At 40.0% G+C, this 72,089-nt stretch overlaps 2 protein-coding genes and 1 pseudogene across 2 annotated transcripts; 2 read left to right on the top strand and 1 right to left on the bottom strand.

Annotated features, from left to right (window-relative positions):
* The first annotated feature begins 18,489 nt into the window (after positions 1-18,489).
* Positions 18,490-19,426, top strand: LOC142446293 (olfactory receptor 5AN6-like; annotated as a pseudogene).
* Positions 19,427-33,992: 14,566 nt separating this feature from the next.
* Positions 33,993-34,934, bottom strand: LOC142446294 (olfactory receptor 5AN6-like). Its single transcript, XM_075548060.1, has one exon. It carries the CDS (start codon positions 34,932-34,934, stop codon positions 33,993-33,995), a length of 942 nt encoding a protein of 313 aa, XP_075404175.1.
* A 14,273-nt stretch (positions 34,935-49,207) lies between these two features.
* Positions 49,208-50,149, top strand: LOC142445643 (olfactory receptor 5AN6-like). The gene has a single exon (XM_075547591.1). It carries the CDS (start codon positions 49,208-49,210, stop codon positions 50,147-50,149), a length of 942 nt encoding a protein of 313 aa, XP_075403706.1.
* The last annotated feature ends 21,940 nt before the right edge of the window (positions 50,150-72,089 follow it).

Raw genomic sequence — 72,089 nt, forward strand, 5'->3', positions numbered from 1 at the left:
GTGCAGTCAGTTCCACCTCGAGACTCTGTACAACAGAACTAAACACAGCCTGCTCCTTCGCCATCCCTACAGTTTTTGGTTGTGATGAAATTATGCATCACTAAAGGCTCCAAGGCCATTTCATATTTACTTTGCCTTCTTTTCATTTTTTAAGTCACTCAGACGACTAAAGAGATGTTAGGGTTAAGAAATCGGGAGTGATTTAAAAAAAAGAATTATACTATGCACACACCCCGAGCCCATCTAAAGAAATGAATTCAACAACCTAACAACACAATCCCTGTGGGGTAGTGATTATGGCTGGGCTTCTGTGCTAGTTAAGGTTTATTGTGTCAACCTGGCCGATACACACATGGGATTAATTGAAGGGCAATGCATTAAACAGCTCAGTGAGCCTCGCCTTTCTTGTTCGCTGTCTCTCTTGTTCTCTGATGGTTAGACGAGTGTGTGACTGCATCAGCTATTTCTTTGCCTCAGTTGGCAAGGCTCAGTTCCTGAGAAACATCCCTGAGCAGAAGCCACATGGACCTACCTTGATATGGCCCTGGGTGCTGGATCAGCCATGTGGAGACCCCTGCCAGTGCTGACATTCTTACAACACGCTCGTTGATTCAGCTTTCCTCCTATATTTGGCGTGATTGCGTGTGTTTTGTGAGTTTGGGGATGAATTTGTAGATCGGTGTTGGACATATAGGCTAATGTGGGCTTATGGGCTTGGACAGCACTGAGTTGGGATGCTCTCTTAATGTACACTCACCTTTTATATAAAACTCTCTCTTGTATGCATATGGATTTCTGTGGATTTGTTTCTCTAGTCTACCCACACTAACAGAACTGTAATTGTACTGTCAGCAGTTCAGATCTACCAGTCACCTCACAGAAGAAAGATGACTTTTTAAATTTCTATAAACAATTACAGTCTCGCAGACCCAGAAGAGCAGTTCTATCTCGTCCTATCAAGTCCCTATGAATTGGAATTGACTCAATGGCAGTGAGTTTTTTGTTTTTGTTTTTCTTCTGAGGGATGAGTGACAGTGTGAAAGAGGAAGCATTCTATTCCCATAAAGTGTCACAGTCTCAGAAACCCAGAAGAGCAGTTCTGTCCAATAGGATCACTATGAGTTCATTCAGTGGCAGTGAGTTCAGCTGTGGTTTGGCCAGCCCACCTCCCATATCTACTGCCATCTGGTGGATACATGTATGACATGTGAGTCTTAAGAAATGGGCCAACCCAGCAACCTCTGTACCTGAGACCCCTCAGGACACCTGTCCCTACTAATAGTATCAACATTCATATTGCTTCAGGATAAGTTCATTCAAAATGATTTTAATTACTGAAAGCATCAAGTTTAGCAACAAAAAAATCAAAGCATAAATATTTTGTCTGAAACAGAATTCAAATTAAGGGCCATAAATTTGATTCTGGCTCAGAGCCATCTGAATAGCAAGAAGAGTTGCCCTTTTGGCTTCCCAGAACTTTACAGGAGTAGAACGCTTCCTCATTCATGCAGGGAGCAGCTGGTGGTTTTGAATTGCTGACCTTGAGGTTAGCAGCCCAACATGGAACCCACTGCACCACCAGGGTTCCTGTGTAGAAAGAGTGAGATGTAGAATGTGTTTGAGTCACAAAGACCCCCACACACGAGGCCGTTTCACTGTTCGGAGAGTCGATGCTGCACTTTCTTCCGTGGGCTCTTTGGCATTGCCGCCAGAGCAGCAGCAACACAGGCAAAGATACAGGAAACGATCTGACCACCTGTGGAAGCCCCTGCAGGAGAACCTGCACACAAGCACTCGTATAGCTGCTTGCTCTGTGCTCCAAGAACTAAAACCACTTGATATTGTGAGGAAATTTTTCTTCCTTCCCTTATTTCATGAAAGTATTAGAATCCTCCATGACCACGGTTTTTATGTCTTTTTTCTTTTTTTGCTATATTTTCTTTAGTCCTGTTGAATCTATTTATGAATGAGACTAATTTTTGGATTTCCTTTTTGAGGGTTTTAATTTTAGGTTTAATACCATAATCATGCCCAAGCTTTAAGTTTTAAGTGCTCCTTCAGCTCTTGACTGTGACAAAGTTTGTAGATGATTGCAATTAGTTGTTCCTAGCAACCTCTGTAACTGAAGTGCTTTTGTGGTGTGAGTTTAGAATTATTTATAAGCTGTTTAAGTTTTCGCTAGAAAGATAGGGCTTTCTACTCCTATAAAGAGTCATAGTTTCAGAAACTCACAGGGTCGATTTTATCCTGTCCTAGAGTGTCACATGGACTCATTGGGAGTAAGTTTGTTCTTCAGGTTTAAATTTTCACTGTCCTAATAAATCATTTTTGCCAATGTATGGGTTCTCAGTGCTAAAAAAAATTCCTGACATTAAGTTTTCTTTCTTTTTAAAAATCATTTTATTGGGGGCTCTCACACCTCATAACATTCCATACATCAATTGCATCAAGCATATTTGTACATATGTTGCCATCATCATTTCCAAAACATTTTCTTCTTGAGCCCTTGGTATAAGCTTCTCTTTTTCCCCTTCATCCCCCGCTTTCCCATCTTCATGAATCCTGGATACATTATATGCTGTTATCATTATTTCATATCTTATACTGTTCATTGTCTCCTTTCTCCCACATTTGTATTATTCATCCCCTTGGGGGAGCAGGAGGTATATATCCAATCTTGTTATGAGTTCCCCATTTCTCACCTCTTCTCTCTCCCTGGTGATCCCCCTCCACTCTTGACTTCGCTATTCCCACTCCTGTTCCTGGGGGAATTATCTGTCCTGAATTCCATGTGTGGAGAGCTCTTATAGGTAACAGTGCATTTCTCCAGTTAGATTTGTAAGGTAGACTTGGGTCATGGTAGTGGGGGTGTGGGGAGGAGCATTTAGGAACTCTGGAATGATATGTGATTCATTGGTGCTATACTACACTTTAGTTGAATCATCCCTTCCTTATAACCCTTCCATGGGGTGGGTATCCAGTTGTCTACAGATGGACTTTCTGTCTCCACCCCAGCACCTCTGACTCAAATTCGGATCTTTTGATACCTGATCCTGTGGACCCCCTGATCACACAGGCTGGTGTGCTTCTTTCATGTGGGCTATTTACTTCCTGCTAGATGGCTGCTTGTTTAACCTCAAGCCTTTAAGATTCCAGATGCTATATGTTTTGATAGCTGGGCACCATCTGCTCTCATCACATTTGCTTAAGCACCTATTTTATTTTCAGTGATTGTGTTGAGAAGGTATGTATCAAAGAACACCAGGTTATCAGAACAAAGTGTTCTTGGGTTAAGGGAGGCCTGAGAAGAGGCCCAAAGTTCATCTGCTTTCTTAATACTTAACATAAATATATGTACATTGGCCTCTATGCCTTTCACTATAAATTAATCAATTGGATATATTCATAACTATATCTATAACTCTATAACAGTTTTGCCTCCCATTCTTTCCTCTACTTCCTTCTTTACCTTCTTTCTATCCCACTGTCCTGCTCACCCTCCCTTCAGCTTTCAGCACAGCATTTCCTCTCAGACACACTGCTCTTGATCAAACCTCACCAGGCAGTATATAGCTCTCAGTTGTTCCCTTATCTCTGAGTTTATTGATTCCCCACACCCTCTCCCCACGCCTCCACTCCCTTGTACCCCAAGAACCACAGGTCCCATTGCTTTCTCCTCAAGATTGTTCTCTCTGCCTTTCTTATATAAATGGACATAGGGTGGGAAAAAGAACTCCAAGCAAACAAAAACAAACAACATAACAAATGTGCTTACCCTTGTGTATGCTTTCTGATCAAGTCTGATTAGGCGCCAAGCTCTGTTCTCCAAGTCAGAAGTCTATTTTCAGGATTCCCAGGGGACTTGGTTACTTTACTCCCCTCGTTTCCCTGTTGCGCTCCCTTTGCATCTCACCCCACTCTGCATGGAGCAGACAGGGCACACTTTCCCCACAATGTCTACAGTGCTGTTTACTGTAGTGCTGTAGGTCAGTAAGGGAATGTTGTGTCTCAAGTGTGGCCGGTCCTAGAGTCCTCTCTGTACATTGGCTACTCTGAGCAGGGATGTTGTCCACAGGCCTTGGTGGGTCATGATGAGGTTCTCTCTCCCTCTTTGTGTGCTCCCATGTGGTCTGCACAAAGCTGCCTCTCTCCCTGGGCTCTCTGTTCAGTTCTGACCTCTGCATTGCTTTCTTCTAGGAGGGGAGTCAACAGAGCTCAGCGTTGGCCTGGCCCTCGTGTCCTCTCTGTCAGTTCACTGCTTCATGCCCATGTATTGCCTGCAAGGCTTGCTGCTATGGAATGGGGTCTGGTCCCTCTCTAACTTTCCTGTGGAGACATAAACAATACCCTCTCCTTGCGTGTATTAGCGCCCTGATCCCCTTCACTTTGGTTCCTCCTCCGCTTATATTCTATGGAATTCCCTCACCATTCACTTTTATGTTACTCATATAATCCAATATATTTCCATACACACAAACAGATATGTATGTGGGTCTTCATTTAGATTGTCCACCTACCTGGGACCCATATTATAGATCCCTGAGTTCTACCCCCTTGAATGTTTCATTAAATTTTACTGACTTTCTATTTAATAGACATGATGTATTGCTTGAACTTTCTTATAGAAATGGTAAAGGTAAGCAAGATATAATAAGGTAGAATTGACAAAGTTTCTGCGATCATAAAAATGTTGCAGGAATGAGCAATATTTTATTCTGTTATACATAGGCCTGAAGACAAAATTGGTACATAAGCAAATGTGGTGAAGAAAGCTTATGGTGTTTGGCTACTAAAATATATATTGTCTGTGATCTAAAGGTTTGAATTTAAACAAGCAGCCATGTAACTGGTAAAAAACAAAGCCCACATAGAATCACACCAACTGTGTGATCATGAGGTGTCATGGGATCAGGTGTCAGGCATCAGAAGACTCAAAACAAACAATCATATTGATGTGAATGAAGGCGCAGAATGGAGACCCAAAGCGCATCTGTAGACAATCGGTTTCTTTAATACAATACTCTTAACCCCATCACTATCACGATCCCAAGTCTACCTTACAGATCTGGCTATCTAGACCATGCACACTGGTACAGATAAGAGCTCTCAACACACGGAATCCAGGCCAGATAAACCCCTTGGCAAAAATAATAGTAGCAGTGACACCATGAGGGTACGGGGAAGGTGGAGGGAGAAAAAAAGGGAAGAATGGATCATAATGATCGATGTATCTACCCACTGCCTACGTTGACAAACAGCAGATACATGGCTGAAAAGAGACAGTCATTAGTGTAAGATATGAAAATAATATAAAAATTATCAAAGGTTCACTGGGGGTGGTAGGAAAGTGAGGTGATACCAAGTGCTAAAATAGAAAGAAAATGTTTTGAAAAGGATGATGGCAACACATGTACACATGTGGTTGACACAATGGATGTATGGATTGTTATACGAGCTGCAAGAGAAACCAATAAAGTGATTTTAAAAACCTAGGTAGTGGGTGTGAAAAAATTTGTTATTACAAAATGAATGATAGAAATTCAAATTTGGCGAAATAAAGCACTTGGAACAACTGTCCCAAATAGTATCTTGAAAAGGAAGTTTTCTAAGCAATGTTGTAAATTAAATTTTGTATTGACATTAAAAACAAAAAAATAGAGTTGAATGCTGTTGGATACATTTAACAAAGTTCTAGAGGGAAGGAGTCATGCACAAAGTAACTGGTAAGCTTGCAAGCAAAAATGGAGAATATAAAAAAATCAAGAAATTCTCAGAGTTAGAACATGAAAATTGATGTCACTTCTATGTTGCTAGAACTTCTAAATTTTCGAAAGACTCAGAGAAAAGAGGTCAATTAAACTTAGCATTGAAACAGGGATCAAACAGGGATGTGACCATTATACTTCATTGCTTAGATCTCTAGTGAATTGAAGGTGAAGTTAAATAAACTCATTGCCATTGAATCAGTGCCGACTCATCACATCCATAAAGCACGGAGAAAACAGTTCCTGTGGGTTTCTGAGACAGCAGTTCTTTACTAGAGCAGGAAGCCTCATCTTTCTACCTTGGAACAGTTAGGGGTTTCAAACTGCTGACCTGGCAGTTAGCAGCTCAACCCATAGCCACTGTGCTGCCAGGGCTCCTTGATGCTTAATAGCTATTTTAAATAGAACAAAGTAGTTGATGAAAAATAGTTAGTGTTGTGGGATATGATTCTCCAATAGGAATCTGATTGTGTCCACCATCATCCACTTGATGTTCATACTTGTTTCACATGGAAGGGTGAGGAAGTCCAATGTGGCACAGAGTTGACCAATGTGAAGCTGATCAAAGGCAGCTGAATTATAACACTTCTCCCTTTCCTTTTCCTGGGCATATTGTCATGAAATACGCCATGTAGTTTTTTGGAATACAGTGCTCTGGGATGGTTTTCTTCAGTTCTTGTTTCTCAATACTGAAAGAATTCCTGCTGCAGAAGCACTTTGTAATCCAACTACCTTTTATGAGGGAAAGGGGAGTTTCAGGTAGGAGGGTCTCACTCCATGCCATCTCTGGATACCTGCAAGGCCATGTGGCAGATCACACAAGAGATTACAACTGTAGATGGCCCCTTCAGGGGACCATGGAAAACCATGTGGAAGAAGTCCCTGAACAAGATGGCGACTGACCTTGGTCTCTACTTTTCGTCCCCTTACACCCCAACTTGAGGGGGTATGGGTGAGGGTTTTAGCTGTTTTTGGTGCCTGAGTTCAGGTGCACATATGATGTGGTGTCACTGGTATGTAGAATGCATGCCCAGGTTGACCTTCTTCTGTGTCTAGGTGACCTTGGTCTGAGCACGTCCAGCTTTGGATTGTCCCCATAGGTGTCTAATGAGTGCCTGATTTCATTCCAATTTCGTATTGTGGCATGCCCAGCTCATTTTCAGTGCTAAAACCAGCTTTATCTCTCATCTTCCTGCTGATCAGTCCAATGAGATCAACAATTAATTGTAAGTTGCAGTGAACAGTTTGATTATACTTTTAAAATTTGGTTTACCTTCCTTCCCTCACTTCTTTATTGTTTTATTCATTCTTACTAAGTAGAATAACACTCTTCATTTAAAAAATCTTCATTTTAGCTTCTGCTTAGGTTATTCCCCAGATGAAATCAGAATAAGACAGGTTGTCATAGGACTAAGCATTGTTTCTTTCTGCAGTACATAGGGTCACTATGAGACGGAACCTCCTAGACAGCACCTAACCAGAAGACATAGGGCACTAACACCCAGCACACAGATATATCAAATGACTCTAGTCAGTGTAAATGAGATTCAAGGGCACCATGAGACACTGCAGTTTGTGATGGTTATTTAATAGGGTTCTCTGGAGAGATAACACCAGATTGCTTATAATTATATATATATCACAAGAAATGAACTGTTAGATTTTATACAGACAGATATATAATACAAGAAATGAACAGTTAACTTATAAAGAGATAGATAGATATATAATGCAAGAAATGAACAATTAAATTATAAAGCAGTACAAGCTCAGTGCAACTCACTCCCCTGAGAGAGTTGTGAGACACTAACAGTCCTTCAAGTCTTGAGAGCTGCCAGGTAGTCCTCTATAGAGAGAGAGAGATGCAAGCCCAGGCAGAAAACTGCAAGGCAGGTCACCAACCATCATTCAGGTCCCCAGCTGTCAATCTGCAGCTCCAGAGATGTAAATTCCAACCGTGTGGTCTAAAAGGGACCTCAACTTATAGCGACACAGTCCACAAGCTAGGCATCATCCCACATGTAGTGTACCCTTTAAATTGAGGCACAGAACAACCAAGGCAGCTGCACACTGGTCCCATGATTAAAGAGCAAGAGACAAGAAAGGCGAGGCTCACCGAGCCATTTATCTCTCCACCCTTCAATTAACCCCACTTGTGTTTATCGGCCAGGGTGGCACAATAAACTATCTCAGTTATGGTCCCAACGATTGCATTGGCAAAGACAATAAAAAATGTTGAGTGAACTGACTTTTACTAATTACAATGGAAACATTGACAAAATCAAAATCTCAGGCTAGGGGTAGACAATGATCAATGTAAACTATCCTCTGAGAGCTAGATGAACTTCATAGCAGTTACTAAGCAACCTTTTTAAAATATTAATTTTATTTTTGCGGGGGCTCTTACAACTCTTACTACAATCCATACAAAATCCATTGTGTCAAACATATCTGTACATATGTTGTTCTTTTTCAAAACATTTTCTTTCTACTTGAGCCTTGGCATCAGCTCCTCATTTTAATTTTTTTCTCCCTCCCCCATGTCTGCTTGAAAACTAAAAATATTTCCCATGTCTTACAGTGACTGCTGTCTCTTTGCATCCACTTTTATCTCCTAAGGGAACTTTTGTCACCTGTGCTGATAGATCATCTAAAATTATATTTTAAAAGTAACAGAGTTTCAAAGAAGACTGTACAAATGTGATATGTCTCTTCAATCTCTATCTGGGATCCTTTAAGAAAAGAATGGGCTTCCAAACCCTAGTGTAGAGAAAATTGTTTATATGATCCTAAAGATCATAATCTCCCCAGTTTTCCCAAACTTTCCTACAAAAGGAAGCCCCTCTTATTAATAGGAATAAGTTCCCACAGGTTTCTGTTGTCCCTGCAATAACTTCACCTGACTTCATTGCCCTCCCGGATCACAAGATAAGCCCTGCGATTATTATTGTCTACAGGTTAATAAGCAAGATAAGGTCCAGAATGTCCCAAGGGAGGAAATACTATAAGGCTCTGGGAGAAAGCCATTTCCTTGTTAAATATGTTATTCCATGAGGAGAAAATATTGAATGTGCTGGAGCCAGACAAATCAGAAAACAAAATCCACTACGGTCAAATTTATATAGACCCATAGCAACCAGTGGATCTGGCCATGTTTGATTTCCAAAATGTCAATTTTTGCAGAAATACACCCAGATTGTTCTCCAAAAGAGGGTCTAGTGAGTTCCATATGCGATTTTTTTAACTGCCCAACTTTTACCCAGCGCACCTCTAGCCCTGACCTAGGGTGACTCTTGGTTGATAAGTGCCTTAGAGTCCATTCCGACATATGCAGACCCGCATGGAGGAAGCATGCAAACATGTGTGATCACGAAGTGTTGACAGGAGTCGGTATCAGAAGTTCAAAAAGAAACAACTTCACCAAGGTGAAGGAGGGGGTTCAAATTAGAGACCTAGATCCCCTCTGTGGATAATTTCACAATCCCACCCAGAGGGGACACAGAGAAGAGAAGATACATCCAGGGGGCTGCTTAGTATTGAGGAAACACACAACACTCCTCTAGTTCTTTAGTCTTTCATCCCACACTATTATCATAGCAATTCTACCTTGCAAATTCTGCTAGAGTGGTGCACCTACATTGGTACATAGGAGAGTTTTCAATAAACGGAATATAGGATAGAGAAACCCTCAGAAACAGTAATGGGAGTAACAATACCAGGATCATTGGGGAAAGAAAATGGTGGGCAAAGGGGGAACTGATAGCAATGATGGCAAAACAGCCCCCTTCAAGGTGGAAAGATCTGAGGAGTTGTAGGTAAAGGGATACAATGGACGGTGTGAAATATGTATAAATATTAATAAAAATACATAAATATATTAAGGGTTCATGAAGGTGGCAGGGTTAGGGAGGGAGAGAATACAGAGGAGTTGATATCAAAGGGCTCAAGAAGAAAGATAATGTTTTGAAATTGTTGATGGTACCATTTCATGTCCGCTTGATGTAATAGATGGTATATGTAAGAGCCCCCAATAAAATGATTTATTCATTAAAAAAAGAGAAAAAATTCTCACAATGGAACCAGTAGGCAATGTCATAAATAGTGGGGAAAAGATTGAGGCTTTCAAGGATTTCATTTTACCTGATTTACAATCTATGTCCATGGAAGCAGTGGACAAGGAATCTAGGGATGTATTCCTTTGATTAAGCATGCTACAGCAGTCCTCTTCAAATGGTCAAAAGCAAAGGGGTCCCTTTCAGGACTAAGGCACATTTGACTGTTACAGCCATCATATTTTCAATCACCTCATATGCATATAAAATTTGGAGGATAATGAATGAAAATAACAGTAACTTTGAATTAGGGTGTTGCCAAAGAATAGTGAATCTGTCATTGACTATCTGAATGAAGAAATCTCTCCTGAAAAGAACAACAAGAATGCTCCTAAGAAGAGAGAGTGGCAAAGCTTCAACTCATGCTTTGGACCAGTCTTCCAGAGAGATCACTCCACAGAGGAAAACGTCATGTTTGGAAAAGTAGATCGTTGGCTGAAGTAGAAATTGTTTTGGAAATGATGATGGAAACATATGTACAAATATGCTTGATAGAATTGATGTATGGAGTGTTGTAGGAGCAGTAAGAGCCACAATAAAATGATTTCTTAAAAAGGAAAAAAAAGAACCACCCCACTAAGCCCACCCAACTCTCAGAACTTGGGAACATCATCATAATCTGTTATTTTAAGCCCAAAAGAAAAGTAGAAGGTTATCAAAAATGTGAAGGCACTCAATCAATTTACACAAGGACTGCAACTATAGGCTCAAAGGTAGTAACCATTTAGAGGCTACAGGACTGGGCAGTGCTTCTGGTGGTACATTGGGTCACTCTGAGTCAGAATGGAGGGCACCTAACAAGAAGAACAACAAGGTGTCAGAATTACGTGGAAGAAAGACAAGCGGCCCACTCCTGTAAAGAACTACAGTCTCAGAAATCTGCAAGGACTCTTCTATTCAGTCCAGTAGTGTCACCATGAGTCAGAAGTGACTCAATGTCATGAGTTTATTTTTAATGAGTTCGTGCTTATGAACTCAACATTGACCGTGACAGTAAAATTAGAGACATTTTTCCCCTGAAGACCCCAAAAGTCCGTGTTGTTTTAAAGTCTGAAAAACTTCAGAGTAGATTTGTTCACATCTCAGAGGTAGAGGAGTACACCAGAGTCAGAGACCACAGCTAGACTTGACCGCAAGATGGTTGACTGACTACTGTTTAGTGTGGTGGCCTTGGAGATTTTAACTTCTATGTTTCTCAGCTTTTACATGTGTCAGATAGCAGAATAACAAGTCCGCACCCAGCCTGTGGAGAGCATAAAATTAATACATGTGGAGGATTTACAACAGTGTCTGATTAAAAATGATAACTATCAATTAAATCATGGGTGTCCAAATAGGACTGAGAAGTAGTAAGATGGTCTGAGCTGAGTATATGAGCACTAGTTTGTTCTATCCCAAACCCTAGAGAATAATTAATGGAAAACGTTTGACTTCTGATAATTGTCTCTGTTTCTCCACTGTAAACATTTAAATCCACTGGAAGCAGTTAAAAGGGCCTCTGCTATAAGGATGCTGTAGTCTCTCCAGGACCAAGGGTGAGGCTGTGAGACAAGACCAAATGAAGGCAATAGATTATAGTCCTTCCAGATTTACCCTGGCCAAAAAGTTCAGGAGAATCTCAGTATGTAATTTTGGCAGGAATACCCTGAACAGATTATGTCTGGTGACTCCAATCCACCATTAGCACCTTCCTGTTCCATTGGCTTGTGACTGATTACTAACCCAAAGGCTGATGGTTTGAATGCACCGGGCAGCACTGCAGAACAAAAGCTGATGGACTATTGTCTTCAATATTGCAGCTGAGAAAACACCATGGAGCAATTCTACTGTGTACCACACGGGGTTGCCATGAGTTGGAATCAAGTTGATGGCAACAGGTTTGTTTATTTGTATTTCCCCCCCCTCTCAGTGTTTACTTTCCTAACTCAGCCATGACCTTTAAGAAACAATATTTTGACCCTAGCCCTTTATTAACATCCTTCATTTTTCTGCAACATAGTCAGTCTTCTTCTTCTTTCTTTTTACACATTGCATTTCTCATGAAATTACTTGTTTATTAAGAGAAACCACAGTGGTTCAGCTAATCCTAAGTGCTCTTTCTTAGAACGGCAGCATTAGGCAGCTTGTGGAGCGGAGATGGAGGGTTGGAAATGTACTGAGGACATGCTACGTGGGACCATTTTGCTAAAGGTTTGTCTGTTTTCATTTTGGTAATTTTAACTTGCAGTGACCTACCCAATTGCCTTCAGCTAACAACAACCATATAGAATCATGGAATCTTTCTGCAATAACTGTTCAGCAGGAGCCTGATATGTGGTGGGGCTGCCCTAGATCATAACTGTGAGCTCACAGCTACCCTGCTGATAACTTGAACCTGATGAATCTTCTTCCAGGAGGTGGTGTCTCCACCATCACTCAGTCTTCATGTCTCTTTGGATGTCTTCCATAGGGTTTTAATGAAAAAAAAAAAGTGTCACATATTTTATTTCAAATATGTGATTTGTGTATATTTTCAGAAAAAAATATTTGATCATATTCATTCAAGTCTATTAAAAGTCATGAAGGTGAGAAAAATTATAAATGAAATTTTTATTTACTACCACCAATGTGTCATTGCTTCAAGCCATGTGAAAACCCACCAGTGCATTATTTACAGAGATTGGAATGGTTCGTCTTTTCCAGATATTAAAGAGCGATTGTTGCCTGCTTCCCCAAACTCACCCTTCGCCCCCAGATAATCAGGATAATTTGTAAACCTCTTCAGAAAATTGCAGGCGTGTATAGTGTTCCCTTGTGACGTGAATCGGTCTGTTTTGCTCCATTCTGTTGGGAGTTCCAATTTCAACACAGGGTTTCATGCAGTGGCGGTGGGAGTGGGCGGTTTCCTACTTAAATGGCTTCTTTTAACTGTTTAAATATCCTTGTTGTTTTGCTGATCTCCTGCCATGTGCTATAGTGAGAACACTTGGGTCACCACCACCACTGAGAGCAGGAAGTAGAACAGTGCCACGGTGCTAGCAACCTTCTGAGCTACATCAGCCTCTCTCCACACCATGTACAGGACACCTCTTTGCTTGCTTCTGTAATTTTATCATTTATGCACACATCACTGGATCATATAATTTTGTCTCCAGTTCATAAGATTTTGATTTGTGGAGTCTTATTGAAAATTCTGTTGTGTCTTATTTCATTTAAGTGTTATTGTATTTGTAAGCTTCTTTTGTGTAAATGTGCATTCCTAGCTTGTTCATTTTTATTTTCATATAGCAGTATTATCTTATAATATTAGACCACCATTTATATCTCCATTCCATATTGATAAGTATTTGGGTTGTTTATAGTTTGAGGCTAATAGAAACGACGTGCCTGTGAGCAAATTCACATATGTATCCAGTATATATTTATGTAACAACTTCTTCAGGATTTAGTGGTAGAAATTGAATTGCTCAATCATAGATGATTATCCCCCTGTTTTGTGTGGCTATGTTCACAGTCTTATAAAATGGTTGTCTTAGCGATAGATCCTAGGGCAACATTGCTAGAATTTCAAGATTTACCTGAAGGATTTTTTTTAGAAAAATTTTTTGGGATTGACATCTGATAGGAGGTGGAGGAAATGGAATTGGGCAGGAGAGGAGTCACACAGTGATGCAGTCAAACAATAGCCATCCACCTGCAGCTTCAGGTTGTCCTCCCTCTGGAGGGTGCAGAACCTTCAATGAGATGTCTCAGGGTGATGCGTGAAGGGGATTCAACTCAGAGTCATCAGTCACAAGTAATATGTTTAGCTGTGGGAATGAGCAGCTTTGTCCTGAGGAAGGGATGTGGGTAGTACACCACAGCATCCTTTACAGTTCAGCCCTTGTCCTATTCAGATTTATTTGTGTAGTTTAGGAACAATTTCTCCATATTCCAGCTGAACTCTTCCTGGAGAAATTTACAAGGGAGAAATCAATGGAATGAACTATGTCCCACCACAACTAATCTAGGTCTTAACGTGTAATTGTTATTAATTATTTAACCCTTTATTATGTATATTTAATGCGCTTAGACTGGTCCATATTCCAACTCACAGAGTTTCTTTACTGATTTTATTTTTCTGTTGTGTCCTCTGTTTTATTCTCATGCAAACCTTCTTCTTATATTTAGAAAAAGGGTCATTTGTGATTCCATGTGTTAACATATTTTTTTTCTATTCTTGCTGTTTTTGCCTTTTAGAATTCTTGTTGTCACTGTAGTTCTCCTTTGGTTTTTGTCTATAATATGAAGAAGGTGGGTTCTGTAATTAACTTTTTACACTTATTAAATCTTGCATATTTTGAGCGTCACTACATAAAATTTTACATGACTAATTCCAGGAGTTGAAAAACTCTCAAGACATCTTTCGATGACACGTGTGTGCATCTACACTGCATCACTAGTTGTAGTGACCTTTAAGATTGCTCAACTGTCTTTTGATGCCAAATATTGCTGAGGGGAAATCCGTGACAAATATTAGGTTTTCTTCTTACAGGTAACTCACTTTTTTTTGTCTGGATAGCTATAAGAATTCCCTTTATTTTTTAATTCCAATAAATTCAGCAGGAGATGACTTGGTGTTGATCATTATATGCTGAGGGCTTCTTTGGGGGGAAGAGGTTTACATTCCATCTGTAAGTCTAAGTCATTGATTACTTTAGGGAAATATCAATGAAAGATATTTAATTATCTTTCCTATTTCACTATTGTTGTGTACCCTCTGTGATGTTATGAATCAGTAACTGCAAGGACGGTGGTTCAAGCCCATCAATTTCTCTGAGGGAGAAATATGAGCCTGTCTGCTCTCAAAAGATTTACTGTCACAAAAACTCTAAAACTTTGGCCAATTCTGCTCTCTCCTGGAGAATCCCTGTACGTCAGCATCCAGGAGACAACAGCCGGTTTGGACTTTGGACCTTAGGGTCACCAGTTCGTTTTATATGTCTTCCACATCTTATCTTTTCTCTAAACATTTTACACTCTATTCCACATTTGATCTTTCACTTTTACAAGCCTATTTTCCATGGCAGTTGTTGTCTTTCTAACAGTCTATTTTTGTCCTTATTGTCGTTTGCTAAACAGACTTAATTTCTGTATTCTCTATTCGGTATTGGAGTTTTGAACTCTTCCCATGTAGCTGAGTTCTGCATGTTCAGGTTTCATTTACTTCTGTTGACCTCTTATTTCTCTCTTGAGCCTTCATGTTGCTGCTTCAAATTTTGAAGTATCGCTTTTGACTAGTAGCTTATTTACGTGCATGGCAGTATGAGTGAGCCTATTCTTTAATCACCTGTCAGAGAATATTTTTATAATTTCCTTTACCAGCCATTACTTTTCTCCCTCCCATTTTCATTTTTTTGAATTCATTTTGTGAAGATTCCTTTTGCTTCCTACTCATCTTAGATTGAGTTGAGATCTTCCAGTAGCAGCACTTTTGGGGAAATGATAACGAAAACATTGTGCTTAGGGAGGGGAGATTTTGGCCTCTTCATCCAGGGGAGATGTGGCAATGCTTTGAGACATTTCGTTTAGACTACAATTTTATAGTGAATATAGTGTAGGAATGCAGCAAAACTTCTAATAATACACGGTGATACCCAAGCCCTGCCAACAGAGAACTATCAAGTCCAAAATGTCAGGGGAGGTGAGGTGAGAAATCCTCATTTAGAACAATGTGAAGGAACAGTAGAATGCATCTAAGCATTATGTGTTGTGTGTGTGTTGTGGTTAGTTCTCCTCTATTCAGCTAACATTATGGGCAGCTGTAGGAATCTTCACTAACACATTACTTCTGTCTACACTATCACTGCAAAAATATTTATTTAACCTTCAACATGCTACGTAAATTAGGCCTGCTCTTGAATATTTACCTGGCAAATACAGAGAGCATTGCCCCAGTCCCCAGTGCAGAACCATCCCTCAAAGAGACCAACCATTCACTAGATGGTGAATTGATAATTGGGTAACTCTTCCACTTGGAAAGAGGAATCAGCTCATTTTCTAGGAATGCCTACATTTTATGAACATGCGTTCTCCTTGCGGAGTGCAAGCACGATGGCTTTGAGTCTGTCATGAACATCACATATTTAGTATCACAAATTTCAATAGAGAAAAAATAAAGGAAAACAACTAGGTATGGGGATTTTGAGCTAAATTTCATTGAATTTTATAGATTTTGGAGAAATGGAGCCAATTTAATTAATTTAGTCACTGCACCAAGACCACAGAATTCACTTCATTGGATTATTTTCTAATGTTTTTCAATACATTTATAAAATGAAATATTCTCCATAAAGAGTTTGAACATTTGTGTTAGTTTCCTTCCTGGATTCCTCAGTATTTTTTGGTGCTACTATTAAAGTTAGGCTTTTTGGTTTAGGAAAATTTAATTGATTATTACACTCAAATTCATTATCTTTAAGTCAGTTCTGATCTAAGCGATCCAAAAATACTGCCCAGTGGGTTTCTGAAGTCATAACTTTTTGCAGGAGGATAAAGGCTCATCTCCATTCATCGAAAATTTGATTATCTCTATTATTTTAATTTTTCTTTTCTTACTATCATATCATCTGTGAATAATGACATCATTGCTTCTCTCTTCCTTATATTTTATTTACCTTTCTGGGTGTGACCCACAGCACAATGAAGAATAACTGTGAAGATAGCCATGGTCCAATCACAAGGAACATCTTTCATTACTTCACAATGAATGACTTGGTTAATGTAGAATTTAATAGACAGTGTTTTCATGTGAAGAAAAGTTTCTTCTTTCTTATTTCATGAAACTATTAAAATACTCCACGTGTTTTGGATTTTATGGCCACCCTTCTAATATTTTTCTTAGTCTCATTGAATCTCTTTATGAATGACTCGTCTGTATCTTTTTATGGAGTCTGTATTTTGTTTAATATAGTAATCACAGCTCATGCTGTAAGTTTTGGAGCTGTTTCATGAATACTGAAAGCACTCACTCTCACTCCCATTGAGTCAAATCTGACTCACAATGACACTCAGGGCAAAATCTTCCACCACAGAGATGCCAGTGGGCTTGCACTGCTGACTGTTAGGTCAGGAGCCTAACATGTAAGCCCTGCAGCACCAGGACTCCCTTCCCGAACACTAGGGAGTGTGCAACTGAACTGTGCACAACAGGTATTCTGAAGAGTGTGAAGAAGGCATAGCTAGAAATTCCTTGGGCAGATCATATCAACGTCATTTTTCTAACAAAACAGGGCCTCGTAGGTAGAATTTCTGATGCTGTATGGTATAATGACTACATCACCATTGAGTTATGTTACTATATAATCCAGGGCATCTATAGGCTACCACCTGGGCTGCCAGGTTCTTTTATTAGATTTTCCACCTTGATGGGCCCACTATTTTAGATCTCTGAGGTCTATGAAATAATTTACGGCCTGGTTCACCTTGTTTGTCAAGGATCTCTAATACTAAAAACAGACTCACTGTTTTCCTAACTTACTGATTCCTATTACCAAACAGGGCTTACTGTGAGTTACATATTTTGCTTTAAAAAATGACCAAAAATTCACGTATCTGACATCAATACTAAAATATTAGATCCAGTCATTTGTTTTGGGTCTGGGTAGCTTGTGCTCCATATTAATTCATCATGGGGTGTAACTTCATTTTTCAATTTTGAATTCTTGCACAGGTTTAATTTTGATCCCCATCTGAATGTATTCTTCCTTAACAGGCATACTATTTTTAATAAATTATGTTTAATATATCATTTCCATGTAATTCAAGGGGCTTCAAAATGCGTTGAAAATGAAATGATAGTGCCACTGCTCCATGACTTTTGGAAGTTCCTTTGTGTAATCTTTTGCAAAAGATATGATTAAAGTTTGTAAAAGGCAAAGATTTCACCTTGACAATGAAGGTAAAAGTTGCCCCAGCTGTGGTCTTTTCAATATCTTCCTATGCAGGAAAAGATAGACCGTGAAAAAGAATGCAAACTGGTTCATGTGAAGTGTGCTATTGACAAAGATCACTGACCATACCCAGGAGTTCAGGAAGAACGAACAAATAAACATTGGAAATAATTCCACTGGGATGCTCTTGAGAAGCCAGGATGGTAAGGCTTTATCTTGCTTACCTTGGAAATGTCTACAAAAAGTCCAAACATTAGTGGTCATCTGGTTTATCACATAATAAGTCAGTGAAAGTGAGGAAAACATTCAATGATATACATGGAAAGTCTCTGGAATGATGTGCTGAAATATATCAATGATGTTTATGTAATTCGTACGATGGACTGAGTAAAATTTTCTTGTCATTGATAAGATTTTGGTTCAGAGACAACTCCATAGATAGTGATTCCAAGAACAACAAAGATAGAATATCATTTTTAAATGCAATGATATTTGAGCACTACACTGAATTAACCTTCTTCTCTACTTGTAGTTTCTCAGTTATTTTTTTCAAAAATTGAAAGAAATAAACATATGTAGGAAGCTTCTTTATTCTCTTTTAAGCTGGAGGAATGAGTAATGGTGAAATATTCTAATCCTTTTCAAAAGCCTGAGAATACTGAAATAACAAAACATCCTATAGATCTCAGGAGCGTCATGGCAATGGCTGAAGGCAGAAACAGAACTACTGTTACCACGTTCATCCTCTTGGGATTCTCTGAATTTCCAAAGCTCACACTCGTCCTCTTTTCAATATTCCTAGGCATCTATCCTTCTGACAGTTTTCTGGAACCTAGGTCTTAGCATCTTGATCAAGATAGACTCTCATTTGCACACACCCATGTACTACTTCCTCAACAAACTAGCCTTCGTAGACATATGCTATGTGTCCTCCACGACTCCCAAGATGCTCTCAGACTTCTTCCAGGAGCGGAAATCCATCTCATTTGTGGGGTGTGCTGTGCAGTACTTCTTCTTCTCTAGCTTTGGTCTGATTGAAAGCTGTCTTCTCGTGTCCATGGCTTATGATCGGTACACTGCCATTTGTAACCCTCTACTTTACACAGCCATCATGTCCCCGGCCCTCTGTCTACAGCTGTTGATTGGATCGACCATAACTGGATCATTGGGCTCATTAACCCAGCTGTGTGGCTTACTTCAGCTTCAATTCTGTGGGCCAAATATCATTAACCATTTCTACTGTGACCTGCCCCAACTAGTGAACTTATCTTGTTCTGATACCTTTTATTTTGAGATTTTATTTGCTGTACTGACAGTGGTCTATGGACTGACCTCTGTCCTGGTTATCACAATATCCTATGGTTATATCGTTGCCACCATTCTGAAGATGAGTTCTGCTGAAGGCAGGTCCAAGGCTTTCAACACCTGTGCTTCTCACCTGACAGCAGTGTGTCTTTTCTATGGCTCAACCACCTTTGTGTATTTTTGCCCCAATTCTGATGATTCTGCCAGCCAAAGCAAGATAACTTCTGTTGTATATATTATAGTGATTCCCCTGTTAAACCCATTGATCTATAGTCTGAGAAATAAGGAAATCAAAGATGCCCTAATCAGATATAAGAGAAGGATTTTCTCCTGACAATATTATGCAAAGTTTTCATATTTTCTTCCAAAGTAAATAATAAGCAACATGAATCTGGGGTCTTAAAATATCTAGTTTAATTCCTTTATGACTTTGGTAAAATTATTTGCTAAGTCTGGCTAGATTTCATCTATTGTGTTTTTTTAATGAGAGTCTTACTGAGGAAATTTCTCTTCACCTTTTTTTCCAAAAAAGAATATTCTATAGTGTTTTCAGAGAACATGAGCACGGCAAACTAGACTCCCATTTCCAAATTTCTACACAAGTCGCTCAGTTGTATTAGTTATACTTTTCACAATATGTCAACTTCTCTTTGATTACATTCAATTTTTTTCCACTTCCAGTATTCTAGTTTCCCTGCCTGCTTATCTTCTCATCTTCACTTTGGTTTCCTGACATTTTTCAGATTGGCCTGCCTTAGATTCAAGACACAAACACATACAAAAATTTATGAAAAATGAAACTCATTACACTTTTAGTTTATTGTGTATCTGTATGTCAATAACTGTCTCCCCTGTCTACTCTGGGGTAGGATTAGGCTTTTTCATCCCCCTGAATTTAGGTTTGTTGTGTGAATGGACATGAAATATATCACTTCTGGGCCAACATTTTATCTTTGGGTTTTTATCCCTCTCATCTCTCAATGTTCTTATTAGTTGATGACTCAGTCCCAAGTTATATATGTATCATTATAAATAAATATTTTTTGAATTCAGATTGAGTGCCAGTATAATTAATAGGGATGTCTGCATAGGTAGTGGTGTCCTTTTGTAACAATTATTAAAATGTTAACATTCCTCTGTCTTTAAATCTTGGCAGTGAATATGTTATGAAAGTGTACTATTGACAAGTGAAGGATAGCAATTTTTGTTTGGAAAAATAAAGTTCAATTGTCCTTTGTGGTAGCTGAAAAGGGAAGTTTGAAAAGAAATGCTGAAAAAGTAAATTTTGGCTTTAGATCAAAAGTGTGACAATACGGGTTGGTTGCTACTGTATGCATTTAACATGATTCTACAAAAATGAGTTACTGTATATTCTTGAATAGATGCCAAACCAAGTATAAGCCGAGGTACCTAATTATTACCTGGGAAACCACAAAAACTGATGGACTCAAGTAGAAGCCTAGGGTGGGAAATACAGGATGTGAATTAACACAGAGACCAGAGGGGAGAGATGGAGGGCAGCCACAGACACATCCTTACCAGTTCAGTTGCCGGCGTAAGTGAATCACTATGGGTGCTTCTGGGAATTGGAGCCATCCACATCATAGGACAGCTCTGATTGGTTAGATGTGAGTAAAAAAACATTCAAAGCCCTGCCGTGTCACTAGGGTTTTGAATGAACAGCAGAGGAAAGGCAATCACCCCAGACACGTTACACCTTGCTGGGGTACCACTGACCCGTGTAACATTTTTTGTGCTGAAAAACTCGGCTTATACACGAGTATATATGGTAAGTCAGGAAACAAGTGATTAGTTTGTTGGTAAGACTACAAGAGAATAAAAATTTCCAGAAATCTGAGGATTTTCAAGTGCATGCAGGACATGAGCCTTGTCATTTCTAAGCCCCTGCGTTTTGTGAACATGAGAAGGACTCAGAGAAAACAAGTGGAACTCAGAATTGCAGGAGGGTCAAATGAAGGACACAGTCATCATAAGGCATTGTTAGTACCTCTGAACTGGAAGTGTCGTGCTTAGTAGATCTTTTAGTTGAACAAACGATTTTCATGGAAAGTCAAGTTAGGGAGGAAGGATGTGATTGTCTCATTGGAACCAGTGATGTCCAGTATCGTGCCCCTGATGGCCATGCTTATTGAACATGGAAGAGTGAGAAAAGTAACAACACGGCAACTATCTGATCACATGGAGCTGACCAAAGGAAGCTGAAGGATAGCACTGATCTCTCTATTTTCCATGGGCATCCTTCCCGAAATGCACTTGGTTTAGCTCCTTGGATGACAGTCCCATGGTATCGAGCAAGTCAGTGTCTGTTGCAGTGAAAAATTGGATTACACTAAAAAAATTATCTTATTTCCTTCAAGTCTTACACTTCTGCTTGCTCACTTTCACTACCAAGGATGATATTTACCATTCATAAAGCATTGTCTTAGATTCTGCTTTCTGGGAAACCCAGGTTCAATCAGACTAAGACAGGTGACACTAACACCTGGCATGCAGATGTATCAACGTTACTGTGGTTAAGGTAAATAAGGTTTCTGTGTAAATAAGGTAAAGGAGGTACACAGTAATTTGTAATAATGGAAACTGTTGTCCACACAATGACACTTAGAAATGTGTGAGGGAACATTTGCTAATGACAATGGAAATATTAATAAAATGAAAATAGCAGGCTCTGGGTAGACAATTCCCACCTCAGACTATCCTGAGAAAGCTAGATGACCCCATGGCAGTCACTCAGGGAACTTTTATCTCCTGCGACTGTGGGGAGAACTCTCCTGACAACAGCACAATGTCAAGAACAGCAGAGTTGCAGCCAAGATTGAATGGACAGCTTGGGAATGTCTCCTCTATCTCTATCAGGTTCCTTAAAAAAGAATGGAGCCCCAGAACGTGGGGTGGGGGGTTTGTTTATATGAACCTGAAGAACCTAACTCCTACATTCCCTAGAAATTTCTTTCAGAAAGGGATCAGTCTTTTTAAAAGAGTGCAGTTCCTACTGGTTTCAATAGCTTCAACTGAGCTAACTGCCCAGTAAGAACCCAAGATAAACCCTCCCTGCTTACTGTTTGCAGGTTAATAAACAAGATAAGGTTTGGTAAATCCCAAGTGAGGAAATGAAAAGGGGCTCTGGGAGAAAACAGCTTACTTGGAAAACATATTCCAAGAGAAATAAATATTGGAGATGCTGGAGCAGGACAAATCAGAAAAACAACCCCACTGTTGTCAAGTTGATGTCCAACCATAGCAACCAGTGGATTTGCTTCCATCTGGTTTCTAAGGCTATGCTCTTTGCAGAAGCAGATTTTCACATTTTTCCCTCAAGGGAAGTCTTTACAGGAGTAAGAAGGTCAGACTTTCTTTGGAGGAGCGCCTGGTAGTTTTGAACTGCTGACCCTGCAGTTAGCCGCCCACTGCATAACAACTACACCCAAGGCCCTGCCATTTGGGGTAACAGCCCAGCCGCAGAGCCAGGGTTGGTTGTCTGTGAAGTGCTGTGCAGTGAGTTCCACCTCGAGACTCTGTACAACAGAACTGAACACAGCCTGCTCCTTCGGCATCCCTACAGTTTTTGGTTGTGATGAAATTATGCATCACTAAAGGCTCCAAGGCCATTTCATTTTTACTTTGCCTCCTTTTTTATTTTTGAAGCCACTCAGACCACTAAAGAGATGTTAGGGTTAAGAAATCAGGAGTGATTAAAAAAAAAGAAATATAGTACGCACAAACATTGAGCCCATCTAAAGAAATGAAATCAACAACCTAACAACACAGTCCCTGTGGGGTAGTGATTATGGCTGGGCTTCTGTGCTAGTTAAGGCTTATTGTGCCAAGCTGGCCAATAAACACATGGGATTAATTAAAGGGTGGGGCAATAAACAGCTAAGTGAGCCTCGCCTGTCTTGTTCGCTGTCTCTCTTGTTCTCTGATGGTTAGACGAGTGTGTGGCTGCATTAGCTATTTCTTTGCATCAGTTGGCAAGGCTCAGTTCCTGTGAAACATCCCTGAGTAGAAGCCACATGGACCTACCTTGATGTGGCCCTGGGTGCTGGAGCAGCCATGTAGAGACCCTGCCAGTGCTGAGATGCTTACAACACGCTCATTGATTCAGCTTTCCTCCTATATTTGGCATGGTTGGTTGTGCTTTGTGAGTTTGAGGATGACTTTGTAGGTATGGGTTGGACATATAGGCTAATGTCAGACTTTGGGGCTTGGACAGCACTGGGTTGGGATGCTCTCTTAATGTATAGTCACCTTTTATATAAAACTCTCTCTTAAATACATATGAGTTTCTGTGGATTTGTTTCTCTAGTCTATGACACTAACACAGCTGTAACTGTAATGTCAGCAGTTGAGATCTACCAGCCGCCTCCCAAACGAAAGATGAGTTTTTAAATTTCCATGAACAGTTACAGTCTCGCAGACCCACTAGGTCAGTTCTGTCTTGTCCTATCAAGTCACTATGAATTGGAATCGATTCTATGGCAGTGAGGATTTTATTTTTGTTTTTCTTCTGTGGTATCAGTGACAATCTGAAAGAGGAAGTGTTCTATTCCCATAAAGTGTCAGTCTCAGAAACCCAGAAGGACAGTTCTGTCCAATAGGGTCACTATGAGTCAATCGAATGGCAGTGAATTCAGTTGTGGTTTGCCATCCCACCTCCAATATTTACTGCCATCTGGTGGATACATGTATAACATGTGAGTCTTAAGAAATGGGCCCAACCCAGCAACCTCTGTACCAGAGACCCCTCAGGACACCTGTATCCACTAATACTATCAACATTCACATTGCCTCAGAATCATTTCATTCCAAATGATTTTCATTACTGAAAACATCTAGTTTGGCAAAAAACAAATCAAAGCATAAATATTTTGTCTCAAACAAAATTCAAATTCAGGGCCATAAAGTTGATTCTGGCTCAGAGTCATCTGAATAGCAAGAAGAGTTGCCCTTTTGGCTTCCCAGAACTTTACAGGAGTAGAACGCTTCCTCATTCACGCAGGGAGCAGCTGGTGGTTTTGAATTGCTGACCTTGAGGTTAGCAGTCCAACATATAACCCACGGCACCACCAGGGTTCCTGTCTAGAAAGAGTGAGATGTAGAAGGTGTTTGAGTCACAGAGACCCTCACACATGAGGCCATTTCACTATTCGGAGAGTAGATGGTGCACTTTCTTTCTTAGGCTCTTTGGCATTGCCGCCAGAGCAGCAGCAACACAGGCAAAGATACAGGAAATGATTGGACCACCTGTGGAAGCCCCTGCAGGAGAACCTGCACATGAGCACTCTTATAGCTGCTCGCTCTTTTTTCTAAGAACTAAAACCACTCAACATTTTGTCTGGATTCAAAATAATCCTGTTTATGTGGTGAAGTGACATTGTCTAGCGTGACTCTTCTGACCCCAGTATTGACACCGCGGATCCATAGAATGAATGGGAACAAGCAAAACATGATGTTGTTGCTGTTAGGTGCCATGGAGTCAGTTCTGACCCGCAGTGACCCACAGCACAGCAGAATGAAACATTGCCCTGTCACAGTTGTTCCTCTGCTTGAGCCCATGGTTGCAGCCACTGTGTCAATCCATCTCCTTAGGGGCCTTTCTCTTTTTCACGGCCCCTCTACTTTGCCGAACATGATTTCCTTCCCCAAGGACAGGGCTCCCCTGAAAACATGTGTAAACTGAAGTCTCCCCATTCTCACTTCTGGGAGCCTGGCTGCATTTCTTCCAGGCCCATTAGCAGTCCATACTACATCCAATCTGCTTCTCAGGCACCTAAGTTGAAATGCATCAATTCTCCTTTGGTCTCATTTATTCAATGTGAAAGTTTCACATGCATATGAAGTAACTGAAATCACTATGGCTTGGGTCAAGTGCATCTTAATCCTCAAAGTAGCATCCTTGCTCGTCCACACTCTAAAGAGGTCTTATGCAGGAGCTTATCCAAGGCGATGTTTTCTTTGATGTTCTGACTACTGTTTTCAGTCGATCCAAACAAGAAAAAATCCTTAAGGCCTTAAATATTATTTGCACTGATGATGCTGGTACCTATTGGACAAGTGGTGAGGATTTGGGTCTTCTTGACATTGAGTTCTAATACTCATTGAAGAGCACAATCCTTGATCTTCATCAGCATGTGCGTCAAGTCCTCCTCATGTTCAGCCAGCTAGGTTTTCATCTGCAAATCTCAGGTTGCTAATAAGCCTCCCTCTCATTCGTCACATCATCCAGCTTCTCTGAGTATTTGCTCCCCATACAAATTGAATACGTATGGTGAAAAGCTAGAACCCTGAGGTGCACCTTTCTTGATTTTAGACCATGCAAGACTCCCTTGTTCTCTTTGCACAGCTGCCTCTTGATTCATGTATCAGCTCTTAATGAGCACCATGAACTGTTCTGAAATTCTCATTCCTCCTAAGTTTACCCACAGTTTGTTGTGATCCACACACAAATTCCTTAACATAGTCAACAACCAAAAGTAAACATGTTCCTAGTGTTCTTGGCTTGAGCCAAAATTCATCTGACAGCAGCTTTGATATCCCCTGATTTTTGCCCTCTTCTGGATCTGGCCTGAACCTCTGGCAGCTCCCTGTCAATGTATTGCTGCAGCCATTGTTGGATGATCTGCAGAAATTTTTCAATCAATTTATTAAATATTCTCCACAAATATTTTGAACAGTTTTGTTAGATTCCTTTCTACATAGTGCATGATTTTGTGATGTTACCATAAAAGAAGGTTTTTACTGTGCTTTTTGTTTTGAGTATTTAAGAAAATCTAGTTGATTATTGCCTTCAAAGTCACTGTAAAGAAGTCAATCTGACTTATAACCACCTGTTTGTCTGGGGAGGCTAGTGAAACAAATTCAGAGACACTAAAATGTGTGCAATAGAGAATTTTATATCATAGAGTAACTGTATATTACGAAAACATCCCAGCGCAGTTCTAGATCAAGTCCATAAATCCAATATTGGTCCATATGTCCCATGCCAGTCAATAATATCCTCTTCAGACTCACACAATACACATGCGATGATGCCAAAGGCAGGAAGATCACAGGCCAGTAGGTGCAAAGTCTTGTGGCTGTTGTGGTCGTGGAAGTATCTCAGCATTGGCGTGGGTCTCCCTGTGTGCTTGGCTTCCAGCTCCAGGGCTCTGGTTCCACCAGGGATCTCCATGTTGCTCATTAGAAGGAAGACAAGCAGAGTGTGTGTGTCTTTCCTCCAGGAAGGAAAACAGGAGTTTCCAGAAGCCTCATTGGCTATGAGCCCTTGACAGACTAGACTCCACCCCTTTGCAAGTTGACAGAATATGTAACTGCCACACCACCCCTGTAGGCTGATGCTATAAATCTTTACAGAACCAGAAAGCTTCGTCTTTTAAAATCCCAAAACCATGCTACTCTTGCTGATTATCTCTTTTATTTTAATTTTCTCTTTATACAGAATCATATAATCTATGAATAATGACAACATTGGTTCTCTATTCCTAAGGATTTTATTGTACTTGTGTACCTTGTTGGCTGTGACCCACCATGTAGTGCAGAATAACAGGGAAGACAGCCAGGATTTCAATCACAAGGAAATCTTTCATTACGTCACCATGAATGACTCGGCTAATGTAGAATTTTGCAGTCAAGCTCTATCATGTGAAGACATTTTTCTTCCTTCCCTAAGTTTATGAAAGTATTAGAATCTTTCATGACCATGGATGCTATGAACTTTTGGGGGCTATATTTTTCGTGGTCTTGGTGAATTTATTTATGAATGAGACTAATTTGTTGATTTCCTTTTTGAGGGTTTCAATTTTAGGTTTAATAGCATAATAATGCCCCAAGCTGTCAGTTTTAAGTGCTCCTTCAGCTCTCGTCTGTGACAAAGTTTTTAGATGACTACAATTAGTTATTCCTAGCCACTACTGTAACTGAAGTGCTTTTGTGGTATGATATTAGAATTATTTACTAATTACTGTTTAAGTTTTCACTAGAAAGACCAGGCTGTCTACTCCTATAGAGAGTCATAGTCTCAGAAACTCATAGGGACAATTCTATCCTGTCCTAGAGGGTCATATGGACTCATTGACATCGTTTGTTTTTTAGGTTTACATTTTCACTGTCCTAATAAATCATTTTTGGTAATTTATATTTTCTTAGTACTTAAAAAATTCCTGATGTCATGTTTCATTTCTTTTTAAAAATCATTTTATTGGGGCTCTCACACCTCATAACATCCATAGAACAATTGCATCAAGCATATTTGTACATATGTTGCCATCATCATTTCCAAAACATTTTCTACTTGAGCCCTTGGTATAAGCTTCTCTTTTTCCCCTTCATCCCCTGATTTCCCATCTTCATGAATCCTTGATCCATTATATGCTGTTATCATTATTTCATATCTTACAATGTTCATGGTCTCCCTTCTTCCACATTTGTGTTATTCATCCCCTTGGGGGAGGAGGGGCTATATATCCAATCTTGTTAATGATTTCCCCATTTCTCCCTCTTCCCTCTAACCAATGATCCTCCTCCCCTCTTGATTTTGCTATTCCCACACCTGTTCATGGGGGAATTATCTGTCCTGAATTCCATGTGTCCAGAGCTCTTATATGTAAAAGTGTGTTTCTCCAAACTAGCCAGATTTGTAAGGTAAACCTGGGTCATTGTAGTGGGGGGGGCGGGGGAGGGAGCATTTAAGAACTAGAGGAATGATATGTGATTCATTGGTGCTATACTACTCTTTAGTTGAATCATCCCTTCCTTATAACCCTTCCATGGAGTGAATATCCAATTGTCTACAGATGGACTTTCGGTCTCCACCCCAGCCCCCCTCGCTCAAATTGATTAGTTGTTTGTTTTGGATCTTTTGATACCTGATCCTGTGGATCCCCTGATCACACAGCCTGGTGTGCTTCTTCCATGTGAGCTATTTGCTTCCTGCTAGATGTCTGCTTGTTAAACCTCAAGCCTTTAAGATTCCTGATGCTATATGTTTTGATAGCTTGGCACCTTCTGCTCTCCTCATCATGGTTGCTTATACAACTATTTTGTTTTCAGTGATTGTGTTCAGAAAGTATGTCTCAAAGTGTGCCAGGTTATCAGAACAAAATGTTCTTGGGTTAAGGGAGGCCTGAGGAGAGGCCCAAAGTTCATCTGCTTTCTTAATATGTCACATAAATATATGTACTTTGGCCTCTATGCCTTTCATTATAAATTACTAAATTAGATATATACATAACTATACCTCTACTCCTATAAACAGTTTTTGCCTCCTATTTCTGTCCTCTATTTCCTTTTACCTTCTTTCTATCCCACTATCATGCTCACCCTCCATTCAGCTCTCAGCATTTCCTCTCAGACACATTGCTCTTGTTCAAACCCCACCAGACATTATATGCCCTCCTTGCCACCAACTTTAGATCTCAGTTGTTCCCTTGTCTGTGAGTTTATTGCTTCCCCACTCCCCCTCCCCACCCCTCCACTCCCTTGTCCCCCAAGAACGTCAGGTCGCATTGTTTTCTCCTCAAGATTGTTCATTCTGCCTTTCTTGTATAGATGGACTTAGGGTGGGAAAAAAACTCCAAGCAAAGAAAAACAAAACAATATAACAAATGTGCTGACCCTTATGTCGGCTTTCTGATCAAGTCTGATGAGGTTCCAAGTCCTTTATACAAGTCACAAGTCTATTTTCAGGATTCCCAGGGGACTTGGTTACTTTGCTCACCTTGCTGCCCTGTTGCGCTCCCTTTGCATCTCACCCTGCTCTGCATGGGGCAGACAGGGAACACTTTCCGCACAGTATCTCCAGTGCTGTTTACTGTAGTGTTATAGGTCAGTGAGGGAACGCTGTGTTTCATTGTGTGGCCGGTTCTACTCTCCTCTCTGTACATTCGCTTAACAGGGATGTTATCTACTGGGCTTGGAGGGTCATGATGAGGTTCTCTCTCCCTCTTAGTTTGCTCCCTTGTGGTCTGCACAGACCTGCCTATCTCCCTGGGCTCTCTATTCAGTTCTGACCTCTGTATTGCTTTCTTCTAGGAGGGGAGTCAACATAGCTCAGCGAGGGCCTGGCCCTGTTGTCTCTCTGTCAGTTTGCTGCTTCATGACCATGTATTGCCTATAAGGCTTGCTGCTCTGGGACGGGGTCTGGTCCCTCTCTCCTATTCCTGTGGAGACATAAACAATACCCTCCCATGGGTGTATTAGTGCCCTGATCCCCATCAACCTTGTTCCCCCCCTTATATTCTATGGAATTCTCTCACCATTTGCTTTTATGTTACTGAAATAATCCAATGTATTTCCATACACACACACACACACACACACACAGATATGTATGTGGGTCATCAGTAAGATTCTCCACCTACATGGACCCATTATTATAGATCCCTGAGTTCTACTTCCTTGAATGTTTCCTTCATTTTTACTGACTTTCTATTTAATAGACATGATATCCTTTGCAATGTTTGAGCTTTCTTATAGAAATGGCAAAGATAAGCAAAATATAATAAGGTAGAATTGACAAAGTTTCTTCCAAAATGTGCCCAAACATACCATAAAAATATTGCAGGACTGAGCAATATTTGATTCTGTTATACATTGGCTTGAAGACAAAAAGGTTACATAAGCAAAAGTGGTGAAGAAAGCATATGGTGTCTGGCTACTAAAATATATATTGTCTGTGATCTAAAGGTTTGAAGTTAAACAAGCAGCCATGTAACTGGGAAGAAACAAAGCCCACATAGAATCACACTAACTGTGTGATCATGAGGTGTCATGGGATCAGGTGTCAGGCATCAGAAGACTCAAAACAAACAATCATATTGATGTGAAAGAGGGGCGCAGAATGGAGACCCAAAGCCCATCTGTAGACAACCGGTTTCTTTAACACTCAACCCCATCACTATCATGACCCCAAGTCTACCTTACAGATCTGGCTATCTAGACCATACACACTGGTACAGATAAGAGCTCTCAACACACGGAATCCAGGGCAGATAAACCCCTTAGGAAAAAATAATGGGAGTAGTGACACCATGAGGGAACGGGGAAGGTGGGGGGAGAAAAATGGGGGATGGATCATAATGATCGATATATCTACCCACTCCCTAGATTGACAAACAGCAGAAACATGGGGGAAAAGAGACAGTCATTAGTTTAAGATATGAAAATAATTGATAAATTATCAAATGTTCATTGGGGGTGTAGGGAAGTGAGGTGATACCAAGGGCTAAAATAGAAAGTAAATGCTTTGAAAGGATGATGGCAACATATGTACAAATGTGATTCACACAATGGATGTACGGGCTCTTGTATGAGCTGCAAGAGCCCCCAATAAAATGATTTTAAGAATCTAGGTAGTGGATGTGAAAAATCTGTTATTGCACAATGAAAGATAGAAATTCAAATTTGGCAAAATAAAGTAGTTGGAACAACTATCACTTGTAGTATCTTGAAAAGGAGGTTGTCTAAGCAATTCTGTAAAGTAAATTTTGTATTGACATTAAAAACGAGAAAATAGAGTTGGATGCTGTTGGATACATTTAACAAAGTTCTAGAGGGAAGGAGTCAGTCACAAAGCAACTGGTAAGCTTGCAAGCAAAAATGGAAACTATTAAAAAATCAAGAAATTTTCAGAGTTAGAACATGAAAAATTGTGGTCACTTCTATGTTGCTAGAACTTCTAAAATTTTGAAGGACTCAGAGCAAAGAGGTCAATTAAACGTAGCATTGAAGCAGGGATCAAATCAAGAATGTGACCATTATACTTCATTGCTTAGATCTCTAGTGAGCTGAAGGTGATGTTAAATAAACTCACTGACATTGAGTCAGTGCTGAGTCATCACAGGCAAAAAGCACAGGGAAAACTGTCCTTGTGGGTTTCTCAGACAGCAGCTCTATACTAGAGTAGGACGCCTCAGCTTTCTCCCTTGGAGTAGATGCTATTTTACTTTCTTGTCTTGAACTGCCCCTTGAAATTTTCAGTTCAGCTTTTTTATTTCATCATATCTTTTTCATATGTACTTTGATCTTTTAAATATTTCCTTTCTTTTGAATAACTTTTTGTCCATACATCCATCCAGTGGGTCAAACACATTTGTACACTTGTTCCATAATCATTCTCCAAACATTTTCCTTTTAGTTGAGTCTTTTGTATCAGCCCCTTGCTTTTCCCCTTCATCCCTGCAACTCCTCCTTCATTAAGCCTTTATAAGTTATAAATTATTATCATTTTCCTGTCTTATGCTGTCCTACATCTCCCATTACCCACTTTTCTTTTGTCCATCCCCCAAGGAGGGTATAATAAGTAGATCTTTGTGATCAGTTCCCCCTTTCTACCTCACTTCTTTCTCACCACTGGTCCTGAGGGATTCATCTGTCCTGGATTCCCTGTGTTTCCAGTTCCTATCTGTAACAGTGTACATCCTCAGCTCTAGCCAGATTTGTAGGGTAGAATTGTTATCATGATATTGGGCGGGGGTGGAGGAAGGAAGCATTAAAGAACTAAAGTAAAGTTGTATCTTTCATCTTTGCTACACTGCACCCTGCTGGTTCATCTCTGTAAGGGGATGTCCAGTTGCCTACAGTTGGGCTTTGGTCCTCACTCAACAATCTGCCTCAATCACAGTGATATGCTTTTTGTTCTTTGATGTCTGATACCTGATCCCATTGACTCCTCATGATCATACAGGCTGCTGTGCTTCTTCCATGTGGACTTTGTTGTTTCTCAACTAGGTGTCTGCTTGTTTAAACCTGTAAAGCCCCAGATTCTATATCTTTTGATAGCCAGGCTCCATCAGCTTTCTTTACATTTATTTATGCACCTGCGTTGTGTTCATTGATTGTGCCGGGAAGGTGAGCATCACAGAGTGCCAGTTTAAGAACAAATTGTTTTTTCATTGAGGGAGGACTTGAGTGAAGACCCAATGTTCATCTGCTACCTTAATACTAAACCCATAAGTATATGCACATGGTTCTATTTATCCATCAACATGTATAAATATCTAATATGAATGATATTCTTTATGTCCTCTGACAGCCCATCAGATCTTCTGTCATTAGTATCCAGTGAAACAAATCCGTTCTTGCCATTTATTTTGTAATTAAGGTAGAATAGATTTAAGCTCATATTTTGGCTCTCATGGACTTGTTTTAACCTATACTTACAAATCAGCAATTGATGATCTGTTCCACAGTCAGCATCTTGCCTGGCTTTAGCTGCTGCTACTGAGCTTCTCCATCATCTCTTCTCACACGTGAAGACAATTTGAGATCTGTGTATGCCAACTGGAGAAGTCCATGTGTATAGTCACCTTCTGTGTTGTTGAGAAACAACATTTTTGAAAATGAAGTCCTTAATCGTGAAAAATCCTATCATGTGATCTCCAGTTTCATTTCCATAGGAAGACGATGTTTTCCACGTCTCTTCTTTCCTCTTTGTTTCCAACTTTTGCATTCTAATCACTAATAATTAGCAAAGCACTGAACGTTTGATTGAATGTTTGATTAATCTCAGTGTGAAGACAGTGGTAGAATTCTTCAATTGCTTTCTCACTAGTTTTTGTGGTTGGTGCATAAGTTTGAATAGTTGTGTTGATGGGATTTCCTTGAAAGCAGTTAGATATAATCCTATGATAGACAACATTGTACTTAAAACTAATTTTGCAAATTTTTTTCTGACAATTAATCCAAGGCCTTTACTCTTGATTGTGTCATTCCTGGCATAGTAAGTCTACATGAACTTGAAAACACTCAGATTTCTGGGAATTTTTATTCTCTTGTGGTCTTACCGACAAACTGACCAGTTGTTTTGTGACTTAGCTCTTTTTTGTAGAATCGCGTTAAATGCATCCAGTAGCAACCAACCCATGCTGCAGACATTCTACCTTCATACTTTTACCCTAAAGCTGAATTTTACTTTTCAGCATTACTTATAGAACCTCCCATTTGATCTACCATAAGGGATAATTGAAACAAATGCTTTATTTTGCCAAAAAAAATTGCTATCCTCAACTTTTCAATAGCACACTGTGTTTACACATTCACTACCTAAATTAAAAGACAGAGGAATGCTAACATTTTTATAATTTTTGCAAAAGGACACCTATATAGATATCCATAATAGTTTTATTGGCAATCAATCCAAGTGCAAAAATATGTATTGATAATAATACATTATCTATCTTGGGACGGAGTCATTAACTAATGAGAACATTGACAGATGAGCAGGGATAAAAACCCAAAGATAAACTGTTGGCTAAAGAATGATATATTTCATATCCATTTATGTTTCATTTGCCAGAAAAAGTCACAAAATAACGCCTAAATTCAGGGGGATGAAGAATTCTAATGCTCCCCCAGAGGAGAAAGGAGAGACAGCTATTGAGATACAGATACACAATAAACAAAAAGGGTAATGAGGTTCATTTTTCATCCATGGTTGTGTGTGTTTCTGTCTTGAACCTTAAGGCAGTCTGAACTCAAAACCATCAGGAAATCAAAGTAAAGATGAGAAGATAATCATTAGGGAAACTAGAATACTGGAAATGAAAAAAACAATGCAATGAAAGAGAATGCTGACACACTGTGAAAAGTATAACTAATACCACTGAGTGACTTGTGTAGAAATTTGGAAATTGGAGTCCAGTTAGCTGTGCTCATGTTCGTTGACAACAAAATTAAATATTCTTTTGGGGGTAAAAACACGTAAAAAGAAATTTCCTCAGTAAGACTCTCATTAAAAAATACCATAGATGAAAATCTAGCCAGATGTAGCAAATAGTCTTACCAACCTTACAAAGGCATTCCACAAGATATTTTCAAGACCCCAAATTCATGTTGCTTATTACTTATTTTGAAATAAAATACACAGACTTTGCACACTATTGTCAGGAGAAAATCTTTCTCTTACATCTGATTAGGGCATCTTTGATTTCCTTATTTCTCAGACTATAGATCAATGGATTTAACATGGGAATCACTATAGTGTAGACAACAGAGACCAGCTTACTTTGGCTAAGAGAATCATCAGAATTGGGGCATAAATATACAAAGGTGCCTGAGCCATAGAAAAGACTCACTGCTGTCAGGTGAGAAGCACAGGTGTTGAAAGCCTTGGACCTGCCTTCAGCAGAACTCGTCTTCAGAATGGTGGCAACGATATAACCATAGGATGTTGTGATAACCAGGACAGAGGCCAGTGCATAGATCACTGTCAGCAAGGAAAATAAAACATCCATGTAAAAGGTGTCAGAACAAGATAAGTTCACTAGTTGTGGCAGGTCACAGTAGAAATGGTTAATGATATTTGGCCCACAGAATTGAAGCTGAAGTAAGCCACACAGCTGGGTTAATGAGCCCAATGATCCAATTACGGTCGATCCAATCAACAGCTGTAGACAGAGGGTCGGGGACATGATGGCTGTGTAAAGCAGAGGGTTACAAATGGCAGCATATCGATCATAAGCCATGGACACGAGAAGACAGCTTTCAATCAGAGCAAAGCTAGAGCAGAAGAAGTACTGCACAGCACACCCCACAAAGGTGATGGATTTCTGCTCCTGGAAGAAGTCTGAGAGCATCTTGGGAGTCGTGGAGGACACATAGCATATGTCTATGAAGGCTAGTTTGTTGAGGAAGTAATACATGGGTGTGTGCAGATGAGAGTCTATCTTGATCAAGATGCTAAGACCTAGGTTCCAGAAAACTGTCAGAAGGTAGATGCCTAGGAATATTGAAAAGAGGACGAGTGTGAGCTTTGGAAATTCAGAGAATCCCAAGAGGATGAACGTGGTAACAGTAGTTCTGTTTCTGCCTTCTGCCATTGTCATGACGCTCCTGAGATCTATAGGATCTTTGTTATCTTGGTATTCTCAGGCTTTTGAAAAGTAATAGAATATTTAACCATTACTCGTTCCTCCAGCCTAAATGAGAAGAAAGAAGCTTCTTACATATATTTACATATTACATTTTTGTGGAAAATGACTTAGAACATACAAACAGAGAACAATGTTCATTCAGTGTAGTGCTCAACTTTCCTTCCTTTTAGCAATGATAATATATCTTTGTTGTTCTTGGAATTACTATCTATGGAGTTGGCTCTGATCCCCAAATTTATGTATGACAAGAAAATTTTACTCAGTCGATCATTGATATGTGTTGATATGTGTGAGCACATCATTGCAGAGACTTTCCATTTATAGCATTATAGCATTATAGCATTATAGCATTGAATGTTTCCCTCATGTCACTGACTTTCTATTTTATAACATGATACCCTCTTGTAATGATTGGGCTTTTTACTAGACATTTCCAAGGTACGCAAGATAAAACCTTACCATCCTTGCTTCTCAGGAGCATCCCTGTCAAATTATTTCCAACATTCATTTGCTCATTCTTCTTGAATCCCTGGGGATGTTCAATGATCTTTGTCAACAGCACACTTCACGTTCACCAGTTTGCCTTCTTTTTCATGGTCTATCTCTTTACTGAATAGGAGGAGATTAAAAAGACCAGAGCTGGGCAACATTTACCGTCACTCTCAAGGAGAAATCTTGGCCCTTTACAAACTTTAATCATATCTCTTGCAAAAGATTATCGAAATGAACATCCAAAAGTCATGGAGCACTGCCACTATCTTTTCATTTCATTTTCCATGCTTTTTGAAGCCCCTTGAATTATAGGGAAATGATATATTAAACATAATATATTAAAAATAGTATGCCTGTTAAGGAGGAATACATTCAGATGGGGATCAACATTAAACCTCTGCAAGAATTCAAAATTTGAAAAATGAAGTTACATACCCTGATGAATTGATATGGAGCACAAGCTACCCAGATGCAAAACAAAACTACTGTATTTAATACTTTAGTATTACGGTCAGATATGTGATTTTTTGGTCATTTTTTAAAGCAAAATATGTAACTCACATTAGCACTGGTTGGTAATAGGATTCAGAAATTTCAGAAAAGAGTGAGTCGGTTTTTAGTATTAGAGATCCTTGACAAACAAGGTGACTCTGGCCATAAATTATTTCATAGACCTCAGAGATCTAGAATAGTGGGCCAATCAAGGTGGAAAATCTAATAAAAGAACCTGGCAGCCCAGGTGGTAGCCTATAGCTGTACTGGATTATATAGTAACATAACTCAATGGTGACGTAGCCATTATCCCATAGAGCATCAGAAAATCTAGCTACAAGACTCTGTTTTGTTAGAAAAATGAAGTTGATATGAACTGCCCAATGTATTTCTACATACACCTTCTTCACACTCTTCAGAATGCCTGTTAGGCACAGTTCAATTGCACACTCCCTAGTAGGGAGTCCTGGTGGTGCAGGGCTTACATGTTAGGCTCCTGACCTAACAGTCAGCAGTGCAATCTCACTGGAAGCTCTGTGGGGGAAGATCTGTCCTGAGGGTCATTGTGAGTCAGATTTGACTCAGTGGGAGTGAGAGTGAATGCAAAAGAGACCAATTCACTCCACAAGGGAGCACTACACACTCCTGCACCTTTCTGAAGCGGTTTTCAAATTATCCTGATTTTCTGGCGGCGTAGGTTGAGACTGGGGAAGCAGGCAACAACCTGTCTTGATCCTTGGGAAAAGATGACCCATTCCAATCTCTGTAACTAATGCACTGGTGGGTTTTCACATGGCTTGAAGTAATAACACTTTGGTGGTAATAAATAAAAAATTTCATTTATAATTTTTCTCACCTTCATGATTTTAATAGACTTGAATGAATATGATCAAATATTTTTTTCTGAAAATATACACAAATCACATATTTGAAATAAAATATGTGAGACTACTCTTTTTTCTTTTTCATTAAAACCTTATGGAAGATATCCAAAGATACATGAAGACTAAGTGATGGTGGAGACACCACCTCCAGGAAGAAGATTCATCAGTTTCAAGTTATCCAGCAGGGTAGCTGTGAGTTATGATCTAGGGCAACCCCACCACATATCAGGCTCCTGCTGAATGGTTATTACAGAAAGATTCCATGATTCTATTTTTGTTGTTGTTAGCTGAAGGCAATTTGGTAGGTCACTGCAAGTTAAAATTACCAAAATAGGCAAACCTTTAGAAAATGGTCCCACATAGCATGTCCTCAGTACATTTCCAACCCTCCATCTCCACTCCACAAGCTGCCTAATGCTGCCGTTCTAAGAAAGAGCACTTATGATTAGCTGAAAGACCTTGGTTTTTGTTAATAAACAAGTACTTTCATGAGAAATGCAATGTTTAAAAAGAAAGAAGAAGACTAGGTTTCAGACAAATGAAGGATGTAAATAATGGGCTAGGGTCAAAATATTGTTTCTTAAAGGTCATGGCTGAGTTAGGAAAGCAAAACACTGAGAGGAGGGGGAACTACAAATAAACAAACCTGTTGCCATCAACTTGATTCCAACTCATGGTAACCCCGTGTGGTACACAGTAGAATTTCCCCTTAGGGCTTTCTTGGCTATAATATTTTTGAAAATAGTCCATCAGCTTTTGTTCTGCAGTACTGCTCGTTGCATTCAAACCATCAGCCTTTGGGTTAGTAATTAGTCACAAGTCAAATGGAACAGGAAAGTGCCAATGGTGGACTAGAGTCACCAGACATAATCTGCTCAGGGTATTCCTGCCAAATTACATATTGAAATACTCCTGAACAGCCAAGGTAAATCTGGAAGGACTATAATCTATTGACTTCTTTCGATTTCGTCTCACAGCCTCCCCCTTGGTCCTGGAGAGACTACAGCATCCTTATAGCAGAGGCCCTTTTAACTGCTTCTAGTGAATTTAAATGTTTCCAGTGGAGAAACGGAGACAATTAACAGAAGTCAAATGTTTCCATTAATTATTCTCTAGGGTTTGGGGTAGAGCCAAATAGCGCTAATGTAATCAGCTCAATCCGTGAACCTAATTCTCAGTCCTATTTGGACACCCATGATTTAATTGATACGTATTATTTTTAATCAGACCCTGTTTTAAGCCCTCCACATGTGTTAATTTCATGCTCTCCACAGTCTGGGTGCGGGCTTGTTATTGTTCTATCTGACAAATCAAAATCTGAGAAACATAGAAGTTAAAATTTCCAAGGCCACCCGACTAAATGGGTGAGTTAGTCAACCTTCTTGCTCCAAAGTCTAGCTGTGGTCTGTGACTCTGGTGTACGCCTCTAACTCTGATATGTGAACAAATCTACTCTAAAGTCTTTCAGACTTTGAAACAAGACAGACTTTTGGGATTTTCAAGGAAAAAATGTCTCTAATTTTACAGTCAGGTCAATGTTGAGTTCATACGCATTAACTCATTAAAAATAAACTCACTGGCATTGAGTCACTTCTGACTCATCGTGATACTACGGGACAGAGTAGAATGGCCCTTGCAGGTTTCTGAGACCGTAGTTCTTTACAGGAGTGGGCAGCCTTGTCTTTCTTCCACGTAATTCTGGCACATCTTTGTTCTTCTTGTTAGGTGCCCTCCATTCTGACGCAGAGCGACCCAATGAACTACCAGAAGCACTGCCCTGTGTCATAGCCTCTAAATGGTTACTACTTTTCAGCCTATAATTGCAATTCTGGTATAAACTTGATTGAGTGCCTTCACATTTTTGATAACCCTCTACTTTCCTTTTGGCTTAAAATAACAGATTATGATGATGTTCCCAAATTCTGAGAGGTGTCCGGGCTCAGCTGGGTGGTTCTTTTTTCCATTTTAAATATCATTTTCTTGTGGGCTCTTACTGCTCCAGCAACACAACATACATCAATTCTCTCAAGCATATTTGTACATATGTTGCCATCATCATTTCCAAATCATTTTCTACTTCAGGCAACCATCTGCTTTTGCAAACACGGTGTTTTCCTCTAGGGAGTGGTCTCTCTGGGAGACGAGTCCAAAGCATCGGAGCTGCAGCTTTGCCGCTCTCACTTCTCAGGAGCATTCTGGTTGTTCTTTCCCGGAGAGGTGTCTTCATTCGGACAGTCAATGATAGGTTCACTATTCTTTGGCAACACCCTAATTCAAAGGTACTATTGTTCTCCTTCACCATCCTCCAGATTTTATATGCATATGAGATGATGGAAAATATGATGGCTCTAACAGTCAAATGGACCTTAGTCCTCAAAGGAACATCTTTCCTTTTGAACCATTTAAAAAGGCCTGCTGTAGCAGGCTTAACCAGAGGAATACATCCTTTGATTCTTTGTCCACTGCTTCCATGGACATAGATTGTATATCAGGTAAAATGAAATCCTTGAAAACGCCAATCTTTCCCCACTATTTATGACATTACCTACTGGTTCCATTGTGAGAATTTTGTTTTTTTTTAATGAATAAATCATTTTATTGGGGACCCTTACATATAATATCTACGTTTTTTTTGGGGGGATGATGGCTTATACCTGGTCCGTTTGGCACCTCGTGATTGCACAGGCTGGTGTGCTTCTTTCATGTAGGCTTTGTTGCTTCTGAGCTAGATGGCCGCTTGTTCACCTTCAAGCCTTTAATACCCCAGACAGTATCTCTTTTGAGAGGTGGGCACCATCAGCTTTCGTTGCCACATTTGCTTATGCACCCATTTGTATTCGACGATCATATCATGGAGGTGTGCAGCCAATGGTATGATTTTTTGTTCTTTGATGCCTGATAATTTGTCCCTTCAGGACCTCGTGATCACACAGGCTGGTGTGTTCTTCCATGTGGGCTTTTGTTTTTTCAGTCAGGTGTATCCCTAGATATTTCAATTTGTGTTTGGCTATTGTGAAGGGTACCACCTTTTTGATCTCTCCTTCTGTGGTCTTATCTGATGTGTATAACAATTCGATGGACTTCTGTTTTTTGATCTTGTATCCTGCCACTCTGCCAAACTCCTCTATTGCTTCCAGTACTCCCCTTGTGGAACTTTTGTGATTTTCCATATATAAAATCATATCATCTGCAAATAACGATAGTTTCACCTCTTCCTTCCCCAGACGAATACCTTTGATGTCACTTCTTTGCCTTATGCTGTTAGCTAAAACCTCCAGCACGATATTAAATAGGAGTGGAGACAAGGGGCATCCTTGTCTGGTCCCCCTTTTCAGTGGGATTGTGTTAGTCTTTTCTCCATTGACTATGACTTTGGCTGTTGGTTTTTCATATATAGCTTGTATTGTCTTGAGGAACTTTCCTTCCATTCCTATCTTCGCTAGTGACTTAAACAGGAATTGGTGTTGGATGTTGTCGAATGCTTTTTCTGCATCTATTGATATTATCATGTGATTCTTATACTTTTTCATGTCAATGTGACGAATAATACTAATGGTCTTTCGTATGTTGAACCAATCCTGCATCCCTGGTATGAATCCCACTTGGTCATGGTGAATTATTTGTTTTATATACTTTTGAATTCTGTTGGCTAGTATTTTGTTAAGGATTTTTGCATCGATGTTCATTAGGGATATTGGTCTGTAGTTCTCGATTCTTGTGGGATCCTTGCCCGGTTTGGGTATCAGAGTTATACTAGCTTCATAGAAGGAGTTTGGGAGTTTGGCATCTTTTTCTATGTTCTGGAAAAGTTTGTGTAGGATTGGTATTAGTTCTTCCCTGAATGCTTGGTAGAATTCTCCAGTGCAGCCATCTGGTCCAGGGGATATTTTTGGTTGGTAATCCCTTGATAACCTTTTCTATGTCTTCTATTGCTATGGGTCTGTTGAGGTTCTTGATGCCCACCGAGGATAGTCTAGGGAGGGATTGTTTTTCCAGGAATTTGTCCATGTCTTCCAAATTGTTGAATTCATTGGAGTACAATCCTTCATAGTACTGTGTAATTAACCTTTTGATTTCATTAGGGTCTGTTGTAATGACCCCTCTTTCATCCCTTATTCTTGCTATTGAGATTTGTTCCCTCCTTTCTTTGGTTAGGCTTGCCGATGGTCTATCAATCCTGTTTATCCTTTCAAAGAACCAACTTTTAGCGATATTAATTTTTTCCATAGTTTTCTTATTTTCCCTCTTCAGGATCTCTGCCCTGATTTTTAGAATTTCTTTTCTTTTGCTATTAGTAGAATTGTCCTGCTGACTCTGCTCTAGTTTTTGTAAATTTTGTGTCAGCGTATCAATCATGAACCGCTTTTCCTTTCTTAGGTGTGCATGTATTGCTATGAAATTTCCTTTGATGACTGCCTTTGCTGTGTCCCATAAGTTCTGGTACGTCGTGTACTCATTTTCGTTGGTTTCTAGAAATTTCCTGATTTCATCTCTGATCTGCACCAGTATGCACTCCTTTTGCAGTACAGAGTTATTCATCCTCCAATATTTGCTCTTATTTTCTTTGTCTTCCTTTTGTTGATTTCCAGTCTTATGGCACAGTGTTCAGAGAGAGAGGTCTGCATTATTTCAATGTGCTTAAATTTATGTAGATTTGTCTTATGCCCCAGCATGTGGTCTATCTTCGAATATGTGCCATGGGGACTTGAAAAGAATGTGAAAATTTTTATATTTGCATGAGAAGCTCTGTAAATATCTATCAGGTCAAATTGTCTAATTGTGGAGTTAAGCTCTCTAGTCTCCTTGTTGAGTTTCTTTCCCTGTGATCTATCTTTCTCATTGAGTGGTGTGTTGAAGTCACCCACTATAATTGTCGAGTCTGTGATTTTTTTTCTTAATCTTTTGGAGTGTTTGGTTGATGTATTGAGCTGGTCTCTCACTCGGGGAATATATGTTTACAATGCTTAGTGGTTCATTGTCTACTATTCCCTTGAGCATTATATAGTGTCCCTCCTTATCGCTTTTTATGGTTTGCACTTTGAGGTCAATTTTATCTGAGATTAGGATAGCAACCCCTGCTTTTTTTTATATTGCTGTTTGCTTGGTAGGTCCTTCTCCAGCCTTTGATTCTCAGCCTATTTTTGACTAGCCTGAGATGTATCTCCTGTAGGCAGCAGATCAATGGGTTGTGTTTTCTAAGCCATTCTGCTAGTCTCAGTCTTTTAATGCCTGAGTTTAGGCCATTGATATTCAGGGTTACTATCTCCATCTGCGGACTCTGTGATGTCATTTTATACCTTATGTGTTGGGAGTTTTCCTACTTTCCTTTCGCATTAGTGTGTGTTTTGTGTGTGTATAATTCTTGACTTCTTTCCATCCTTAAGCCATTACTATCTTGGGGTCTGTTTTCTCTTTGTTGCCTTCTGGTTGAGGTTGTTCTGTGTGATGGGCTCTTATTTATGTTTGGTGAGTGTTGTTCTTCTGCCTATACTGATTCAGTGAGGATCTTTTGTAAGGCTGGGTTTGTTGCAATGTACTTTTTGAGTTTTTCTTTGTCTGGGAAGACTTTTACTTCTCCATCGATCTTGATTGATAATTTTGCTGGGTAGAGTATTCTTGGATTTGCGTTGTTTTCCTTCAATTTTTGGAATATATTTCTCCACTCTCTCCTTTTTTTTCATAGTTTCTGCTGATAGGTCTGAGCATATTCTTATGTGGGAACCTTTATATGTAATTGCTTGTCTTTCCCTAGCTGCTCTCATGATTTTCTCCTTTTCCTCAAAGTTGGATAGTTTAACTATTATGTGCCTTGGTGATTTCTTCTTGGGGTCCCGTCGTGCTGGTGTTCTTTCAGCCTCCTGGATGGTTGCCTGGTTTTCATTCATTAGGCTGGGGAAGTTTTCCTCCAAGAATTCTCTCGCTATTGTTGCAGATGACTTCCTTGTTGTGTCTTCCTCTGTAGGCCAATAATTCTAATGTTGCTCTGCTCCATAGCATCAGACATAGCTCTTGGGTTTCTTCAGCTTCTCTGATGCTCTTATTAGATTTTGGTTCACGCTTATTAAAGTCTGCTAGGCTGTCCTCCAAGTCACTGATGCGGTTCTCTGATTCCTCCAATCGATTCTCAAGGACCATGATTCTGCTTTTGTTTTTGCTATCTCCTCACTAAACTCCTGTATTTCCCTTTGGTGTATGGCTTTTATCTCCTCTATTTCATCCTTTTTCTGTATTGTTTTCCTCATATCCTGTATGGCTCCAAGCAGCATTCTGAGAATTTCTTTGTGTGGCATCTCAATGTCTGCTTCTTCTATGTATGTTGTTATGTTCAGGGCATCTTCTGCCTTGGCCTTTTGTTTCTCCTGTTTTTTTGTTTGGGTCATTGGGGATGAACAGGCATCATATTTTCAATCATCTCATATGCATATAAAATCTGGAGGATAATGAAGGAAAATAATAATACCTTTGTATTAGGGTCTTGACGAAGAATCGTGAATCTATAATTGACTGTCCGAATGAAGAAATGTCTCATGGAAAGAACAACCAGAATGCCCCTAAGAAGTGAGAGCGGCAAAGCTTCAAGTCCTATGCTTTGGACTAGTCATCCAGAGAGACCACTCCCTAGAGGAAAACATCATGTTTGCAAACGTAGATGGTTGGCTGAAGTAGAAAATATTTCGGAAATGATAATGGTAACATATGTACAAATATGCTTGATAAAATTGATGTATGTTGTGTTGCAGGAGCAGTAAGAGGCCACAATAAAATGATTTTTTTAAGGAAATAAAAACAACCACCCAGCTGAGCCCAGCCAACTCTGAGAATTGGGAACATCATCATAATTTGTTATTTTAAGCCAAAAGAAAAGTAGAAGGTTATCAAAAATGTGAAGGCATTCAATCAAGTTTACACAGGACTGCAACTATAGGCTGAAATATAGTAACCATTTAGAGGATATGGGATTGGCAATGCTGCTGGTAGTACAATGGGTCGCCCTGTGTCAGATGGAGAGCACCTAACAAGAAGAACAAAGATGTGTCAGAATTACGTGGAAGAAAGACAAGGCTGCCCACTCCTGTAAAGAACTACAGTCTCAGAAACCTGCAAGGGCCGTTCTACTCTGTCCCGTAGTGTCACGATGAGTCAGAAGTGACTCAAAGTCAGTGAGTTTATTTTTAATGCGTTAATGCTTATGAACTCAACATTGACCCTAACAATAAATTAGAGACATTTTTCCTCTGAAAACCCCAAAAATCCATCTTGTTTTAAAGTCTGAAAAACTTCAAAGTAGATTTGCTCACATTTCAGAGGTAGAGGATTACACCAGAGTCAGAGACCACAGCTAGACTTTGGAGCAAGATGGTTGACTGGCTCCAGTATTCAGCGGCGTGGCCTTGGAAATTTTAACTTCTATGTTTCTCAGATTTTACATGTGTCAGATAGCACAATAACAAGTCCACGCCCAGCCTGTTGAGAGCATGAAATTAACACATGTGGAGGGTTTACAACAGTGTCTGATTAAAAATGATAACTATCAATTAAATCATTGGTGTCCAAATAGGACTGAGAAGTGGGATGATGGACCGAGCTGATTACATTAGCACTAGTTGGCTCTAGCCCAAAACCTAGAGAATAATTTATGAAAACGTTTGACTTTTGTTAATTGTCGCCATTTCTTTAAATTTACTGGAAGCATTTAAAAGGACCTCTTCTATAAGGATACTGTAGAGTCTCCAAGACCACAGGGGAGGCTGTGAGACCAGCCCAAATGAAGGCAATAGATTATAGTCCTTCCAGATTTACCCTGGCAAAAAATTTCAGGAGTATCTTAGTATGTAATTTTGGCAAGAATACCCTGAACAGATGATCTCTGGTGACTCCAATCACCATTGGCACCTTCTTGTTCCACTTGGTTTTGACCTGATTACTAACCCAAAGGCGGATGGTTTGAATGCACCGAGCAGCACTGCAGAACAAAAGCTGATGAACTATTTTCTTCAACATTGCAGCCGAGAAAACACCATGGAGAAATTCTACTCTGTACCACATGAGGTTACCTTGAGTTGGAATCAAGTTGATGGCAACAGGTTTGCTTATCTGTATTTTCCCCTCCTCTCAGTGTTTTGATTTCCTAATTCAGCCATGACCTTTAAGAAACAATATTTTGACCCTAGCCCATTATTAACATCCTTCATTTTTCTGAATCCTAGCCTTCTTCTTTCTTTTTACACATTGCATTTCTCATGAAAGTACTTGTATATTAACAGAAACCAAGGTGTTTCAGCTAATCATTAGTGTTCTTTCTTAGAATCGCAACATTAGGCAGCTTGTGGAGCGGAGATGGAGGGCTGGAAATGTACTGAGGACATGCTACGTGGGACCATTTTGCCAAAGGTTTGCCTGTTTTCATTTTGGTAATTTTAACTTGCAGTGACCTACCCAATTGCCTTCTGTTAACAACAGCAATAATAGAATCATGGAATCTTTCTACAATAACTGTTCAGCAGGAGCCTGATATCTGGTGGGGCTGCCCTAGATCAAAACTGTGAGCTCACAGCTACCCTGCTGGATAACTGAATCTGTTTAATCTTCTTCCTGGAGGTGGTATCTCCACCATCACTCAGTCTTCATGTATCTTTGGATATCTTCCATGGGGTTTTAATGGGAAATAAGAAAAGTCTCACAAAGTTTATTTCAAATATGTGATTGTGTGTATATTTTCAGGAAAAATGTTTGGTGATACTCATTCAAGTCAATTAAAAGTTATTAAGATGTGAAAAAATATAAATGAAATTTATTATTTACTACCACCAATGTGTTATTGCTTCAAGCCATGTGAAAACCCACCAGTGCATTAGTTACACAGATTGGAATGGTTTGTCTTTTCCAGAGATCAAGAGAGGTTGTTGCCTGCTTCCCCAAACTCACCCTACGCCCCCAGATAATCAGGATAATTTGTAAACCTCTTCAGAAAGTTGCAGGCGTGTATAGTGCTCCCTTGTGACGTGAATTGGTCTGTTTTGCTCCATTCTGTTGGGAGTTCCAATTTCAACACAGGTTTTCATGCAGTGGCGGTGGGAGTGGGGAATTATTTACTTAAATGGCTTCTTTTAACATTTTAAATATCCTCTTCATTTTGGTGTTATTCTTCCATGAGTTAGAGTGAGAACACTTGGGTCACCACCACCACTGAGGGCAGGAAGTAGAACAGTGCCACGGTGCTAGCAACCTTCTGAGCTACATCAGCCTCTCTCCACACCATGCTTGGTTTTGTAATTTTATCATTTATGTACATATCAGTGGATCATATAATTTTGTCTCCATTTCATAAGGTTTTGATTTATGGAGTCCTATTGAAAATTCTGCTGTGTCTTGTTTCATTTAATTACTATTGTAATTATAAGCTTCTTCTGTATAAATGTGCATCCCTAGTTAGTTCATTTTTATTTTCATATAGCAGTATTATTTTTTAAGAATAGCCCAGAATTTATATAACCATTCTATATTGATGAGTATTTGGGTTGTTTCTAGTTTGAGCCTAATAGAAATGGTGTGCTTGTGAGCAAATTCACATATGTATCCAGTACATATTTATGTAACAATTTCTTCAGGATTTAGTAATAGAAATTGAGTTGCTCAATCATAGATCCTTATTATCCTGTTTTGTGTGTATCATGCTCACGGTTGTGTTAGGGAGAGATCTCTTAAGGAAAATAGCTAGGATTCCAAGATTTCCCTGAAAGAAATTTATTAGAAAATTTTCTTGGGATTAACATCTGATAGGAAGTTGAGGAAATACAAGTGGGCAGGAGAGGAGTTATACAGTGATGCAGTCAAACAAGAGCCTCTGCCAATCCTACATAGGTAGGATAGCCATCCATGTGCAGCCTCAGGTTGTCCTCCCTCTGCAGGGTGCAGAGCCTTCAATGAGATGTCTCAGGGTGATGTGTGAAGGGGATTCAGCTCAGAGTCATCAGTCACAATTAATATGTTTAGCAGGGCAATGAGCAGCTTTCTCTTGAGGAAGGGATGTGGGTAGTACACCACAGCATCTCTTACAGTTCAGCCCTTGTATTACTCAGGCTTATTAGTGTAGTTTAGGAACAATTTCTCCAGATTCCAGCTTAACTCTTCCTAGAGAAATTTACAAGTGAAAAATCAATGGAATGAACTATATCCCACTACCACTAAACTAGGTCTTTAGCGTGTAGCTGTTATTAATTATTTGAACCTTTATTATGTGTAAATAATGCACTTAGCTTTGTCCCAATTCCAACTCACACTTTATTTACTGATTTTATTTTTCTGTTGTGTCCTCTGTTTTATTCTTATGCAAACCTTCTTTTTATATTTACAAAAAGGGCCATTTGTGATTCCATGTGTTAACATACATTTTTTCTATTTTTGCCTTTTAGAATTCTCATTGTCACTTTATTCTCCTTGGCTTTTTATCTCTAGTATGAAGAGGTGGGTTCTGTAATCTACTTCTTCCATTTACTAAATCTTGCACATTTTTAGCATCACTACACAAAGTTATACAGTACCAATTCCAGGGGATGAAAAATTCACAAGAAATCATTTTATGATATATGTGCATATCTATGCTGCATCAATATTTAAAGTGACTTCTAAGATTGCTCAGCTTTCTCTTGATGCCAAATATTGCTGAGGAGAGGTTCTTGGCAAATAGGAGTTTTTCCTCTTACAGATAGCTCACTTTTTTTGCCTGGAAGTTTTGGAGCTGTTTCATGAATACTGAAAGAATTCACTCTCACTCCCACTGAGTCAAATCTGACTCACAATGACCCTCAGGTTAAAATCTTCCCTGATGTTGGTGGGCTTGCACTGCTGATCTTGAGGTCAGCCTAACATGTAAGTCCTGTACCACCAGGATTCCCTTCCTGAACACTAGGGAGTGTGCAATTGAACTTTGCATAACAGGCATTCCAAAGAATGTGAAGAAGGTGTATCTAGAAATTCCTTTGGCAATCCATATCAACTTAACTTTTCTAAGAAAAACAGTGCCTTGTAGCTAGATTTTCATATGCTTTTCAGGATAATGGCTACATCACCACTGAGTTATGTTACTGTATAATCCAGAACAGCTATAGGCTACCACCTAGACAGCCGGGTTGTTTTATTAGATTTTCCACCTTGATTGACCCACTATTCTAGATCTCTCAGGTCTATAAAATAATTGATGGCCAGATTCTCCTTGTCTGTCAAGGGTATCTAATACTAAAAACCGACTCACCGTTTTTCGAACTTTCTGAATCCAATTACCAAAACCAGTGTTTATTGTGAGTTACATATTTTGCTTTAAAAAAGACAACAAATTCACATATCTGACACTAATACTAAAATGTTTAATCCAGTAGTTTTGTTTTGGGTCTGGGTAGCTTGTGCTCCATGTTAATTCATCATGGGGTGTAGCTTCATTTTTCAATTTTTGAATACTTTCATAGGTTTAATTTTGATCCCCATCTGAATGTATTCCTCCGTAAAAGGCATACGCTTTGTGATATTTTCTGTTTAATACATCACTTCCCTATAATTCAAGGGGCTTCAAAAAGCATGGAAAATGAAATGAAAAGATAGTGGCAGTGCTCCATGACTTTTTGGAGTTCCTTTGTATAGTCTTTTGTAAGAGATATGATTAAAGTGTGTAAAAGGCAAAGATTTCACCTTGACAGTGATGGTAAATGTTGTCCCAGCTCTGGTCTTTTTAATCTCCTCCTATGCAGGAAAAAGTTGGACCGTGGAAAGGAAGGCAAATGTGCATGTGAAGTGTGCTGTTGACAAATGTTATTGAACATCCCCAGGAGTTCAGGAAGAATGAACAAATCAATGTTGGAAATAATTCACAGGGATGCTCCTGAGAAGCCAGGATGGTAAGGCTTTATCTTGCTTATCTTGGACATGTCTACAAAAAGTCCAATCATTAGAGGGCATCCTGTTTATCAAATAGAATGTCAGTGAAAATGAGGGAAAAATGATAAAGATGGAAAGGCTCTGCAATGATGTGCTGAAACATTTCAATGATGTTTATGGAAAGGGTATGATGGACTGAGCAAAATTTTCTTTCCATCCATAGATTTGTGGTTCAGAGCCCACTCCAGAGATACTTATTCCAACAACAACAAAGATATAATATCATTTTAAAAGCAATCGAAGTTGAGCACTACACTGAATGAACACTCTTTTCTGCTTGTAGGTTCTTTTATTCCCCCCCCCTCCGCCAAAAGTAAGAAATAACCATATGTCAGCTGCTTCTTTATTCTCTTTTAAGCTGGAGGAATTTCTTTTCAAAAGTCTGAGAATGCCAAGATGACAAAATATCCTATACATCTCAGGAGCGTCATGGCAACGGCTGAAGGAAGAAACAGAACTACTGTTACCAAGTTCATCCTCTTGGGATTCTCTGAATTTCCAAAGCTCACACTCGTCCTCTTTTCAATATTCCTAGGCATCTACCTTCTGACAGTTTTCTGGAACCTAGGTCTTAGCATCTTGATCAAGATAGACTCTCATCTGCACACACCCATGTACTACTTCCTCAACAAACTAGCCTTCGTAGACATATGCTATGTGTCCTCCACGACTCCCAAGATGCTCTCAGACTTCTTCCAGGAGCAGAAATCTATCTCTTTTGTGGGGTGTGTTGTGCAGTACTTCTTCTGCTCTAGCTTTGCTCTGATTGAAAGCTGCCTTCTCGTGTCCATGGCTTATGATCGGTACACTGCCATTTGTAACCCTCTACTTTACACAGCCATCATGTCCCCAACCCTGTGTCTACAGCTGCTGATTGGATCGACCTTAACTGGATCTTTGGGCTCATTAACCCAGCTGTGTGGCTTACTTCAGCTTCAATTCTGTGGGCCAAATATCATTAACCATTTCTACTGTGATTTGGCCCAAATAATGAACTTATCTTGTTCTGATACCTTTTACATGGACATTTTATTTGCTGTGCTGACAGTGATCTATGGACTGGCCTCTGTCCTGGTTATCATGATATCTTATGGTTATATTGTTGCCACCATTCTGAAGATGAGTTCGGCTGAAGGCAGGTCCAAGGCTTTCAACACCTGTGCTTCTCACCTGACAGCAGTGAGTCTTTTCTATGGCTCAGGCACCTTTGTATATTTATGCCCCAATTCTGATGGTTCTCTTAGCCAAGGCAAGCTGGTCTCTGTTGTCTACACTATAGTGATTCCCATGTTAAACCCATTGATCTACAGTCTGAGAAATAAGGAAATCAAAGATGCCCTAATCAGATGTAAGAGAAAGATTTTCTCCTGACAATATTATGCAAAGTCTGTGTATTTTATTTTAAAATAAGTAATAAGCAACGTGAATCTGAGGTCTTAAAAATATCTTGTGCAATGTATTGTCAGGTTGGTAATAATATTTTCTAAATCTGGCTATATTTTCATCTATGGTGTTTTTTATTGAAAGTCTTACTGTGGAAATTTCTTTTCACTTTTTTCCACCCAAAAAGTATATTCTATTTTGTTTTCAACGAACATGAGCACAGCAAACTAGACTCCCATTTCCAAATTTCTACACAAGTCACTCAGTGGTATTAGTTATACTTTTCAAAATGTGTCAGCATTCTCGTTAAGTACATTCTGTGTGTTTCATTTCCAGTATTCGAGTTTCCCTACCTGCTTATCTTCTATTCTTTACTTTGATTTCCTGATGGTTTTGAGATTGGGCTGCTTATGATTCAGGACAGAAGCACATACAACCCTGGATGAAAAATGAAACTTATTACCCTTTGAGTTTATTGTGTATCTGTATGTCAAGAGCTGTCTCCCCTTTCTACTCTGGGGGAGGATTAGACTTCTTAATCCCCATGAATTTAGGTTCTATTGTGTGACTTTTTCTGGCAAATGAAACATCAAAGGACATGTTCTCATTAGTTAATGACCGGGTCCCAAGATAGATATGTATTATTGTCAATAGATATATTTTTGCATTTGGATTGATTACCAATAAGACTATTGTGGATATCTATATAGTTAGTGGTGTCATATTGCAAAAATTTACTAAAATGTTAATATTCCTCAGTCTTTGAACCCAGCAAGTGAATGTGTAACAACAGTGTTCTATTGAAAAATTTAGGATAGTAAATTTTGTTTGGCAAAATAAAGTGTTTGGTTCAATTAACCCTTCTGGTAAATCAAAAGGGAGGTTTTATAGGTAATACTGAAAATAAATTTCAGCTTTAGATAAAAAGTATGAGGATAGAATGTCTGCAACATGGGTTGGTTGCTTCTGGATGCATTTAACACTATTGTACAATAAAGAGCTAAGTCACAAAACAACTGGTCAGTTTATCAGTAAGACTATGAGAGAAGAAAAATTCCCATAAATCTGAGTGTTTTCAAGTTCATGCAGAACATGATCCTTGTCATTCCTAACCCCCTGCATTTCCTGAAAGCGTGAAAGACTCAGAGAAAACAAGTCAAGCTTAGAATTGCAGCAAGGGTCAAATCAAGGGCGTCACCATCATATGGCATTGTTAGTACCTCTGAACCAAAGCTCATGCTTACTAGATCTTTTAATTGGATGAACAATTTTCATGGAAAGTCAAGTTAGGGAGGTAGGATGTGATTGTCTCATTGGAACCAGTGATGTCCAGTATCGTGCCCCTGATGGCCATACTTATTTAACATGGAAGAGTGAGAAAAGTAACAACACGGCAACTATCTGATCACGTGGAGCTGACCAAAGGAAGCTGAAGGATAGCACTGATCTCTCTATTTTCCATGGGCATCCTTCCCGAAATGCACTTTGTTTAGCTCCTTGGATGACAGTGCCATGACATCAAGCAAGTCATTGTCTGTTACAGTGAACAATTGGATTACACTTTAAAAAATCATCTAATTTCCTTCATGTCTTAGAATTCTGCTTGTTCACTTTCACTACCTGAGATGATATTCACCATTCATAAAGCATTGTCGTAGTTTCTGCTTTCTGGGAAACGCATTTTAAATCAGACTAAGACAGGTTACACCAACACCTGGCATGCAGATGTATCAACATTACTGTGGTTAAGGTAAATATGGTTTCTGTGTAAATAAGGTTAATGAGGTACACAGTAATTTGTAATAATTGAAATTTTTTGTCCAGACAATGACCCTTAAAAATGTGTTGAGAGAACATTTGCTAATGACAATGGAAATATTAATGAAATGGAAATAGCAGGCTCTTGTTAAACAATTATCAACTCAGACAATTCTGATAAAGCTAGGTGACCCCCAGGGCAGTCACTTAGGGAACTTTTATCTCCTGCGACTGCGGGAGAACTGTCCTGACAGCAGTACAATGTCAAGAGCAGCAGAGTTGCAAAGAAGATGGAACGGACAGCTTGGGAACGTCTCCTCTATCTCTATCAGGTTCCTCTAAGGAACGAATGGAGCTTCAGCACATGGTGAGGGAGAGTTGTGTATATGAACCTGAAGGACCTAATCTCCTACATTTCCCAGAAATTTCCTTCAGAAAGGGATCCCCCCTTTTAAAAGAGTGCAGTTCCCCCTGGTTTCAATAGTTTCAACTGAGCTAACTGCCCAGTAAGAACTGAAGATAAACTCTGCCCTGCTTACTGTTAGCAGGTTAATAAACAAGATAAGGTCCAGTAAATCGCAAGTGAGGAAACAAAAAGGGGTCCTGGGAGAAAATAGTTTACTTGGAAAATATATTCCACGAGAAATAAATATTGAAGATGCTGGAACAGGACAAATCAGAAAACCAACCCCACTGTTATCAAGTTGATGTCCAACCATAGCAACCAGTGGATCAGCTTCCATCAGGTTTCTAAGGCTATGAGCTTTGCAGAAGCAGATTTTCACATTTTTTCCCCCAAAAAAAGTCTCTGTTGAGTTCCACCTGCTGACCTACCTTTTTGTTTAAACAACAACTCAGTGCCCTCGAGTCATTGCCAACTCATAACAACCCTGTAGGACAGCCTAGAACTGCTCCTGTGGGTTTCCAGGACTGTAGCTTGTTACAGGAGTAAGAAGGCCTGCCTTTCTTTGGAGGAGCACCTGGTAGTTTTGAAAGCTGACCCTGCAGTTAGCCGCCCACTGCATAACAACTACTCCCAAGGCTCTACCTTTTGGGGTAACAGCCCAGCTGCAGAGCCAGGGTTGGTAGTCTGTGAAGTGCTGTGCAGTCAGTTCCACCTCGAGACTCTGTACAACAGAACTAAACACAGCCTGCTCCTTCGTCATCCCTACAGTTTTTGGTTGTGATGAAATTATGCATTACTGAAGGCTCCAAGGTCATTTCATATTTACTTTGCCTCCTTTTTATTTTTGAAGCCACTCAGACGACTAAAGAGATGTTAGGGTTAATAAATCTGGAGTGATTAAAAAAAAAAGAAATATACTATGCACACACACCGAGCCATCTATAGAAATGAAATGAACAACCTAATAACCCAGTCCCTGTGGGGTACTGATTATGGCTGGGCTTCTGTGCTAGTTAAGGTTTATTGTGCCAACCTGGCCGATAAACACATGGGATTAATTGAAGGGCAGAGCAATAAACAGCTCAGTGAGCCTCGCCTTTCTTGTTCTCTGGTCTCTCTTGTTCTCTGATGGTTAGACCAGGTGTGGCTGCATCAGCTATTTCTTTGCATCAGTTGGCAAGGCTCAGTTCATGCGAAATATCCCTGAGCAGAAGCCACATGGACCTACCTTGATGTGGCCCTGGGTGCTGGAGCAGCCATGTAGAGACCCCTGTCAGTGCTGAGATGTTACAACATACTCATTGATTCAGCTTTCCTCCTACATTTGGCATTGTTGGGTGTGTATTGTGAGTTTGAGGATGACTTTGTAGGTATGGGTTGGACATATAGGCTAATGTCGAACTTATGGGCTTGAACAGCACTGGGTTGGGATGTTTTCTTAATCTACACTCACCTTCTATAAAAAACTTTCTCTTATATACATATGAATTTCTTTCTCTAGTCTACCCAGACCGACCCAGCTGCTAACTGTAATGTCAGAAGTTCAGATCTACCAGCCGCCTCCCAAATGAAAGATGAGTTTTTCAGTTTCCATGAACAGTTACAGGCTCACAGACCCACAAGGGCACTTCCATCTCATCCTATCAAGTCACTATGCAATGGAATCGACTCAATGGCAGTGAGTTTTTTGTTTTTCTTCTGAGGGATGAGTGGCAATCTGAAAGAGGAAGCGTTCTATTCCCATAAAGTGTCATAGTCTCAGAAACCCAGAAGTGAATTTCTGTCCTGTCCAACTGGGTCACTATGAGTCCATTCAGTGGCAGTGAGTACCTTTGTGGTTTGGCCAGCCCACCTCCGGTACCTACTGCCATCTGGTGGATACATATATAACTGTGTGAGTCTTAAGAAATGGGGCCAATCCAGCAACCTCTGCACCAGAGACCCCTCAGGACACCTGTCCCCATGAATAGTATGAACATTCATATTGCCTCACAATCATTTCCTTCACAATACTTTTCATTACTGAAAGCATCTAGTTTGCAAAAAAAAAATCCAAGCATAAATATTTTTTGTCTCAAACAAAATTCAAATTAAAGCCATAAAGTTGATTCTGGCTCAGAGCCATCTGAATAGCAAGAAGAGTTGGCCCTTTGGCTTCCCAGAACTTTATCGGGAGTGGAACTCTTCCTCGTTCCTGCTGGTAGCAGCTGGTGGTTTTGAACTGCTGACCTTGAAGTTAGCAGCCCAGCATGTAACCCACTGCACCCCTAGGGTTCCTATGTAGAAAGAGTGAGATGTAGAATATGTTTAAGTCACAGAGACCCTCACACACGAGGCCGTTTCACTATTCGGAGAGTCGATGCTGCCCTTTCTTCCGTGGGTCTTTGGCATTGCCACCAGAGCAGCAGCAACACAGGCAAAGATACAGGAAACGATCTGACCACCTGTGGAAGCCCCTGCAGGAGAGAACCTGCACATGGAGCACTCATATATTTGCTTGCTCTTTTTTTAAAGAACTAAAACCACTCAACATTTTGTCTGGATTCAAAATAGTCCTGTTTCTGTGGTGAAGTGACATTGCCTAGCATGACTCTTCTGTCCCCAGTGTTGAACCCTCGGAGCCATAGACTGAATGGGAGCAAGTAAAACATGATGTTGTTGTTGTTAGGTGCCGTGGAGTCGGTTCTGACCCGTAGTGACCCACAGCACAGCAGAACGAAACGTTGCCCTGTCCTGCACCACCCTCACAGTCGTTCCTCTGCTTGAGCCCATGATTGCAGCCACTGTGTCAATCCATCTCCCTAAGGGCCTTTCTCTTTGTCACTTCCCCTCTACTTTGCCGAACATGATTTCCTTCCCCAAGGACTGGGCTCTCCTGACAACACGTGCAAAGTGAGTAAACTGAAGTCTCCCCATCCTCACCTCTGGGAGCCTGGCAGCATTTCTTGCAAGGCCCGTCAGCAGTCCATAGTACTTTCAATCTGCTTCTCCAGCACCACAGTTGAAATGCATCAATTCTCCTTTGGTCTCATGTATTCAATGTGAAAATTTCCCATGCATATGAAGTAACTGAAGTCACAATGGCTTGGGTCAAGCACATCTTATTCCTCAAGGTAGCACCCTAGTAAATCCACACTCTAAAGAGGTCTTATGCAGGAGCTTATCCAATGCGATGTATTCTTTGATGTTCTGACTACTGCCTTCAGTGGATCCAAGCAAGACAAAATCCTGAAGGACTTAACTTTTTTCTGCACTGATAATGCTGGTACCTATTGTACCAGTGGTGAGGATTTGGGTCTTGTTGACATTGAATTGTAATACCCATTGCAGAGCACAATCCTTGATCTTCATCAGCAAGTGCTTCAAGTCCTCCTCATGTTCAGCAAGCAAGGTTGTGTCATCTGCAAATCTCAGGTTGCTAATAAGCCTCCCTCTCATTTGTCACATCATCCAGCTTCTCTGAGTATTTGCTCCCCGTACAAATTGAATATGTATGGTGAGAAGCTGGTTCCCTGAGGTGCACCTTTCTTGAGTTTAGACCATGCAAGACTCCCACGTTCTGTTCGCACAACCGCCTCTTGATTCAGGCATAAGCTCTGGGTGAGCACCATGAAGTGTTCTGGAATTCTCACTCCTCCTGAGGTTACCCACAGTTTGTTGTGATCCACACACAGTCAAATTCCTCGGCATAGTCAACAACCAAAAGTAAACATGTCCCAGTGTTCTCTGCTTTGAGTCAAAATTCGCCTGACAGCAGCTTCGATATCCCCTGTTCTATGTCCTCTTCTGAATCTGACCTGAACCTCCGGAAGCTTCCTGTCAATGTATTGCTGAAGACATTCTTTGATGATCTGCAGAATATTTTTCAATCAATTTATTAAATATTCTCCACAAAGATTGTGAACAGTTTTCTTAGATTCCTGTTTAGATACTTCATGTATTCCTGATGCTACTATAAAAGTGAGTTTTTACTGTGCTTTTTGTTTTGAAGGTTTATGAAAATCTAGTTGATTATTGCATTCAAAGTCACTGTCAAGAAGTCAATAACCACCTGTGTGTCTGGGGAAGCTAGAGAAAAAATCCAGAGACACTCAGATGTGTGTAATAGAGAATTTTATATCAGAGTAACTGTATATTAAGAAAACATGGTAGACAACAGTGGAGGAGGTGGGGAGAGGAAAATAAAAGGATGAATATAAGGAAGAAAAGGGGAGTGGAGGAATAGGGTAAAAAGAAAAAAAAGAAAACATCCCAGCCAAATCCAGATCAAGTCCATAAGTCTAATATTGGTCCATATGTCCCATGCCAGTCAATAATATCCTCTTCAGACTCACGCAACACATGTGATGATGCCAAGTTCAGGAAGATCACAGGCCAGTGGGTGGGAAGTCTTGTGGCTATTGTGGTCGTGGAACTATCTCAGCATTGGTGTGGGTCTCCATGTGTGCTTGGCTTCCAGATCCCTGCCTTTGGTTCCACCAGGGGTCTCCATGTGGCTTGTCAGAAGGAAGAAAAGCAGAGTGTGTGTGTCCTGCCTCCAGGAAGGACAACAGGATTTTCCAGAAGCCTCAGGAGAACATAGAGGCCTCATTGGCTCTGACCTGATTGACAGACTAGACTCCACCCCTTTGCAAATTGACAGATTATATAACTGCCACACCACCCCTGTAGACTGAGACTATAAATCTTTATTGGACCAGAAAGCTTCATCTTAAAATCCCAAACCCATGCTACACTCGCTGATTATCTCTTTTATTTTTACTTTGTTCTTTACAGAGAATCATATAATCTGTGAATAATGACAGCATTGGTTCTCTGTTCCTTAGAATTTTATTTTGCTTGTGTATCCTGTTGGCTGTGACCCACCACACAGTGAAGAATAACAGTGAGGACAGCTAGGATTTTAGTCACAAGGAAATCTTTCATTACTTCACCATGAATGACTCGGCTAATGTAGAATTTTGTAGTCAACCTCTATCATGTGAAGAAATTTTTCTTCCTTCCCTTATTTCATGAAAATATTAGAGTCCTCCATGACCACGGTTGTTATGTGTTTTTATTTTTTTTGTGCTTTATTTTCCTTAGTCTTGTTGAATCTATCTTTGAATGAGACTGATTTGTAGATTTCCTTTATGAGGGCATCAATTTTTGGTTTAATAACATAAACATGCCCCAAGCTGTATGTTTTAAATGCTCCTTCAGTTCTCTGCTCTGGCAAAGTTTGTAGATTATTACAATTAGTTGTTCCTAGCAACCTCTGTAACTGAAGTGCTTTTGTGGTTTGATTTTAGAATTTACGCAGCTGTTTAAGTTTTCGCTAGAAAGACCAGGCTTTCTACTCCTATAAAGAGTCGTAGTCTCAGAAACCCACAGGGATGATTCTATCTTGTCCTAGAGGGTTGCATGGACTCAATGGCAGTAAGTTTGTTTTTCAGGTTTAAGTTTCCACTGTTCTAATAAATCATTTTTGCCAATGTATAGTTTCTCAGTACATAAAAAAATTCATGGCATCGTTTTTTAAAAAGAATCATTTTATTTGGGGCTCTCACACCTCATAGCATTCCATACATCAATTGTATCAAGCATATATGTACGTGTGTTGCCATCATCATTTCCAAAACATTTTCTGCTTGAGCCCTTAGTATAAGCTTCTCTTTATTTCCCTCTTCTCCTTTTCCATCTTCACGAACCTTGATCCACAATATGTTGTTATTATTATTTCATATCTTACACTGTTTATTGTCTCCCTTCACCCACATTTCATGCACTTTAGGGAGGAGGGCCTATATATCCAATCTTGTTATGAGTTCCCCGTTTCTCCCTCCTCCCTCTCCCCTACGATCCCCCTCCGCTCTTGATATTGCTATTCCCACTATGGTTTGCGGGGGAATTATCTGTCCTTATTTCCATGTGTTGAGAACTCTATTACGTAATAGTGTGTTACTCTGGTTTAGCCATATTTGTAAGGTAGATCTGGGTCATGGTAGTGGGGGGCGGGGAGGAAGCATTTAAGAACTAGAGGAATGATATGTGATTCATTGGTGCTATACTATAGTTGAATCATCCCTTTCTTATAACCCTTCCATGGGGTGGATATCTAATTGTCTTCAGATGGGCCTTCAGTCTCCACTCCAGCCCTCTTGTTCAAATTGAAATAGTTGTTTGTTTTGGATCTTTTGATACCTGATACCAGATCCTGTGGACCCCCCGATCACATAGCCTGGTGAGCTTCTCCCATGTGGGCTATTTGCTTGCTGATAGATGGCTGCTTGTTTAACCTCAAGCCTTTAAGATTCTAGATGCTGTATGTTTTGATAGCTGGGCACCTTCTGCTCTCCTCATCATATTTGCGTATGCACCTATTTTGTCTTCAGTGATTGTGTTGAGAAGGTGTATATAAAAGAATTCCAGGTTATCGGAACAAAGTGCTCTTGGGTTAAGGGAGGCTTGAGAAGAGACCCAAATTTCCTCTGCTATCTTAATAATTAACATAAAAATATGTATATTGGCCAATATGCCTTTCATTATAAATCAATAAATTAGATATATATGTACCTATGTCGATAACGCTATAAAAATTTTTTGCCTCCTATTTCTATCCTCTATTTCCTTTTACCTTTTTTCTAGCCCACTATCATGCTCACCCTCCATTCAGCTCTCAGCATTTCCTCTCAGATACATTGCTCTTGATCAAACCCCACCAGGCAATATATGCCCTCCTTGCTATCAATTTTAGATCTCCGTTGTTGCCTTATCTCTGAGTTTTTTGCTTCCCAACTCCCGCTCCCCACCCCTCCACTCCCATGTCCCCCAAGTACCTTCGGTCCCATAGTTTTCTCCTCGGGATTGTTCATCCTGCCTTTCTGATATAGATGGACATAGGGCAAAAAACGACAATCAAATAAAGAGAAAACAACATAACAAATCTGCTGACCCTTGGGCATGCTTTCTGATCAAGTCTGATGAGGTGCCAAGCCCTGTCCCCCAAGTCAGAAGTCTATTTTCAAGATTGCCCTGGGACTTGGTTTCTTTGCTCACCTTGTTGCCCTGTTGCACTCCCTTTGCATTTCACCCCACTCTACATGGGGCAGACAGGGCACACTCTCTGCACAATGTCTACAGTGCTGGTTACTGTAGTGCTATAGGTCAGTAAGGGAATGTTGTGTTTCATGGTGTGCCCAGTCCTACAGTCCTCTCTGTACATAGGCTACTCTGAGCAAGGATGTTGTCCACAGGGCTTGGTGGGTGATGATGATGTTCTCTCTCCCTCTTAGGGTGATCCCATGTGGTCTGGACAGAGCTTCCTCTCTCCCTGGGCTCTCTATTCAGTTCTGACCTCTGCATTGCTTTCTTCTAGGAGGGGAGTCAACATAGGTCAGCGTGGGCTTGGCCCTGGTTTCCTCTCTGTTAGTTCGCTGCTTCATGCCCATGTATTTCCTGCAAGGCTAGCTGCTCTGGAATGGGGTCTGGTCCCTCTCTCCCTTTCCTGTGGATTCATAAACAATACCCTCCCCATGTGTGTATTAGTGTCCTGCTCCCCATCACCCTTGTTCCCACCTAATATTCTATGGATTTATCTGATATATATCTATCTCTATCTCTATCTCTATATCTATCTATCTATCTATCTATCTATCTATCTATCTATCTATCTCTCTCTATATATATATTCCCAGATGTGTATGTGGGTCTTCAGCTAGATTATCCACCTAGATTACCCGTTATTGTAGATCCCTGAGTTCTACCTTCTTGAATGTTCCCTTAAGTTTTACTGACACTCAATTTAATAGACATGATGTCCTTTGTAATGCTTAAGCTTTCTTATAGAAATGGCAAAGGTAAGCAAGGTACAGTAAGGTAGAATTGACAAAATTTCTGTCATCAGGTTCCCCAAAATTCCAGTGATCATAAAAATGTTGCAGAACTGAACAACATTTTATTCTGTTATACATAGGTTTGAAGACAAAATGTGTGCATAAGCTAATGTGGTGAAAAAAGCTGATGGTGATTGGCTACTAAATGATATCATGTCTGGGATCTTAAAGGTTTGAAGATAAACAAGTGGCCATGTAACTGGGAAGCAAAACGTCCCACATGGAATAAGCACACCAAATATATGATCATGAAGTGCTGACAGGATCAGTTATCAGGCATCAGAAAGGCCAAAACAAATAATCATATCAATGTGAATCAGAGGGTGCAGAATGGAGACACAAAGTCCATCTGTAGACAATTGGACATCCCCTCACAAGGGTCACTAGGAAGCGATGAGCCAGTCACGGTGCAGTACAGCACTGATGAAATATACACCATTCTTCTATTCTTTCATACTCCCTACCCTTCCACCTCACTATCATGACCCCAAGTCTACCTTATAAATCCAGCTATAAGAGGCCATGTACACTGGTACAGATAAGTGCTCTCAACACTTGGAATCCAAGGGAGATAAAACCCTTAAGAAAAATAGTGGGAGTAGTGGTATCATGAGGGTAGGGGCAAGGTGGGGAGAGAAAACGGGGAAGAGATCACAATGATCGATGTATTTACCCTGACCCCAGGATGACAAACAGCAGAAACATGGGTGAAGAGAGACAGTCATTAGTGTTAGATATCAAAATAATAATAATAATAATTTATAATTTATCAAAGTTTCATGGGGTGCTGGAGGAAAAAAAGTGAGGTGATACCAAGGGTTCAAATAGAAAGAAAATGTTTTGAAAAGGATGATGGAAACATATGTACACATGTGCTTGACACAATGAATGTATGGATTGTTATAAGGGCTGCAAGAGCCCCCAAAAATGATTTTAAAAATCTAGGCAGTGGGTGTGGACAAACTTGTAATTGCAAAATGAAAGATAAAAATTCAAATTTGGTGAAATAAAGCATTTAGCGCAAATGTCCCTTGAAGTATCTCGAAAAGGAGGTTGCATAAGTAATGTTGTAAAGTAAATTTTGTATTGACATTAAAAATGAGAAAATAGAGTTGGATGTTGTTGGATACATTTAACAAAGTTCTATAGGAAAGGAATCTGTCACAAAGGAACTGGTAAGTTTTCAAGTTAAAATGAAAGAGAATATAAAAAATCAAGGCATATGGAATTTTCAGAGTTAGAACATGAAAATTGTAGTCACTTCTATGTTGCTAGAACTTCTAAATTTTCGAAAGTCTCAGAGCAAAGAGGTCAATTAAACGTAGCATTGAAGCAGGGATCAAATCAAGGATGTGACCATTATACTTCATTGCTTAGATCTCTAATGAGTTGAAGGTGATGTTAAATAAACTCACTGCCATTGAGTCAGTGCCATCTCACCGCCACCATAAAGCACAGGGAAAAATATTCATATGGGCTTCTGAGATAGCAGCTCTTTACTAGAGTAGGAAGTGTCATCATTTCTACCTTGGAGCAGTTAGTGGTTTTAAACTGCTGACCTGGAGGTTAGCAACTCAACCCACAGCCACTGTGCTACCAGGGCTCCTGGATGCTTAATAGCTATTTTAAATAGAACAAAGTAGTTGATGGAAAATGAAGTTAGTGTTGTAAGATATGATTCTCCAATAGGAATCTGATTGTGTCCACAATCATCCACTTGATGTTCATGCTTGTTTCACATGGAAGGATGAGGAAAGTCAAATGAGGCACATAATTGACCAATGTGAAGCTGATCAAAGGCAGCTGATATATAACACTTCTCCCTTTACTTTGCCCGGGCGTTCTGTCTTGAAATACACCATGTAGCCTTTTGGAATACAGTTCTCTGGGATGGTTTTCTTCAGTTATTATTGCTCAACGCTGAAAGAATTCCTGCTGCAGAAGCTCTTTGTACTCCAACTACATTTTATGAGGTAAAGGGGAGTTTCGGGTAGGAGGGTCTCACTACATGCCATCTCTGGAAAGCCTGCAAGGCCGTGCGGCAGACCACGCAAGTGATTACAACTGTAGATGACCCCTTCAGGGACCATGGAAAACCACGTGGAAGAAGTCCCAGAGCAAGATGGCGACTGTCCTTGGTCTCTGCCTTTTGTCCCATCACACCCCAACTTGAGGGGGTATGGGTGCAGTGTTCTCGGTGGCTGTTCTCGGTGGCTGAGTTCAGGTGCACATGTGATGTAGTGTCGCTAGTACCTAGAGTGCATGCCCTGGTTGTCCTTCACCTGTGTCTAGGTGACCTTGGTCTGAGCATGTCCAGCTTTGGATTGTCCCCATAGGTGTTTAATGAGTGACTGCTTTCATTCCAATTTTGTATAGTGGCATGCCCAGCTAATTTTCAGTGATTAAAACCACCTCTATCCATCATCTTCCTGCTGATAAGTCCTATGAGATCAACAATTAATTGTACGTTGCAGCGAATAGTTTGATTATACTTTTAAAATTTGGTTTACCTTCCTTCCCTGCCCTATTTATTGTTTTATTCAATCTTACTAAGTAGACTAACACTCTCCATTCAAAAAACCTTCTTTTTAGCTTCTGCTTAGGTTATGGCCCAGATGAAATCAGAATAAGATAGGTTGGCATAGGACTAAGCATTGTTTCTTTCTGCGGTACATAGGGTCACTATGAGATGGAACCTCCTAGACAGCACCTAACCAGAGGACATAGGGCACTAACACCCAGCACACAGATATATCAAATTCCTAGTCAGTGTAAATGAGATTCAAATGCACCATGAGACACTGCAGTTTGTGATGGTTATTGTATTAGTGTTCTCTGGAGAAATAACACCAGATTGCTTATAATTTATATATATATATAAAAGATATACATAAATATATATATATACAACACAAGAAATGAACCATTAAATTACATACAGATAGACAGATATATAATATAAGAAATGAACAGTTAACTTATAAAGAGATAGATATACATATAATGCAAGAAATGTACAGTTAAATTATAAAGCAGTACAAATGGCTCAGTGCAACTCAGTCCCCTGAGAGTGTTGTGAGACACTAGCAGTCCTTCATGTCTTGAGAGCCTCCAGGTTGTCCTCTGTAGAGAGAGAGAGCTAAGCTATCCCAGCCGAGGCAGCAAACAGCAAGGCAGGTCACCAACCATCAGCCAGGTCACCAGCTGTCAATCCCCATCAGTCAGGTCACCAGCTGTAAATTCTAATCGTGTGGTTTTAAAGGGACCTCAACTTATAGCGACACAGTGCACAAGCTAGGCATTCCACAGGTAGTGTACCCTTTAAATTGAGGCACAGACAAGAAAGGCAGCTGCACACTGGTCCCATGATTAAAGAGCAAGAGACAAGAAAGGCGAGGCTCACTGAGCCATTTATCTCTCTGCCCTTCAATTAACCCCACTTGTGTTTATCGGCCAGGGTGTCACAATAAACTATCTCAGTTATGGTCCCAACTATTGCACAGGCAAGACAATAAAAAATGTTGAGTGAAATGACTTTTACTAATTACAATGGAAGCATTGACAAAATCAAAATCGCAGGCTAGGGGTAGACAATTGTCAATTTAAGCAATCCTGTGAAAGCTAGATGAACTTCACAGCACATAATAAGGAAACTTTTCTTAAATATTAATTTATTTTAAAGGACACTCTTACAGCTCTTACCACAATCCACACATATTTCCATTGTGTCAAGCACATCTGTACATATGTTGTCATCCTTTAGAAACCATTTTCTTTTTACTTGAGCCCTTGGCATCAGCACCTCATTTTAAATTTTTTCTCCCTCACCCATGTCTTCTTGATAATTTATAAATTATTTTAATTTTTCCCATGTCTTACAGTGACTGCTGTCTCTTTTCATCCACTGTCTCCTAAGGGAAATTTTGTCACCTGTGCTGACATAGCATCTAAACCTTGATTTTAAAAGTAACAGAGTTGCAAAGAAGACTGTACAGATGTGATACATCTCTTCCATCTCTACCGGGATCTTTTAAGAAAAGAATGGGACTCCAAACCCTAGTGTGGAGAAAATTGCTTACATGATCCTACAGATCATAAACTCCCCAGGCTCTCCAAACTCTCCTACAAAAGGAAGGCCCTCTTATTAATAGGAGACGTTCCCACAGGTTTCTGATGCCCGTGCAGTAGCTTCACCTGAGTTCATTGTGCTGCCGGATCACAAGATAAGCTCTGCCATTATTATTGTCTACAGGTTAATAACCAAGATAAGGTCCAGCAGGTCCCATGGGAGGAAATGCTATACAGCTCTGGGAGAAAGCCATTTACTTGTCAAATATTCCATGAGGAGGAAATATTGAAGTTGCTGAAGCCTGACATATCAGAAAATGAAATCCACTACGATCAAGTTTACATAGACCCATAGCAGCCAGTGGATCTGCCCCCCTTTCATTTCCAAGATTTCAAGGTTTGCAGAAATAGACCCACATTTTCCTAGTCTAGTGAGTTGCATCTGTGAATTTTTAACTGCCCAACTTTTACCCAGTGCACCTGACCTAGGGCGACTCTTGGTTGATAAGTGCCTTAGAGTCCGTTCTGACATAAGCAGACCCTTGCACAACACAGCCTGGCCCTCACTCATCCCCACAATGATGGCCAGGTGTTGCTATGATCCAGTCAATTCCAACTCATGACAACCCCTTGCTTGCAGAGAGAAGCCTGTGTGAAAGGCTCTGATATTTGGGGAGCAGAGCACCAGATCTGTCTTCTGAGGAACCTCTCAGTAGTCAAGCATCTGTTGTACTACTCAGGGACTCTTATCAGTTAGGGTGAGCATTTTGCTTTAATGTTAAACAAGAGCAGCTCAGATAGACTATGTGAGCTCAGGGAGATGGTGCATTGAAGTAGATGATGGAAGTTAGATGATAACATTTTGGTGGTGCTGGGTGTGTCTTGGGATGCTGTATAGTCTCACTGATGCTCAAGGTCAAGAACTGACTCCGCGAGCTTCAGAAAGTATTAATTAGAGTCAGCTTTAAGGTATTTATGATATTAATGGGCAAAATTGAAGACTGGAAAATGTAGTTACACAGAGATGTCCCTGAAGATCAATTAGCACAATGGTATGGTTCAGATTTTACTCTTAGCTAATCCACATATTCTGACTAAAGCCAAATATGACAATTAAAGGATAATTTAATAAGTTCACAGTAATTGACCAAAAAATGACCATATAATACATAAAGGGGATGATTTGATCCCACACTCATATCTATGGGAGTATTAAATAAATATATCAAGTGGATAATGAAAGGGAGAAGATAAATAAGGTTTCCCATCCTTGTATCTATTTGAGAACCCAAGCACATACATAGAATAATAAATTTGTTATAAAAGAGTGAATGTTGACTGAAACAGACTGAGTGGTTAAGGAAGGTGTGAAGAATAACAGTTCACATGGATTAGCAGGTGTATCTCAAATTTACCCTCAAGAGGAGGCCCCTGAGCTTGGTTTTTTTTTTAGATTGATTTGATTAAGCAAGCACGGGAGCATCACAACTAAATTGAATGAATAGAAAAACTACTAATTCTCCACTGAAACTTCTGAGAGAAACTAGACAGTTGAATCCATGTGAGCTGAGGAGTAATCAGGCAAACATCAACCATGAAAATGAAGCTAAGCAAGTAAACGTCACACAGTAAACAACACTGTAAAAGATGCAGAAGCAATGCTGACTACAATAGTGATGACACTCCAGGCTGTGTGTGTATGAAACTCACTTGTTAAAAGAGGGAAAAAGCACGGCAAACAACGAAGTAAGTGAGCCGTGTCAATGGGTTAAAGGAAAATCAAGCTCCATTGATAGTCTGCTTGTTGGAGATTCTATTAATGCCAAATAACTCACACCAAATACCAAATAGTGGAGAGCCATATATAAGTGCATGTCAAAAATATTGCTATAAAAGCATAGAAACCTTTATTAAACAAAAACATCACAGGGTAATGCTATTGTTTCTTTACACATCCTCTCTCTGGTCTCTAGTACTCGGGATGCATGTTTCCATTTCTCGTGTGGTGGCTGGTGTGTTACTGTGATGCTGGAAGCTATGTCACTGGTATTTCACATGCCAATAGGGTCACCCACAGTGAACATGGCTCAGCAGAGCTTCCAGACTTAGAACAGACAACGAATAAGGAAACAAACAAAGAACAGATGAAGAACCAGGACAGCCTTCTGCACAGATTGAAACATGGGCAGGCACTGAAGGCCTAATGAATGGAAGCAGACCATTATCGGGGATAGTGCAGAGGAAGGGCCCTGAGGTTGGAGTCACTTGAATGTGACTGTGAAAGACCTGCTTTCAGAGTGGGGTTGACAAGGGTGACATGAATGGCAGTGGAGCCCTCAAGATTTTCATTTGCTAATTATCTGCTAATTATTGGAACTTATTGCAAAGCGTAAATCTAAGAGAACTGGAAGTCATCAACAATGAAACAAACCCCCAAAGATAGATGATGTAGACATTAGTGAGCTGAAATGGACTAGTATTAGGCATTTGATTCAGAAAATCACATGACTTACTATGCCAGGAATGACACCATCAAGAGTAAAGGCTTTGTATTAATTGTCAGAAAATACTTTGCAGAATCAATCTTAAGTACAATGTTGCCTGTGATAGGATTATATCTAACTGCTTTAAAGGAAATCCAATCAACACAACTATTCACATGTATGCACCAACCAAAAAAGTAGTGATAAAGCAATTGAAGAATTCTACCAGTGTCTTCAGACTGCAATTGATTAAACATTCAATCAAAATGCTATGCTAATTATTAGTAATTGGAATGCAAATGATGGAAACAAAGAGGAAAGAAGAGACGTGGAAAACATAGTCTTCCAATAGAAATGATACTGGAGATCACATGGTAGGATTTTTTACGATGAAGGACTTCATTTTCCAAAATGTTGTTTGTCAACAACACAGAGGTGACTGTATACATGGACTTCTCCAGATGGTATACACAGATATCAAATTGTCTACACCTGTGAGAAGAGATGATGGAGCAGCGCATTAGCACCTGCTAAAACCAGGAAAGTTGCAGACTGTGTAACAGATCATAAATTGTGGATTGTAAGTATTGGTACAAACATGTCCATGAGAGTCAAAATATGAGCTTAAATCTATTCCATCTTAATTACAAAATAAATGGCAAGAACAGATTTGCTTCATTGAGTATTAATGACAGAAGATCTGATGGGCTGTCAGAGGACAGTAAGAATATCATTCATATAAGATATTTATATATGATGATGGAGAAATAGATCCATGTGCATATACTTATAGGATTAGTACTAAGGTAGCAGAAGAACATTGAGTCTTGACTCATGTCCTCCCTCAATGCAAGAACACTTGGTTCTTAAACTGGCACTCTCTGATACTCACCTTCCCTACATGATCACTGAACAAAAAGCAGGAGCATAAACAAAGGTATAGAAAGTTGATGGTGTCCAGCTACCAAAATATATAGCACCTGGGGCCTTAAAGGCTTGAATATAAACAAGCAGCCACCTAGTTGAGAAGCAACAAAGTCCATATGGAAGAAGCACACCAGACTGTATGATCATGAAGTGTCAATAGGGTCAGGTATCAGACATCAAAGAACAAAGAAGCATATCACTGTGATTGAGGCAGAGTGTTGGGGGGGAACCACAGTCCTCCCCCACCCACCCACTATCATGATACCAATTCTACCTTACAAATCTGGCTAGACCAGAGCATGTACACTGTTACAGAGAGGAACTGAAAACACAGGGAATCCAGGGCAGATGAATCTCGCAGTTCCAGTAGTGAGAAGGAAGGTGGCGTAGAAAGGGGCAACTGATGACAATGATCTACATATTACCCCCTCCTTGGGGGATGGACAATAGAAAAGTGGGTAAAAGGAGATGTAGGACAGTGTAAGAGAGGGAAAAATTATAATAATTGATTACTTATAAAGCGTTTATGAGGGAGGAGTTGCAGGGAAGGGGGCGGGGTGTGAGGATCTGATGATACCAAAGGCACAAGTAAAAGGAAAATGTTTGGAGAATGATTATGGGAAGAAATGTACAAATGTGTTTGACTCATTGGATGGATGTATGGATTGGGATAAGAATTGTATGAGACCACAATAAAAGGATTTAAAAAATAATTCATGAAGAAAGCAAAAGGTCATTCAAAGGAGAGGGAAAAAAAGATCAAAGTACATGTTAAAATAGACATGATGAAATCAAAGAGCTTAATAGAAAATATCAAGGGAGACCTCAAGACAAGAAAATAAAATCGCAAATGAAATTGCAAAGCCCTAGAGTTAGAAAACTAAAAAGAACATGCTCAGCATATCTTAAACAGAAAGAATTCCAGAAAAATTTCAAACCCGAGTTTCTGGATTAAGATATATATTATTCTGGCAGACTTGTGACTGACGTCAGGGAATATTATAGTAAGTTTTGCCTGACTACAAACTCCCATTGAGAAAATTGTGTCTAGTCATGTAAGTACTTTAATGTATGTGTGAACAATCCTTGTATTACAATATGCAGTTAGCCAACATTTGTTCAATCTTCCTTTCTCAATTGTGTCAACATTAGTACAATGGGAAAAGGGGAGGTGGGGAGGGGCAAGGAAGTGGCATTAACAAACCCAAGGACTAGGGAGTTACAAATGTTCCAAATCAGTGGTGAGTAAGGTGTAGGAGGCTTGGTAGTGCGTGATCAAGTGTAATGTAACAAGAGAAATTACTGAAACCTAAATGAAGGCTGAGTACGATACTGGGACAGGAGGAAAGTGAAAGGAAATAGAGGAAAGAGCTAGGAGGCAAAGAACATTTATAGAGGTCTAAATGCAGACATGTATATATGTAAATATATTTGTATATGAGGATGGGGAAATAGGTCTATGTACACATATTTATAGGTTTAGTATTAAGGTAGCAGAGGGGCATTGGGCCTCCACTCAATTACTCCCTCAATGCAAGCATATTTTGTTCTATTAAACTTGCATCACTTGATGCTCACCTTCCCTATCTGATCACGGAAGAAAAAGCAGGTGCATAAGAAAATGTGGCGAAGAAAGGTGATGGTGTCCAGCTATCAAAAGAACTAGCATCTGGGGCCTCAACATCCTAAAGCCAATCAAGCAGCCATCTATCATGGAATTAACAAAGCCCACACGGAGGAAGCACACCAACATGTGTGATCATGGGGTGTTGACAGGTTTCGGTATCAGAAGTTAAAAAAGAAACAACCTCACCGAGGTGAAGGAAGGCGGTCAAATTAGATACCACAGATGGGTCTGTGGATAATTTCACAATTCCACCCAGAGAGGACACAGAGTGGGGAAGATACATCCAGGGAGCTGTTTAGTATGGAGGAAACACACAACACTCCTCTAGTTCTTTAATCTCCCACCCTACCCCCCTATTATGTTTGCAATTCTACCTGGAAATCCTGCTAGACTGGTGAACCTATATTGGTACATAGGAGAGTTTTTAATTTATGGAATTTAGGATAGACAAACCCCTCAGAAACAGTAATGGGAGTAACAATTCCAGGAGGACTGCAGAAAGAAAGGGGTGGGGGAAGGGGAAACTGATAGCAATGATGGGGGGGGGGGGAAGCCCTTCAAAGTAGACAGATAGTCTGTGTTGTGGGTAAAGGGATACAATGGGCGGGATGAAATATGTATAAATAATAAAAATACATAAATATATTAGGGGTTCATGAAGGTGGCAGGGTTAGGAAGGGAGAGAACAAAGAAGCATTGATATCAAAGGGCTCAAAAAGATAGATAATGTTTGGAAATTGTTGACGGCATGATTTTTTTTAAACGTTTTATTAGGGGCTCATACAACTCTTATCACAATCCATACATATACATACATCAATTGTATAAAGCACATCTGTACAGTCTTTGCCCTAATCATTTTCTTTTTTTTTCTCCTCTTTTCTTTTTTTACATTTTATTAGGGACTCATACAACTCTTATCACAATCCATACATATACATACATCAATTGTATAAAGCACATCCATACATTCCCTGCCCCGATCATTCTCAAAGCATTTGCTCTCCACTTAAGCCCTTTGCATCAGGTCCTCCTTTTTTCCCCTCCCTCCCTGCTACCCCCTCCCTCATGTGCCCTTGGTAATTTATACATCGTTATTTTGTCATATCTTGCCCTATCTGGAGTCTCCATTCCCCCCCTTCTCTGCCGTCCCTCTCCCAGGGAAGAGGTCACATGTGGATCCTTGTAATCAGTTCTCCCTTTCCAAACCACTCACCCTCCACTCTCCCAGCATCGCCCCTCACACCCTTGATCCTGAAGGTATCATCCACCCTGGATTCCCTGTGCCTCTAGCCCTCATATGAACCAGTGTACAACCTCTGCCCTATCCAGCCCTGCAAGGTAGAATTTGGATCATGGTAGTTGGGGGGAGGAAGCATCCAGGATCTGGGAGAAAGCTGTGTTCTTCATTGGTACTACCTCGCACCCTGTGACCCATCTCCTCTCCTAAACCCCTCTATGAGGGGATCTCCAGTGGCTGACACATGGGCCTTGGGTCTCCACTCTGCACTTCCTCCTTCATTCAATATGGTATACATATATGTATATATACACACACACATATATATATATACACATACATATATTCTTTTTTAGCATGATGACAGCACGATTTTTACATGCCTGCTGGATATAATAGATATTACATGCAAGGGTCCCCAGTAAGATGATTTATTCATTTAAAAAAACCCAAAATTCTCACAATGGAACCGGTAGGCAATGTCATAAATAGTGGGGAAAAGATTGAGGCTTTCAAGGATTTCATTTGATCTGATTTACAATCTATGTCCATGGAAGCAGTGGACAAGGAATCAAAGGATGTATTCCTCTGGTTAAGCCTGCTACAGCAGGACTTTTTAAATGGTTCAAAAGCAAAGATGTTCCTTTGAGGACTAAGGTCCATTTGACTGTTACAGCCATCATATTTTCCATCATCTCATATGCATATAAAATCTGGAGGATGATGAAGGCGAACAATAGTACCTGTGAATTAGGGTGTTGACAAAGAATAGTGAACCTATCATTGACTATCCGAATGAAGACACCTCTCCGGGAAAGAACAACCAGAAAGCTCCTGAGAAGTGAGAGCGGCAAAGCTGCAGCTCCGATGCTTTGGACTCGTCGCCCAGAGAGACCCCTCCCTAGAGGAAAACACCGTGTTTGCAAAAGCACATGGTTGCCTGAAGTAGAAAATGATTTGGAAATGATGATGGCAACATATGTACAAATATGCTTGATAGAATTGATGTATGGAGTGTTGCAGGAGCAGTAAGAGCCCACAATAAAATGATTTTTTAAAAAGGAAAATATAGAACCACTCAGTTGAGCCCAGCCAACTCTCAGAAATTGGGAACATCAGCATAATCTGTTATTTAAAGTCAAAAGAAATGTAGAAGGTTATCAAAAATGTGAAGGCACTCAATCAAGTTAACACAGGACTGCAATTATATGCTCAAAGATAGTAACCATTTAGAGGCTATGACACAGGGCAGTGCTTCTGTCAGTACATTGGGTTGCTTAGAGTCAGAATGGAGGGCCCCTAACAAGAAGAACTACGATGTGTAAGAATTATGTTGAAGAAACTTAAATGCCCACTCCTGTAATGAACTACGGTCTCAGAAACCTGAAAGGGCCGTTCTACTCTGTCCAGTAGTGTCACTGTGAGTCAGAAGTGACTCAATGTCAGTGATTTTATTTTTAATGAGTTAATGCTTATGAACTCATCATTGACCCTAACAATAAATTATAGACATTATTTTCCCTGAAAACCCCAAAAATCTGTCTT

The sequence above is a fragment of the Tenrec ecaudatus genome, chromosome 4 (assembly GCF_050624435.1).
Source record: "Tenrec ecaudatus isolate mTenEca1 chromosome 4, mTenEca1.hap1, whole genome shotgun sequence".
Taxonomy (NCBI): Eukaryota; Metazoa; Chordata; class Mammalia; order Afrosoricida; family Tenrecidae; genus Tenrec; species Tenrec ecaudatus.

Bases quoted from the DNA above. Each gene is read 5' to 3' on its own strand.
- LOC142446294 (XM_075548060.1), bottom strand. From the start codon at position 34,934: ATGACAATGGCAGAAGGCAGAAACAGAACTACTGTTACCACGTTCATC.
- LOC142445643 (XM_075547591.1), top strand. From the start codon at position 49,208: ATGGCAACGGCTGAAGGAAGAAACAGAACTACTGTTACCAAGTTCATC.